Source organism: Diadema antillarum, unplaced genomic scaffold (genome assembly GCF_040938485.1).
Source record: "Diadema antillarum isolate AM-2024a unplaced genomic scaffold, OU_Dant_1.0 seq00000271_RagTag, whole genome shotgun sequence".
In the NCBI taxonomy this organism is placed as follows: Eukaryota; Metazoa; Echinodermata; class Echinoidea; order Diadematoida; family Diadematidae; genus Diadema; species Diadema antillarum.
Window position 1 is genome coordinate 368,078 of NW_027271306.1, and position 57,444 is coordinate 425,521.

Consider the following 57,444-nt stretch of genomic DNA (forward strand, 5'->3'; position numbering starts at 1 on the left):
TCTGCGGCGTAACAATTACAATTAGCAACTGTAGCAACTAACACCATTACGAAATTGTAAGGCTAACGCTAATAAATATGCCATCTTCCTTTTTCATTCCAGCCGATTCCTGATCTTACTTTCATGTACATGAAATGCACCACACTTAGTTCTATATTGCCATGGAATGATAGAGTACTGCGCAAGAGGCGGAGTCAGTTATAACTTTTATGCAGCACAAGTCTAAAATTCATGCATTCTTTGTGCAAGTATCTAACAAGGGATCATACCTTTCTAAGATATAACGTGAGACTTTGCACAAAATATGACGAATTGAAAATAAGCATTGTGTTGCGAATGGCAAGAACTGGCTGAAGGTAAGCTCGATTCATCTGAAAGGAGCGAAGATTGATAAAAGAAGTTTATGGTAATGAATATTAAGCATACAACGTTAGCGTTATGTGATGAGCACCGATGTTCTTTCATAACTCTTGCAAGTCTAGGAATTAAGAGCAAAATTTTACACAGTGGACGATTAGATCATTGATATGAAACTAGCAATAAAAATATTCACCAGTTTATATAGGTGATGATTTGAACTTTCAAGCACCGATGTTCTTTCATAACTCTTGCAAGTCTAGGAATTAAGAGCAAAATTTTACACAGTGGACGATTAGATCATTGATATGAAACTATCAATGAAAATATTCATCAGTTTATATAGGTGATGATTTGAACTTTCAAGATCATTTGCCACGAATGTGATGGTTTAAGACAGTCGAGTCATCACGGATAGTAAAAACAAGTCATGAGGTCCAAATCTAGTGCCCGTGTAGGAGGCTGAGGCGTGTAGACAGACAAAATGTGACGCAGCGCTCATTTTTCTGCTACCCTTCTTGGAAGTAAATTGTAAACACATTATTACGTTAAATTGTGTCAATCATAAAAAAAAAACACCAACGTAGGGCCAGCAAACAACTGATTTTGCTAAAAAAAAACAAAAAAACAACAAACATATATATATATAAATCTTTATCGAAGGGGAAAGAAAATGATGGATATATTACATCAAATGTTTGTTCAACTGGTAGAAATGTCACACAACTAGATCAGAAAAATAGACAGGGCACAAAAAGAAAGACATCTGCTCGTCAAATCGGCAGCTATCTTCAGTCTACTGCTGTGATGAGCGGGATACATCACAGAATTAGTTCCTCCTTTGGAGCGAGATTAATTGCCGTTAACTAGCAGTTGACTAGTAACCTGTCTCCGACATGTTTCGAGGCAGGGAAGTACATGGAGCTGCTGACGGTACCCGGCGCAGGACGTAGATCTCGCCCACTTCGTCCGCCGTCACGAATGTGGTGAAGGACTGATTGCACACGACGCGGGCCACACGACAGCTGAACACGTACTTCTGGAGTTCACAAATGCGCCCCGCTGGATCTACGCGCCACCACTCGACGTAGCCATTATGCTGTGAACGAATGCACCAGAATCAGGAATAACACGGGACACGATTTCGCAAATCTCATTTGGTTGATTGCTACCTCCGATTACAGCGGTCACTATGACAACAGGAAGGCAAGAACCAATCTCCAGTGAGCACCGAGTCAGTGGTCATGGCAACTGCAGTATATTTAACTTACAAAGGTGCAATTAACGATTACAAATGTTTATTAAACAGGGCATGTGCATACATAGATATACATTGTTTTCTAATTTTCATCAACAACTAACACTTTTCAAGTTCTTTATTCAATGTATAAGCTGATGAAGAGAAGGAAACAAAAAGCATTGAAGGAAAGGAAAATAGGGAACGGGCATCAGTATGTTTGAGAGGAGCCAGAAGACGAAGGAATAGAAGAAAGAGGAGAAAACAAAGATGACAAACAGTGAAGAGCAATAACTGAATTCAACGCTGACTGTCAGCTGTGACCAATGACCCGAGATGCCCTTTCCTCATTTCTCAGCATCGTTTGAATGTACAAATTGTACGTCATTATCATTTTTTTTTTACTCATCATCTTTTGGTAATGACGCTTTTGGCAGTCCTACATGAATAACAAATTCATTAACCTCCTTCCATTTATTATACATTTCAGATGTACATAACCATTCTGACTGCTATAAATATTATACATAGTGCCAGGTAGGCCCTGTGTAAATATTACCATGTGGCCTAAATGGTACTTTTATTTCCAGCAAATATAAATATATAAAAGTACAAGTAACATGTGATCAATTTGAAAATGCTGAGAGAACATTCTCTTGAAGTACAAAAACTTGCGACAAGTGTGCCCTAAACATTAATGAGTATGACAGAAAGTAAGAAAAAGGGGAAAAAAGGAAATAAAGACAGAGAGATGGGACACAGCAAAACAAAAACAAAAACAAAAACATAACAAAACAAATCGAAATAAATATATATATATATATATATATATATTTCATTTCATTTCATTTCATTTCATTTCATTTATTTCCACAGGGTAGATAAAAAGACATACAAGCATTACGTGAGCGCAACTTACATCATGCAAGATGCAATGCAATAAATGTATAACACGTGGAGGAATCAACAATAGGCCATAAAGGCCTTTCAAAGGCTGATCCCTGACAATTAAAAATGGTACGATTATTAATTACTATCACAGAACAAAACATTACAGAATACATGGGACTATACAGATGACAAAACATTACAATAAACAAGTGATTAGGCAAGCAATATATTATCTAAGTCATTCATGCGTGTGTCAAACGAGATTACTAAATCAAAAGAAATTGTTCATACTTTCTTTTAAATGACGAAAGACTAATGGTACTTTTAATGTTGTCTGGTAAGTTATTCCACAAAAGTGGGCCAGCATACCTTATAGTACGTCTAGAAGCATTGTATTTATAAAATGGAATATATAACTTATTACTCTGACGAGTACTGTATACAACACGAGTATTGTTTTCAATGAAGCAGTTGTCTAAAAAATGTGGCAAGATATTGTTAATATAGGAATATACAAATGTGCAGGTAACACATATATTAATTTCATACACAGAAAGCAATTTTAGCTTTTTGAACAAGGGACCTGTGTGGGTTTGGGGCTGTGAATGGGTAATAATTCTTATTGCACGTTTTTGTAAAATATAAATACGGTTTAAAAGAGATTTTGCACAGTTCCCCCAGATGATATTGCAATACATGAAATGAGGCAAGATCATGGTATGATATAAACTTAAAAGTACGGCAGGAGGAACTATTGCACTTATTCTATTTTTTGCTCCAATCGCCCTAGATACTTTAAAACATACATCCTCAACATGATTTTTCCATGTCAGATGATCGTCTAGTATAACTCCTAAAAATTTTACTGTATGTACAATGGGTAGGCTGATACCTGCAATACAAATATCAATATCATTAACTTTTACCACTTTGTTTCTTGTTTTAAATATCATACATGATGTCTTGTCAATATTCAGCTTTAATTTGTTTGCTAAAAACCAATCTTGAACTTTGGCTAATTCATTATTCAATATTGCACAGGTACTGGTGATATCATTGCCAGAGATAAATAGATTGCTATCATCTGCATATAAAATTGAGTGTAAAATGCTACTTGAATACTGCAGATCATTTATGTACAATATAAAAAGTAACGGACCTAAAACAGAGCCTTGTGGCACACCAACATTAATGTTCTGAGTTGGAGAAGAATAACCATTTCTTATACATATAAATATTGCTTACGATTTTGTAGATAACTTTTAAACCATTCTAAAGCGATACCTCTAACACCATAAAAACTTAATTTGTTTAAAAGAATATCATGGCTTATACAATCGAATGCTTTAGAAAGATCTAAAAAGACACCAATAACAAACTCCTTTTTCTCAAATGCCTGGGCAATTCTATCACAAAAGTCAAGGAGAGCCACATACGTTGAGTACCCAGGTCTAAATCCAAATTGTTTGGGATATAAAATCCTAGCATGACACAAATAAGAAAGAAGACGTTTATGTACGAGTTTTTCGAATAGCTTGGAAAAAACAGATAGAATAGAGATTGGTCTGTAATTTGATATACTAAAAGTATCACCTTTCTTATAAATTGGTATAACTTTAGCAATTTTTAATGATGTGGGAAATACACCTTGTTCAAGAGATAGATTAAGGATACTGCACAGTGGTTTGGCAAGATTTTGAATAGATTGCTTTAACACATAAGAATCAATTTCATCACAGCCTGGACTCTTGTTATTTTGAAATGTTAAAACAACATCAAATAATTCTTTTGGCTTTATAGGTTTCATAAAAAAAGAAGCAGAAGACTTTCTAAAACACAAGTAATCATTGAATTTTCTGGATGTATTCGGTATCTTATCTACTATATCGGATCCAATAAACCTGAAGTAATCATTAAACAAATTAACAATTTCTTGAGGATCAGATATGTCCTCATCATTGTGTTGAAGATGTATATATTGCACTTTGTCCCTTGTTTTATTCAAAATATCATTTATTATACGCCATGTCCCTTTCATATCCTTACGTACTTTATCAAAGCGGCTTTTATAATAATATTTCTTTTGTTGACGAATACAACGGGAAGCTATGTTTCTGTATTGGGTATAAACCGATTTCCTATAATCTGTGGGGTTCTTCATGTATTTACGATACAAAATATGTTTTTTTCTGCACATTCTTTTCAATTCTTTTGTAAACCATGGATTTACATCTGGTTTTTTATACAATACTTCTTTCTGAGGGAAACATTCATCATAAACAGTAGACAGTTTAGTCATAAAAATATCGAATCTTCCGTCAACATCATTACTTTCATTTATATCGTTCCATTCTACAGATTGTAATAAACTATTGAATCTATTAATACTATTATCATCTACAAAACGTTTACATAAATTAAATTGGGAACATTTATCTTTTTGATGATTGACAATTGCAAATACACTTAAATGATCACTAACATCATTTACAAGAATACCACTTTTTAAAATATTTTCAACTGTCGGGTTTAGAATCAGTGGAATACAAGAAAAAGATGTTAAAAGATCAATAAAACTATGGACATGCTGAGTGGTGGCCAAATGATCTATGTTAAAATCACCTACAATAAAACACTGTTTATTTTCACAACTTACTGCACTTAGCGGTTTTTCCAATGCAGATGAAAAGTCATATACACTTTGCCCAGGTGGCCTATAAACAATAACAAAAATAATATTACCTGCTTTAAAAGATACTTCTATGAATATGGTTTCTATGCATGAATCAAAAACTTCTAAATCTTTGCGCCGTTTACTCCGTAAATCTTGTCTTATCAAACATCCAACCCCACCCCCACGTTTATCATTTCTCCCACTTCCAAAAAACGTATAATTTGGTATATGAATAGAATCAACATCTGTTAACCAGGTTTCTGACAATGCTATACATGAAAATTGGCAAGAAATACTGGCAATAATGCTGCAAAGGTTATCGAAGTTTTTCTTCACACTTCTGCAATTGAAATGTACCATTGACAAAACATTGTTGTTTTCTGCACAAATGTTATTCATCAAGTCGTTAAAATCATTTGGAAGAATATAATTCACATTATCAAGAGTCATATATTCACTGGAAATGCTTTCGTCTTCATGACCATTCAATATACACGCGTCACAATCCGAGTTGGAGGTGTTTAATACAGTTTGCCTACGACATGTAGTACACAATTTGGACAAAGGAAACATACACATACACAGGGTTATAATTACTTTCACAAAAATACATTAAATAAAACTACATATACATGCATATCAAATATCAACTGAAAAAAATGCAATAAGATGTAGACTTATGAAGAAAAAAGGGTATTGGAGTATGAAGGAAAAAAAGGGTATTGGAGTATGCAAAAGCTTTCCTGAAAAAAAAAGTACTTATCAAACTAAATCAAATTAAATTATACATTACACCTGGAGATCTATTGCCAAAGAGCCAAAAGCAGCGTTTTTATATGTCATACATTATAAATACACTGTGTGTAGATTTATGTCCGTCGTTTCACATTTTGGCAAGATTTTACAAACTATCCAAGTCTCTTCTAGAGTGTACCATCTTCTTCAGAGTACCGCCACTTGATGTGTTGATCGACACACAGATTCTGCCATCCACACTCCATGCATGGCCGATTTTGCTGTTGGGCTTGTCTATCCTGGAGAAGGCATCCCACAACAATGCTCTATTTGCATCTGTCAAGTCTTCATGGATCGAGATCCCGGTTTTTTCTCCTTCAGTTTCTTTCTGTTCATCAACAGGGCCTGGCGGTGCTGGTATGAAGTCAGCTTGACGATGATGGGTCGTGGCTTGCCGCGCATTCCTTCCTGATGAGGATTCCTTCGTCGCACCCGATGACTGCGATCAATGGCGCTGGACGGGAGATCCACACCAAGCATCTGCTTGGCAATGTGGCATATTGTCTCGTTTGTGTTCTCTTTGTCTACCTCTGGAACTCCAAAGAAACGAACACAATTCCTTCGGGAGTATTGCTCCTGGTCATTCATTTTTGTTTTGAGCTTGCTGATCTCATTCATTGCACCTTCTCTCTCCTTCTTCATTTGATCAAGGTCTTTTTCACACTTGTCAAGTTTGCACTGCAGGTCAAAGACTTTGCCCTCCTGTTGTTCCATGCGATGGAGGAGTTCATTCACTTTGACTTCAATGGCCTCTGCAACAGCATTTTTAATGGCTGTTAGAAATGTATTGTCCACAAGAATTTCCTTCACCAATGCTGCTGTTTGACGGGTCATTGTTCAGACCAAAGGTGAGAACACAGGATTGCAGAATACCAAATGAGTCAGGTGTCCGGTGAGGGATAGATGCTGGTCACCGACCCGTACGTGTGCACTGTAGTATAAAGGTCTAAGAGCTGTACACAGGTAAGAGAGAAGAAATCCACCCCACTCCAAAAAGATCCTGTGGGACTATATGATATTCTTTGCCACAACAGTTTGAGAACAGCATACAAAAACTATCGGATATCACTCAAGAATATAAAGTTTTTGATCTCCAGGTGTTCAACTTACAGCTTATTCAAACATGCAGAATCCTTTCTGTAGATGTGAAATCCTCCAGCACAGTCCAAAAGTCAGAAAATGAGACAAATTAACACGACATCCTTCCACACAACCACACACAACACTTTCAACCATCAATACCAAATATATATATATATATATATATATATATATATATACATATATATATATATATATATATATATATATATATACATACAAACAAACAAAACACCACTCACATAATACTTGACGGCCCCGGCTGTGACCAGCATCTTTCCGTCGGCCGAAAAGTGAAAATCCTCGACCTTGGCGTACGCCGTGCCTGTCCCCTCTACGCGCAGCGTCCGAGCGTCTCGTATCTTCAGATATACATACAAAGTGCACACAAAGCTCTAGGTCGTCACCACATCCATACATACAAACTGACCTACAGTCAACCTTGTGAAATATTAGCATCAATTTTTTTTAATCTGAAACAGCTAAAAGAAATAACAATTAACAACATTTCTTTCCTCTTCTCATAGAAGACCACAAGAGAGGCACATTTCATTCATTGCTTGTTACATCGTATTTGTATTTATACTGCAGTATACGATTAAAACGTCAGTCCGGTTAAGTGTCGTATAATGTCAATTAGTGGCTCAAATACCTCTGAAACAAAATGATTTATAAAAATGGAAATTGCTGACTTGATTTTCGTACCTTATTTTGTGTTTGCATTCCTCATGCATGCAATAGGGTGACTATGCCACCAAAAATACTTACTATTGAAAGTAACTCACACTTATACAATATCGCCTTTATAAAGGAGTACAGTTTATCATGCACAATAATCCCGTGAAAAAGAACACAAAAATATGTTGACAATACATGGACCCCCCCCCAAAAAAAAAAAAAAAAAAAAAATGAGAACGAGCTTTGTATTCACTCAGAGTCGAAATCTTACAGACAAGGTGCTTCCAGCTACAACGAGAAGACGGTCATCTGATGGTCTAAACGACAGCCCGGATATCACCGATTTCATGCAGCCCTGAGCGACAGGTGTAAAAGAACACACATCGACTACCTGTGGAAGAAAAGGATACGTTCAACAAAAATACAGTTGTATTGTCAGATAGACCGGACATAAAGAGTTTTCATATCTTTAACACGTACGATAAATTCTGATTTGCAGCATATCAAAATTCACATTTCAAAAATTAATATAATACAGGGCCTACGTGCACACAGCTATGTATATTACATACTCACATACTGTAAAGTGATACATTATTTTCTTTCCAAATTTATTATCTAGATAGATAGAGATGGAGAGCGAAGGCGAGAGAGAGAGAGAGAGAGAGGGGGGGGGGGGGGAGTTGATGGAAGAGGATAGGTTGGCAATACTCCAAAATCCTCATGATAAAATAAACCTGAGCAGATTCGAAGTCTACACGATACTCTCTTCTTAGGCCTGTAATACAATATTCGATTGACGCATTTAGGCAACACGGTGACCGAATGCAGCAAAGGCGCCGCCACTCACCGTCACAGAGTTGTCTCCAGCCACGGCCAGGAGCTTGTCGTCTGCGGAAAATACGCAGCTGGTGACTCGAGAGGAATCAACTTCCAGAACCTTGGGGCTTCTGTCTTCCAACTTGACGCCAGACAGCTGAGGAAGAAGTGACATTTGTGGTAATGTGTCAGTCTTTACTGATCAATTTAAGTATTTACGTACTTAAACAGAGCAGCGATAATACAGTGCATTTCATCTATACGTAGAGCAGTTGTAATAAAAAAAATATGAGTAGTTAATATACATGAACCCTCATTTTTGGAACTGTAGCGAAAGTGTCCAATTTTTCTTTAAGACAATATTCTGCATCCTTGATGCCATCAAAATGTTCTTTAGATTCTACAATATTAATGTTTTGTTCTTAAATTGACAATGACGTACAAAGAACAAGCAAAAACTAATTTTATTCCTACAAGTATTTTTTGAATGGGAAGAAAAGACATTAGCGTGTTTTTCATTACCATTGAGATAGAAAAAAAAAAGATACTATGGAAAGGTGGAAAGAGATGATAAGAAATTGACATGACAGTATTAACCGTACATGGTAATAATGAAATAAGCAAAATAGCGATAGAAATTAAGGAAACAGCAAAATACTGAAGTATGACATGCATTTTCCTTTTCAATCATATGCAAATAGTACATACGCTGTATAGTCATATTCACATTACATTTGATAATTGATATCACATCAGAAACGTTGAATTTTCTTTCTTTTTTTAATGTTCGCTAAAGGAACGAAAATGAGGGGAGAAAACATTGTGTTCACATGATATCTTCATACAAACAGTAAAAAAAAATTATTTCCATCACAAATAACGGGACCACGATCATTTTCAGGGCTTAGCTGAAGCTATAGCACATATACAAGATAAACTAAAATTGCTTACAAAAAATAACATGACAGCATTCTTTGGGCAACCGACGGCAATCTTGGATTGGTCATGTGATAGGTCAGCTGACAGGCCCGCTACGAATGGCACGTGATAATTACTCACGGGAGCTGCTTTCTCTCGCAACCAGACCTAGGACATGCAAAAGACATTTCAAATACTTGTTAAAAATGGGTGCATGATAGTTCAACGAAACGCAAAAGTTTGCTCTCCGTTCAATTTCACTCTGAAAGTACAACATCAACGTATGTTGAAGTAAAACCGTAAAATTCACTTGTCAAATCATGTCTAGCATGTCAAAGACAAACACACCATAAATCAAATGAATTTCTCTGTGTTCATGACTACACTGACTGTGAAAATTGATGAACCATGAATACCGACTGAAGTAAATACAAAAGCAAAGTGGGACATGAAAATAATGCAAGATTGTCCGAATTACGGTTGAGAAGAATAGTTCTCACTTCTATTGCTATTGCGTTCCCGCTCGACACGGTAAGAAGATGATGGGCATTTCTTCCGATTAATCGGGCGAGGATGACTTTTTGCTGACTTGGATCTGCGCGGAATTCATGTCTTAATCCAGTTCGCGTTCCGAGACAGGATGGAAGCTTCGAAACCTGTTAAAAGAATACTGGATTACTATTTCACCTCTTGTTTTAAATTTGCATAAATAGATACATACGTTTGTGTTTTTTCTTAAAATGTTATACATATTCATACAAAGTACCCCCCCCCCAAAAAAAAAAAAAAAACCAAGGCAAATATTGCATTCATTGCATGATTTATGATTGTTACAATGTGTGACACGACGTGATTTTAATTGTTTCTGTTATTGTGCACAGCCGTACATTCATGACTATTTCTTGGGTGTAGAATTCCCTGGTATATAATCTGAAAATTACTCTCCATTTCATGAGGAAAACAATTAAAAAAATAAAGGGAAACAGCCTGCTTCGTCAACCAGTACTTCATGCCCTATATACACTAGATATGAGAAATCTTCAATCATCCAATTCGTTTTCATCTGCAGATCTACGTTGTATTCATGTTGTACAATACAACAAATAACGAGTAGGCCCTATGCATACTGGGCCTTATTGCATAGAAATTGAGATCAAACATAAGTTTTTAAAAAAGTCTCTGAATACACAATTCTGATTGGCTGACACACGGCTAAAATCTACTAGTAATTTATTGACTTATGCTTGATTAAATCGTTTTATGCAACAGCTAGGGCCCTGGTGTGTTAAAGCGTACGTGACCTAAATGATCATCCAGAGCTCTTTCCAGAAAATGCACAGTTTAAAGTTCAAAAATTTCCCCATTCTCACCTCAACTCCTCCCGTGGTACACGATATCATGTATCGACTGTCCACCGGTGCTATCGTGACGTTATCGATCGCCTCAAAGTTTTTGACCTTATACAGTGTTGTCGTCGTTGATTTGGCGAGTGCCTTATCTTGACAGGGATGTACTATCTTTGAGGGTAGTAGAAAAATAGCAAGAAATCGCCTTGGAGATTAAGAGCCAGAGTACCGAATACATATCATGAATAAAATATTTGCATATATCGACACAAATCATTATTACTATAAACATACAGAAGATTAACATATCATAATCGAGTTTTTCGTCAACATACTGGGGTGTAATTGAAATAGATTCTTGTCATTCCTCCATTTTAAGCAGACAAGTTGGCTTCCTATAGGGCCAATGAAGATCCCGTAGAAGAAACACCCCTTGTATTGTGTGAGATTGTGCAATATTCGGGTATTCTCCACTGCTTTGTTCGAACACTGATGTCTGCATTGCTAATTAAATTGACTTGCTTCATCTTACCACACATTTACCACTGCGGTCAATCTTGCGTCCAACGACACGCTCCAGATTTCCGTCGGCGCCGAACGATGCGTCGAAGACATTTCTGTCGATTCGAGGCCTCCGTCTCTCCTTCTCCAGCTTCCATACCTGTCATGAAGAAGAAAGCAAAAACGACACAACAATAAAAACAATCGGGAATGAGACGGGACCAGAGCATAAAAAACTCCAAAACATACAAACAAACAAGACAACAACAACAATAAATAAACAAACCAAACACTTTGTGCCCTTCTTTAGTGTATCGCGATTATTATTACATTATGCATTACAATAATTGCCTTCAACAAACCGTCCGAAGAGTCCTCCTAGAGGAAATGGTTTAACTATGCGCACTTAGCCTCTGCAACATTAAATATATACTAATAACTGCTAACCCTTTATCATCTTGTTTCATACAGCTAACCAGTATACGTCAGACAGTCAGTCTGTAAGTCAGTAAGTCAGTAAGCCAGTCACTCGCTCAGTCTTTCCGACAGTCAGTCAGTCATTCGAGCATCCAGTCAATCAGTCATCAAGTCAGACAGTCAGACAGTTGGTCAGTCACTCAGGCAGACAGTCAATCAGTCAGTCATCCAATCAGTTAGTCAGCCAGACAGCCAAGCAGATAGTCAATCAGTCAGTCAGACGGACAGATAGTCAATCAGTCAGCCAGTCAGCCAGTCAGTCAGTCAGTCAATAAGCCATCAAGCCAGCCAGTCAGACAGTTGGTCAGTTAGTCAGGCAGACAGCCAGGCAGATAGTCAATCAGTCAGTCATCCAATCAATCAATCAGTTTCAGTCAGCCAGACAGACAGTTAGTCAGTCAGCCAGGCAGTCAGTCAGTCAGTCAGTCAATAAGTCATCAAATCATCAAGTCATCAAGTCAGACAGTTGGTCAGTCAGGCAGTCAATCAGTCAGTCATCCAGTCAATTAATCAGTTAGCCAGTCAGACAGATAGTTAGTCAGTCAGTCAGCCAGTCAATGAGTCATCAAGTCAGTCAGACAGTTGGTCAGTCATTCAGGCAGACAGTTAATCAGTAATCCAGTCTATCAATCAGTCAGTCAGTCAGACAGACAGACAGACAGTCTGTCAGTCAATCAGTTAGTCATCGAGCAGTCCGTAATCCAGTCAATTAGGCAATCACGTAGTCAATCAGCCAGTCAGTCAGCCAGCCAGTCAGTCATCCAGTCAGTTAGTCTGTCAGCTACCTAGTCAGTGAGATTCCATGTAAGCATATGCTACTTACGAGAATTAAGCCGCAGTCTTGGTTAGTCACCAGAAAGATTCCCCCTTCGGTCCATGACAACCACATGCTGATGACATCACGATAAACGCCTCCTACGTTCAGTTGACAGTACATCGTTAGCTTCCACTCCCTCCATGCACTTTGGCCAAGCCTCAAAACCTGAAAAACAAATAAGCAAGCAGAGAAACCGGAAGATGCTCAACTTTGTAATCATTAGAGCACTTGAATAAAGATTCCCCTCCTCCTTTATCTTTTCCACCTCAACGTAAACAACAGATGACAAGATCGATCATCAAGGATTTGTCAACTCTAACATTTTTTAACTCTATCTCTAACTACATTGTAGGAATGAGTGGTGTTGCATCGATCGATCGATAGATTTACTGATTTATCGTCTCTTTTAGTGAATCGTTTATCTATGTAGTTATGTATTTTAATGTCCATTGCCTAATTTGGCAAGATATATCAAGAAAAACGTTACAAGTTAACTATATATTTATATAAGCATCCAATAACATAAAGAAAAAGACGAAATGTACAGTTTTCACCGGACAACGGAAATTAAAATAAATGCAAAAACTATGACGTACAGCTGTAAAAATAAACTACATTAAAACACAATAAAATAATGATCTTTATACTGCTTTTCACATTAACGGCTAAGTAGGCTGAAAAGCGGAAAGGTTGGATTTATTCATAAAGGTTATGACACAATACAAAGCAATGTATAGACAGCTCTAAGTGATATCCCTTTTGTTTTGAATGATTCCACTTCAGTTTTAAATGAGGTCGGAACATAAATGCGTGCATAGGATGTATTTACCCATGCATGCGTACAGGAATGAATATCTGCATGAGTGTAATAAACGATCTTTGGAGACTGACGTCATCTTACAGTGATGTGCCCCGTGATTCTCTTCACTGCAATGAAGTGTCCTCGACTTCCTCCGTGTGAGCATGAGACGGCGTCGTAGGTGGCGTGTTCTTCCCTGGTCCATCGACACACTGGGCGACCTTTGGAGTTGAACACTTGCAGACGGTGCGAGACGAGGGTGACGATCAGCCCGTTTCTCAGGTACGAACATCCGCAGAGGTCGACCGCGTGGGTAATGCTGATCATTTCGCAGCCCTCTCTGACGTTGTATACCTAAAAAACACAAAAGAAGAAAGGAAGAACCCCGAGTATAAAACCATTATGTTAACGAAAATGGGTGAAAACGCGACAGAGAAAGGAGAAAGGGTGAGAAGTGATGGACCGTTTCAAACAAGAAGGAAGATTCAAGATATCTGCATATAATTGAAATTATTCGATAGCTTTCATTTATCATGTCTTTCCAAACAACTTGTAGTCATCAAGTGTCTTCAGAAAGTTATGTCGAGGAATCCAGTATATTTAGTGCGGAAAAATTAGGAACAATGGTATTCTTCAAATTGTTCATTTCTCACTTCTTCTCAACACCAGACTAAACACCACACGCCACGAATCCATGGTCACACTGAAGCGCATACGTTGAGATTATGGCAGACAACCAAAATGATAGATTGACTTAATAACGACCGTATACAGTTGACCGGTGGATAAAAGACGGCGTTCCCATCTTTCTAATTAATATCTTTGATATGAAAAGTTGGGTTTTTTTCGGACAAACGAGGGTATGGTGACAAATAGACCCCAAATTCTCCTCCTACAATGCACAGTCAACTGTTACCTTTACAGTGTCATCGCTAGCCGCACACGTCAGCACAGTGCCCTCAATGTCACACGAAGAACATGAAAGGATGGCAGTCTTGTGTGCTTGGAACGAGTGTTCCAAACACCGTGCTAAACTCCAGACCTGTAACGATAAAAAACAAAGAAACAAAGGCCCGTTTGTCTTTATATCCTTCATATATTCTTTATGTTGTACAGTCTTGGGACTATTTGGTCGCGAAACGTTTTTATTCTTTATTTCTGGTTAGAGTATCAGTTGCATTCGCTGGTTTGCTGAATTTGTGTTTTTGTTTGTTTGGTATGTTTTGTTGTTTTGTTTGTATATTTGTTTGATTGTTTTGGGAGTTTAAAAACGTTTATCAAAGCAAAAACAGCCCCAAAGAGGAGCAAAAATGATTGAAAATACATTAGTAGAGACTCTGATGTCTTCAAAACGTAGATCGTTTGTAATCAGACTGTTTATTACAGTTAAAGGAAACCAAAACCCCAAGAGAAATGTGGATTGAGTGAAAGCAGCAACATTAGTAGAACACATCAGTGAAAGTTTGAGGAAAATCGGACAATCGATGCAAAAGTTATGAATTTTTAAAGTTTTGGTGTTGAAACCGCTGGATGAGGAGACTACTAGAGGTTATGACGTCATGTATGGACAATAAAGTAATTCTAATATAAAGGGAATTCCTTTAAAACTCACTTTTCACTTAATCAGTATCAAGTCAGTATCAAGTCAGTATCAAGTTGATGGAATGTGTAATATTCATGAAAAATGATTCTTTTTTTTGTGGGATTCCCTTTATGTTTTCTTTATATTGTTGTCCACACATGACGACATAACCTCTAGTTACGTGCTAGTAGTCTCCTCATCCAGCGGTTCCAACACCAAAACTTTAAAAATTCATAACTTTTGCATTGATTGTCCGATTTTCCTCAAACTTTAAACCATTTTAACCTCTAGTCACGTGCTAGTAGTCTCCTCATCCAGCGGTTCCAACACCAAAACTTTAAAAATTCATAACTTTTGCATTGATTGTCCGATTTTCCTCAAACTTTCATTGATGTGTTCTACTAATATTGCTGCTTTTACTCAATCCACATTTTCCTTTGGGTTTTGGTTTCCTTTTAAAGGACCAAATACACACGCACCTTCAAGCAGCCAGTAACATCGGCAGTGACGAGTTTGCAGACATCGTCGCAGCTGACGAAGCAGCATCTGACCACGGCCGAGGCTCCGTGGTCGATGGCCTTCTCGGTCAAGCACGGTAGCTGACGATCCGTCTGGCTGAAATCCCAAACCCTGACCCCTTTCTGACTGGAGCAGGTCGCCAGCCGTGACCCGTCATGGCTGATGCTCACATCCGTGACGTTTTCCGGGTGTCCGTGTATCAGCGTATGCACTTTGCCTTCTATGATGTCGGTGATCTGCCGTAAAGGATGGCGAATATTATTACTTCGATGTAAAATAGTAATTATTTGGTCAGTGTAAGCAGTATTTCTTTAACCATGCAGACTCGATCTGTCAATGTATCTCAAGCATTGTCAGGTGTGTACCCAGTTTTACCTTTACGTAAGGGCGGACATGGCAGGTAAAACATCTTTGGCAAGGATGAAAGCCTATACCGCAACAAGTAATATTCGTACCAATAATCTTCTGTTTAACTCTCTGTGTGCTTTGAGTGCTAATTGGTAGAGAAAACCCCATAGCATTGTACACACTGTCCAAAGTCTTTGACGTAGAGAGGGTTAAAGGGGATGGCTAGTAACTGATCAGTGGGAATCAGTGGGAATGCTGAGGGATGATTGTTCCAATCCTTGTGGGATTCATTTAAGAGTACATTACATATCTATTCTTGTGTGAAAGTTATTTGCTTAAGAATGGTCTCATATTCAAGTAATGTGCAGTTTAATGCTTCCAGGTAAGCGTCCCTGGTCAGTGACGGGGTATTAATCTGCACATTACTTGAATATGAGACCGTTCTGAAGCAAATAATTTTCACACAACAGTAGATATATAATGTACTCTTAAATGAATCCCACAAGGATTGGAACAATCATCCCTCAGCATTCCCACTGATTCCCACTGATCGGTTACTAGCCATCCCCTTTAAGTGTCTAAGAGAAACATTATCTACTACATCACAGTGTTCTCATTCCCATTCGATGATTTCATATCTAGTTCCATTGATGTTATTTTTTTTCTGTCATTGTTATTGTTGTCCTTGACAGCGAGTGGTAAGAATAAGATCCAGTACAGCAAATAGTGGGAGCTATTTGATCCGGCATATTCAGAGTGAAGTTGCATTCCATTTTCTGAAGTAGGTAAAGTCAAATAATACGATAAATATCTTAAGATGAACTAATTTTGCAACTTTAGTATGTTTTGTGAAAGTCTTCATCGTTTGACCATTGCCACTCGGAAGCGATTTGATACAAATAGTGCATTCCCTACTCTTTGGATTTTATTTCAACAACTGAAATTTATAGAAATGATGGGGGGGGGGGGTGGGGAGGGGGAGATAATAAAATGTCCTTCTCACCTGCACTTGTCCACCGTATCCCGCCGTAACGATCTCACGCCCGTTTGGGAGAAGCTTGGCACACGTGGCATACTTGCCAGAAGGCCTGTGCGTTACGCTGAATACAGTTGGACGCCTGTCAGCGCTGCGATGGGAAAGTAGAGTTTGATTTGGACGCAGAAGAAAGGAACGTAAGAACGGTTTCCTAGGCAACACATCTGCATCATCAGAGCTGATATTTGATTTGATTTGATTTGATTTATTCATTCTCTGTATGGCATCATTTACAATTCTTTTTTTATCAATATAATCAAACATAATATATACAAATATGATACTCATTATAGCTACTTTCTACAATTTCAACAATTTTCATTACACATACATCTGTGACATAAGTATAGTACATGTGCTATGAATTACCACTCAGAACGGTCGCCAATAATAACCTATAAGTTTGACCCTTTGGTAACCGATGATACAATACGTTAATGCAATAAGAGAAGGGAGATCCAACATGATGCTCGTGGATAAGAGGGTGACATCTGATGATAATTATGATGTTTTTCTTACGATTCTTCTGAAGGTCCTTGTACCTCACGTATATATCATTTAAACTTGCGTTGCAGAATTACACCAAAGGTATACCGGGTATACCTGGATTGTTCAATGCGTCCACTGTCATGAGCGTCCGAGAATAGTTAAAATCCAGCGTCGCGTTATCTTTACACGAATATAGCGCATCTCAGCATTGATCGTTCGTATTGTCTTACCTGTTTCTGTACGTCTGGAAACTTCCCAGTATGCATTACGGATTTGGGGCTATTCTTCGCTCATGATAGTTTTACTATCACATCTCACACAATTTTATAATTAATGCTCATTAGAGGACCTACATACCCGTAGTATCACATGACTGCACCAATTAAACTGGAGTAAACCAGGAAAATGTGAATGATACAGCTTGCGGTTGGTGTGTTTGAGCTCATTTACGAAATCTACCCAGTCTGACAGTCTGAGGCTGTGCACGCTTTCCCTCAAATGGGAATTGACTAGTTTACAGAAACTGAACTAGTGTTCCATGCGAGTCCTGCATTTCAACTTACATGTCGGTGACGAAGAAGCACTCTTGTGAAGACTGGGCAGACGTCAGAGCTTTCTGGAACACTGGCGAAGACTTTGGTAGGCAGAGACTGGTCTGAATCATATCACTCCGGCATGACTTGAATCGGTTAAACGGCATCAACGCTCTGAACTCGTTGCACATCCGGGCACTCTGTGTGTGTGTGCGCGCGGGGGGGGGGGGCAAATTAAATTATATATATATATATATTTGCTTTCTTCTAAATACTGTAATGACATACACTACATTGGACAGAAAATGAGCGTACTGGTAGGAGAGGTTTTCTTCAACACGAGCACAGGAAAAGGCGAAAGGTGTAAGTATTGAGAACTTTTTCAAGTTTATGTAAAAGATGTTGCTCAACAGAACTAATCACTGATCTCAGCTCAGGGCAAGAGAAACGTTTGGGTTTCTGAGCTCAAATATCTGCGTTCAATTCATCCATTGATTAAAGCAGTCACGACGACTGGAAAATTTAGCATTTAAAAATGAAGGCCCGTTCGTCCATCTTTGAAAGCCAGATGTTAGTCGTCTTTTGAAACGACGTCTCTATATGTATGAATTTTGTGTTAAAGAAGTATAATGACAATAAATAATGGTGTCTACTGAAACTGACGTTTTCGATCATCGCTGTATATCAGTATTATAAGCACAGAGGACTTACATTGACAAATAACCAATAAACGGGAAACTAGTTAGTGTTCTCTCCCTCGACCTTTGTGATTAGATTCCCGATATAGGAGTTGAAAAGCGTCTATGAGCTCTTTGTTACCTTTGATAAGTATTACTTATCGTGCACATTTGAAAAAAAAAAGAGAAGAAAATCGTCTGCTTTTCTTTTCTCAAAATCTTAAAAAAAAATGATCTTGATATAACTCACAGAGAAAAACAAAACAAAACCCTAAGACCCAAACCTTTGTCACGTCTTTCCTCTCTGACACAAGATAGTTGTAGACAAGGTCATGAAGTCGGTAAGTCTGACACCTGTCCTCAGACTGGCAACCTAATATCGCTAGATGGCGCTGCGTCAGTACTCTCATCCTGTCTTCGATTTCTTCTCGACAACAGCCCTCCAGCATGCCCAGGATCTAACATTTGTGTTGATTAAACAAGAAAAAGAAAGAAAGAAAGAAAAAGAGAAAAAGGTTGCATTAGACAGGAAGTCATTGTTTCATGCTGACATCAAAACCACTTCTCTTTTAAAAAGTTAAGTTTATTGAGGGAAAAGACACCATCTGAGTGTTGCTCTACGTTATGAGAGATTAAGTATGGTGTTCAAACGCTGGAATACAGTCTGTATAGACTTTTAGGAGTAAAATGCGCTGATGACATTAATGATAAGACCACGGAGACAAATTTTACCACCGAGGCTGATTACAGGGGCAACCTTTACCAAGAAGCAGCGCACAGTATATAACACAGACGCACAGTAAAGCATACTCCTTCAGTTACACCATAAATTACGAGCTTCTCAGCCAGTGAGAGCCACGCATATAAAGACCAGCGTCCAGTTTCTCAGTTGCGATCAGATCAAATCTAATGAGCAGAAGAGGGAAGGAGAGATATTCTGAAAAAAAAATTGTCTACTGCGAGTTTTTCCGGGAGTCAATCTTTACCTTCTCTGCATGGAACGCCTTATCATTTTTAGCTCCTATAGATTCTCATGGTCGGGTATACGTCACTTCCGGTATAGCTGAAGTGAAAACAAACAGCTCGTCTGTACATTACAATGCGCGGAGATGGAGTGTGAATCGGCATGAATGTTGTGCATGCACCATCATATACAGTGGTGATATCTAAGGGTGATACAGACGACGCATCGTCGGCGTTTGGAATCCTCGATATACCATTCTCTTACGTAATCTATGAATAACATGTCTTGTGGTCATCAGAAATGTAAAGATGAACCATATCGGAATTTCACGGTCAATTACATGGAAGAAAAGCAGATAAGGGCGGTGAGTTGGCTCAGTCGTAGCGCGTCTGCCTAACGATCCTAAGGACCCGGGTTCGAACCCGAGTCTGGACTGAGCAATGTTGTGTGTAATCATACCGTCCCCTCTAGCAAGAGGCAAAACACTCTGTCCCTCGGATAGAACATAAAGTGGAGGTCCCGTGTATGAGAGAGTCACAACTCAAGCACGTAAAAGATCCCGCTTCATTCATTCATCGCAAAGAGCAGGGTGTTTAACCCGGTGAAATGGTCCCACCTCACATCCATCTGGACCCCATGGAAGACCAGCTTAGTGTAGCTGAATATGGGCTATCCAGCCAGGCTATCCAGCCATCTTCTCAGATGGAAATGAACAAACAAACAATTTCGATCGTGGGTTTGTCTTTCACTCCAGCCGCAGCTAAATACCGGGATGTGCGACCACGAGAACACAGATAGACTTTATTTACCTTTGAGGACAGCACCGCGCCTTGATCAAAGACAACGAAGCAGGAGAAGGTGCTGAGGAGTGCATCTCGGGATGCAGACACGGGCAGCTCCTGGACGCTGAGGTGGATGGCATCCCGGACATTTGACAGGTTTTTTAGGTTTCCCTCCTTGAGTTGGCGAACGTAGTACTCCCACCGCTGCCCGAAGTCCCTCAGGAGCCCGCCGATCAGCGAAACGACGAGAGGACAGCCGCTGCTGAGATGATGGATGCGGGCCGCTTCCGGGGGGAGATCGGCCTGAGGAGTCTCGGACAGGCGAGATAGAGCTCGAAGCGACTGTTCCTCCGTGAAACCTTCAGAGAGCACCAGCTCCTCCTTGGGGCCTCCAAATAAAATGATAAGATAGTATGATTTTATCATATAAAAGCAATGCAACCTAATTACAGGAAAGCTGTATTCCCCCACCGTCATGACCATGAAACTAAAGGTCACATGCCCATTGAATCTGATATTTTTGTGATTTGGTTTGGTTTTTCAACGAAATTGCGTAATTGATTGTTGTTATCACCATGGCGCGATAGATATCAAATCGGAGCTGACATACAATGCCTATGATTTGAACGCTGAATTGCAATGATCAGTACAGGAAGTGCAGTATACATATTATATATCAAGGATTAAAAAAAATGAAACAAAATGAATTTGCCAGACAAAGAGATTCAGTGATGTTTTTTTTTTTTCATTCAATCTTCGTGTTATGCTAACTTTACATATAAGAGTTGAAACAGATTGTTTTTCAGTCGCAGTGTTAAGAATCCTAATTCACATTTCAAAAGGCCAACAGAGCATGGATGTTGGGGATAATAATTTTGGCCTACCAGTCACGCATGAATGGACGCCCGCGTCCTGTGTTGTTATGACAACCGTACACCGTACGTCAAATGCTTGGAGGACAGCTGGCTCCCACACGTCATCCAGAATTAAGACAGTTCTGATCAAAACAACAAAATGAAGAGAGTTTCAGCCTCTCATATATCAGTCCTTATACGAGTCCTTATGAATATTCAAATGAGTGAATTAAAGACGTCATACCCTTACAATTTTACATGTATGTTATATGCGAAATTCGGAAAATTGTTATTATTAGCTAATTCAAGGAAAAGCATGTTTTCATACCAAGATATATCAGAGTTAACATTTGTGTGTGTGTGTGTTTTTTTGAGTGGTTTTAAGACGAGTTTTATATTCCATTACAGCTGAAATATGAGATTTTTGTAATTCTGTATATGAACAAATATATGAATGAATGAGAAATTATGACAGCATGACATTCCCAACTTTATTTAAATATTCCTAAGGACTGTTCAAGATTTTTTTTTTTTCAATTCAACACGATAACACACAAAACAGAGTCATCTGCTGGCTGGCCCTATTCCTCTCACGGGAATGTTACTGTCAATACCTTAATCTTAGTTTTTGGCACATAAATTTCCCTTGAAATTTTGCATTGTTAAATGCAAACCAGCATTTGAGATATTCATAGGGTATGCAAAAACACATCTCTACACACACACACACACACACACACACACACACACAATCACTCCTTCATTAATATGTTTTAAAACTACACAATTTATTTGTGATGTAGGCCCTATATTCCTACATGGCATGTGTGTTCGGTGGTCACAAAGTTCCAGAGCCTGAAAGTCCTACTTAAAAGCATTCGCTTTTACTTATTTACCTGGGTCTTTGCTCGATGATTAGTTTCTTGAGGTAGTTTTTCCATTGCTCCAGCGTCTTTGGAGGGGAGGGTCTCATGAGCAGACTGTCGTCCAAACTCCTGCAGAGCGTCTCAATTCTCTCCGTAATCTCAGCCTTCTGCTTGACTGCGGCACCCACAGCCATCCAGAACACTCCATCGGGGTAACATTCTGGAGGGGGGGGGGGGGTGGGGGTTGGGAGGGGGAGGGGTAGATAGAACGCGATATGATAAACTTAGCAAACAGATGCATTGTATTATTTGTTTCCCGTGACAATTCTTGCAAACAACAACAACAGCATATAGTCGAGGGTGGAATGAATACAAACGTGACAAGATTTATCTATTCCGACATTTGGTGTTTCACAAAGATTTTACTGAAGGTATATTGTTTTACAATTTTACACCATGATTGAGTACTTGGTGATTTGTCTCGTATGATCACTTCCAATTCGCTTTTTCACAGATAGATAGATATTGGTTTATTTCATCAAAAGGAAATTAAATAGCAGCCCAGATGCTGAATTGCGTGTCCCTGATGTAAATGTACAAACGAAACAATACTGTACAACACAATAATTATTCACATTAAGCAGATACAAAAAGTGGGACTTATTACAATCATGTAACACAACAACAATTCTCTTTCAAAATGCAATATTACATCAAAGACCAATTACACATAAGTGATAAGAACAGAAAATGAAATCAACTGATTTAGAATATTATTCCTCTTTAAGTTTAATGATGTAACAGAAAGAAACTAAGTTTTTTTTTTTTGTCTTTAGGTATGTAGGTTTTATTTTGTAAGCACGATGCTATTGATTCTTTTTAGGGGTGTTAGGTCGCGTCTTTCGCGGCATTCCACATCACATCCCATGCTTATTTTATTGCGAATTTGTATATATACTTTTATACGTGCCTTCACAGAACAAATAATCCGTTCCGCTATCAGCAATTCCATAATGTCACTTTCTCGGTCGCTTTCACCGCTCTATACACTTCTACTATGGCTAATAGTCTCTGTGGGCTTGATCTTTGATGTATCGATTGATCTAGGATTTTTATTTTTAGTTGTCTCGTCTCTTTAATTTCATTTCTGTTTCCTCTTTCTCCCTTTTTCCCCTTCTTTTCTCATTCCCGCACACCTGTAGTTAAGCTATTCACCTATTTTTCCCCTGTGAGGTGCCCACATAGTACAAGCACAGTCTTTTGTGTGGGTGCCTCCACTTTTTTCGCAGAATGTATATGTTTGTGTGAAAAATGCCTCACTTTGTAATGACTACTGACAAATACATTTTATTCTTTGCTGTCTATGTATCATTCCTTCAAATGCATGTCGAATTCATACTTTTAGTACATTCTGTTAAAAGAAGTGAAAATATAACCTTTGAATTGAAATTGAATTGAAATATTAAGAAATACATATGTACTTACAGTTGTATATACACCTATACATGTAAATTTATAAGTATATACATACACGTACACACAGAGAAATTAGGGTTCTATTAGGGTTCTTATTTTCACCCTACGAGCAAATCTAACTAAGTGGCACCTTAAAGGGTTCGGGATGGATGTAGGGGTGCAAATCCGAACCCTAAAGGGAGCCGAGTCTTAAGGGTTCGAATTTGGAACCATTCCATAGTCTTTCCCGAAAGCTGACATGTGGGTGTTGAATGGTGTTTGCTTGAAATGCCACACTATTTTTGGATATTATCGTATATTTTTATTTGAAAATATAACTACACGTTGTTAAAGAGTAACAGTGTCATCAGTAATACTGTAATAAAAAAAATTACTACTTGATTAAACAATTGTTTTTTCTTCTGGCACCGGGATCAAGAATATCATTTCAATGACGTTATCATAGAGTACACGTATTATGCGTGCACGCGTGGACCGTTGAGCACTTGGTCAATGGCAAAGCTAAAATCGCATGCGCACGCCACGCCGTTGGTCGCGCGGTATACGTACGTACGTGCATACTACTGACGTTCCTCGTTTGAAATGGACAGACGACCGTGAGGTTGGGATGATGAATTAATCTTTTTGATGAGCCAAACGTTGTGAGTAGATAATTGTACTGTAATTCCGTTGAAAATATTTCACAGTAATCGATGATGATATGTGTGAATTATGCTCATAGAATGCTGAGTGGTGAAAACTGATGCGAAAGAGTTGTATCGAGGTACATGTGTACTTACATGTCAGAAGTGCCATCATACATACAGTAAAGCATAGCGAATAAGTCAATGAAAGTGCACGGTAATACGGAAAGCCTCAACCAAGGTACTAATTACGACCAACAGCCCCATACGCATAGCGTAATTACGCTATGCGTATGGGGCTGCTGGACGCAGTTACCAAGGTACGTACGTAAATAGGTGACCGGATATAGTCGCATCATTTTCGTTAATGGGAATTATTACGTTTGAGCCGAGTTGAGGCTCAGTTGGATATTGGTTTCTGTGAAGTTGACAGAAAGAACGATGTAGGCATGTATGATGTGCCTAATGAAGAAAAATAGTGTTCCTGGTTCATTTAGGAGAATTTAAGACATGTATGAAGATTGAAGTCAGAAAATTTAGGTTGGCCTTGACTCCTTGTTGTCTATCAATGAAAATAGAATGTGTGTTATAAATTAGCAATGCCATAGTCACAGAGCATGAGCAATGATACACGATATGTGAATGTAGATAATATCTACTGGAGAAGTTGCATGTGCTAGACATGACATAAATAAAAAAATAATAATAAATACAAAAATAAGTCACACAAACAAGGTATGTAAACGGTAAATCACTTCAGAAGTACAACTACTTGTCTTGATCCCATACTTTAGCAGGTAGATATTCCAATATTGATTGTATGTTGAACTTTGTTTTATTCAATTACAGGTTGAACCTTGCTGATCCATGCTGATGCATGGTGTTAGCTTGGTCTCATACTGGGCCAAAGGGACCTGTGTTTGATTGATTATTTATCATCGAGTTCACTATGCATCAAGTTCAATAATGGTCTTCAGGATGAGTGATCCAGGTCAACATCGAGAGATTGGTGAGCCATATAGGATGCCAGAGCTGGAGATGGAAGATGTTCAGGATGTCAATCCTGGTTCCTCGTTGAGTCAGTGTGGAAGCCATGCCAGTTCTTCTGAGAGTGATGGCCAGAAGGGCATACTATTTGGCAGCTGAAGCAGCTGCTATAGAAACGCATCAAAAACTAGAGCTCGAGGAGTTTCGACTTATGCAGCGTAAGATGAGATTAGCTATGAAAACCAAGCTGCAGGTTGCTGAAGCAGAGGAGCAGATATACCTTGACTACGAGAACAAGAAGTTGGGAGTCGGCTTTCCTGTGAAAGCAGAGGATGAAACCTTGCTGTACCCAACTGAATGCGCCAACCAACCAGTACACACGAGTACACCGATTTCCCTGACAAGAGAAGTAGCAAAAAAGTTATTTTTAAATTTTCTTTGACTTTTAGCAGATATAGTCCTAAAGCCAATAAGATCATCAGCATCATGTAGTATCCCTGAACCAGGTTTGATGAAAGCCCATCAATTTTTCCGTAGATAATCCGCACAGACCGGGAGACAGACAGGCAACCTGAAAACATATGCCTCCGGCACCATTCAGGGCGGAGGCATAATAATGAGACTCCTATATCATATGTCATGTATGTTTAAACCATATACAATTTGAGACGGGTCACATTGAATCCCTCCCCCCCCCCCCCCCCATTAGAATTGCTTAACACCACGACTCTAGAAACATCTTTCCATTTTAATCCAGAAAGTAATCACCTCCCTGTTTTTAGCCGAGGGTGAGCATGAAGCCACTCCATGAAATGAAGGTTAGCATTTTTTTTTTTTGCAAAATATATGTGAAAATTTCTCATTTCATAGATAACGATAACTATTTATTCTGTCTTCTAAACTGTTGTCAGGTTATTCCCTTTCTTAGAATGCACTGGCCTTGAATATTTACAAGAATACTCTAAAGAAATATATAATAGAAAAATACAAGAGAACGAACTTGCAAATTACAAATTTAAACACAACCTAAAGAGAACTTGACTTCTATTCACTTTTATCTCTTTTTTTTTTTGGGGGGGGGGGGGGAGGGGGGATTATGGATGAAAATATGAATCTGCTAATGGATATGAAATACTGAAATTATGCTTTCCATTATAATCATTTCATACTAGATGGGGTTAGCTTGTATTGTTCACATTTTAGATATTTCTTCACCATCGATAGCCTCAGTGCTTCAACAACACATGCACACTTTGAATTGATTGTTTAAGTAGTGAACAAAAAAAAAATAAGTCGCCTGCTGTTTTATGTAGTAGACAGCCACACAATGTATGTCAATTTTGGGCAATCTCTGGCAATGCAATGTCATAAGTGGAGTAGCTTTGTGACACTTGACAAAAGCATGATTTTCTCACAAACCCTTTATGTATATAAGGATTGAAAAATAGAGTTTGTTCCAAAACCTGAGAAAACTCAACATATCATATCTACTTTTTTTTTTGCATATAAAAGAACACTGGACTTCACTCTTTAAGAAGGCAGAAACTATTATCATTGCCCTTACATACGTCAATGACTTGTTGAGGAAATGTGCATGTTTTTCCTAAAAGAAAAAAATGTGAAATTCTCTTTAGGTTTTCCTTGAATTGTTCTACGCATGTGACATCATAAACTCTTCTCACTCTGCTGCGACTGCACAAATGATTTAAAAATTATTAACTTTTGAACTGAATGTCCACTTTTCACTTTTTTTACTGATGTGTTCTAATAGTATAAGCCAGTTCGGGGTACCAGTGTGAGCATGTGCTGAAAAAGGTTATTTGTACCGAGAGACAGGTTGTTTTTTTAATTTCACTGAGATAAGCATCTGTAATGCTAGGATTATTCATGAATCCTTATAAATGGTGCCTGCCAGTACATCCACTTGACAGCAAGCCTGGTATTTGGCAATGTTAACACACACAAAAAGTTTGTTAACATATTCAAAACAGCACTTAATAAGATAGATGATTCCCTAAGTGTTGATTGACGAACCATACTGGTCACTTCATCTACACTGGTTAGGTTCATTCTTTGTTTGAATATGAGTTCCATAAATGGCTATGGTGGGCAAGCTGCTGCATTATGTCACTTTGAATTGAATGAAGTGCCTAACCAACTGAGAAAAATGAAAGGTCAGTTGTACCTATGTGCACATGAGCTATCTCCGGACTGGCTTATTGCTGCGCATTCACTCAATCCACATGTAGGTCTATATGAAGGTGGACTTGCCCTCTAACTCTGATTATAATTTTAAGCTTTGTATAAAGTGCTGATATATTTGTGTAAGGTTTGGTGAAAATTAAGTGTTGAAATGATTGGAAGAGTTGTGAGACTGTAACATCAAGTTTTGAGGTATTTCTCATGCATGATCATAAATCTCTGTAAAATATTGATGGTAATAGTAATAATGATAATAATGATGATAATAATAATAGTAATAGTAATAATAATGATGATAATAGTAATAATAATATATTTTGCTTCTGATCATTATGCTTGTGATGGTGCCAATACCAATACCTGCTTTATGAATGTGAAAAATCAACTGCTCTTTACAATATTTTGAATGTTGGGGCTAAACTGCATACATTGTGTAATTATATTTATGGTCTACTGAGTACAATGTGCTTCTTGTTTCCATCGCTTGAAAAAAAAACAATATATCAAAAAAAAAATGTTTTTAAACTTGTCTCACAAGACATATTCCTTCCTCTTTATGTCCAGTTTGTCATACCACTGATTGGTTAACCTTATTTTCCCTTTCTGAGGTAACATTTTCTGTGGAATTGTTAATGTTAATTTGATGCAATGAAAAGTGTTTTCAGATGTGCTATTCTGCCCAAGATTTATAACTGGGACATATCTTTAGCTGTGTGCATAAAAAAGTAACCAAATTTAGATGTGCATTCTTCATTTTTGATTCTTTTTTTTTTCACCTTTCTTATCGTTGGTGTAATTGTATATGGAAAACAAAATGTGAAGTATACTAATTGTATAATGAGGCACATTCGCAAGCTCTCAAGCTTGGAATTGGATGGAATATGTCAGTACAAGTAGTGAGTTTCAAATATATATGACAGAACTTTGCCATACCCTTCATTGTTTTGGCAATAACTTGTGTACGAGAAATCAGAGTTGACATATCGCTGTTAATGTCTAAGAGCGTCATAAAGGTGCTTTTGATTACCTTAAGATGTACCGGTAAATTCAAGGTACATATCTATGATCCATTCTAGAAGTAGAAGGACAATGTGAAAGATGTTTGTCACATAGTTCACTATTACTCTGCACAAGCTTCAGGGATTTTTTAAATAAAAAGAATTAGTGCTTTTTGTCAATGTGGTAACTTCCTTTAAAAGAAGAAAAAGTAATAATTTGATGGAAAGAACGAATATTTTTTTTTCTTATTCAATGTACTGACCAAATTTCATACATTTTTGATTTACATTGCCCTTTTTATGACAAAATATGCATCTCGTATTAGAATTTGTAGAAATACAATGTATATTTGATGTTCACTTTAAAGTAAACCATGAAAAAGAAAATCGCTGTTAACTTGTCCCTCTTCCATGAAACATATATTAAAATGTTAACAATTTATATGTAAGTATGCACTGTATTCATCATGTTTATGCTCTATTTGTTGTTGAATTGAAGTCTCTGACTTCAGTTTTCGAAAGAATGTGGATTTAATTGACTGAGAAACTGTGTGTAAATCTATGCATGCTATTTTGCGTCATGTCTGGAGTGTTACCTTAGGTAATTGTTTGTGAAGTCAGTGAAGGCATCCAGTAGACCTTAGGTAATTGTTTGTGAAGTTAGTGAAGGCATCCAGTATATAATTATTTTGGTTTTAACGAAAAGGTTATAATTTTCACCATATGGGGTGCAGAAAGGTAACCCTATATAGAGACGTGTGCAAATTGTATTGCATCCTATATTGCGGTGACTTTATCACCCCATAGGGTGCAAAATTACAACAATAACAATATGAACCATAATGGGTGCAGGTATGAGGTGCAGAAGAGGAACCCTGTATAGAGGTCTATATTTGCACCTTTTTGGGTGTTGAATATAGGGTGCTAAATAAGAACCCCCAAAAATAGAACCCTAAATGGAGCCGCTGGTGTTACAACGATATGAACCAGAAAGGGTGCAAATTTGCACCTGAATTTTTGTTCACCCTATGGGGTGCAGAAAGGAAACCCAATGGAGGGGTGCAAATATGCACCCCAAAAATAGAACCCTAAATGGAGCCGCTGGTGTTACAACGATATGAACCCCATTGGGTGCAGAAAGGGAACCCAATGGAGGGGTGCAAATATGCACCATATATGGTGTTAAATATAGGGTGCTAAATAAGCACCCCCAAAAATAGAACCCTAAATGGAGCCGCTGGTGTTACAACGATATGCACCCTCTAGGGTGCAAATTAGAACCGTAATTTCTCTGTGTGTACACTAATCAACTATAATGATAACATGTACCAAATTTCAAATCAAATATTCAAAAACTATTCTAGAAATTAACAATATTTCGATATACTTTTTACTAAAAAAAGGTGTTTTGCACGTAAAAAAAACTATACCAATCCCACCTCTCAAAGAATTGAAGGAGACAGCCAGATCAGATAGTAGCTTGTAACATTTCCACTAAAAGAGAGAAAACAATAAACTATACCAATCGCACACGCAAAGCTTCGAATCCACTGCTCAAAAAATTGAGGGAGTCAGCCAAGTCAGCTAATAATTTGTAACACTTTCACCAAAACGGAGATAACAAGATAAGAAAAATGCTGCCATTTTGCTTCTTTTTGCGTTCATGGGCATGCCTGAGCTAGAGACAAGTTGTTCTTTTTATTATACAATTCGATCATCGAAAAAAACCTAGAATGCAACAATAAAGAAGGAATTGAGTATCAATATTATGACGTTTATCCTTTATCCACATCAAATGATATGTTCGTTGTCTATCCGAGATATACAGGTATTCGCAGACGATATTCGTTAACGCACTCTTCCGTCGTCGCGGACGGTAGCGAAGACAGAGGATGAGAAAAGTCACCTGCCTTGCATCAACTCCTCGTCTCTCACGGCCTGGTTGACGAGTACAGACTTGCCCATGCCACTCATACCTCGGACCACAAGCCATCGAGTCTCTTTGGTATTGGAGGAAGAGGGTGATAACGCCGACGAGACCCTGGATGATGATGAGGAGGAGGAGGAGGAAGAGGAGGAGGAGGAGGAGAGTGATCGAAGCTTCTTCCGGAGCTCGGTGAGCTCAGTGGGTCGCTCCGTGAGGCAGCCAGGGAGGGACGGGACATTGCCCTGGGTGAGAACGAAGTCCACTGACCATCGGGGTTGAGATGGATTGGCAGTAGATTGTTGGTGTGTGTACAGACAGAAAAAGAGGGGTGAATGAAACAGGTTATTGCACTTTCAAAAATAATGGGGAGGTCAACGTCAAATACTGCGACAATAGCAAGAACAACCGACAGAGTCGTCAAAACACAGCATGTAGAAATATAGAATAACGGCCCGTTTATGAGGCCGATATCGCTTGGAAAGAGAAAACTTCGATTTTCCTGTGACTGTAAAATGTAAAAGAGATTAGTAAGATATTATTAAATCCATACACATAGCTGTCTTCCATCAATGGTATCACTATCATTGAGTGCAGCACCACACGCTGGTTTCCTCTGGCGCCGTTAAACTGACCGGTATATTTTGTAAATTAAGAGATTTGTACCTTTCTAACTGCAGAATCAGCGTAACCATTTCCATTCTAAAGCTTACATCTACGATAAGTGTTACAACCGAAACGATAAAGCGTTTATAGTAAGCGACAATTCAGTTTAATCGTAATAATAATGTTTAAAACACGAGCACCTAACAGTAAAACCTGGCAGGTTCTGTCATCATGGAGATCCGAATCGCTGTATGATCAGTATGGCGATGACAGTGTTCAACTCCGTGAAATAGGTACGTTGTATTAACAGCTAGCTCAAGGTTCCACGACCAATAACTATCCTTGATTTGTAGAATAATGTTGCCCAAAATATCGTATGACAGACATATGAACGACTTATCCCGCTTTCAAAGAAGTGCCTTTAGAACAAGCCACATTTTCACTTTATCTTTCTTCGCCGAACCCATATATAAAAGTAGACACAAGCATTACAACGGCAGACACTTAAGACTTGCTTGCTCTTTGCTACTACTCTATAGCAATACAGTGTACTCTGTGTATGAGCTGAATTGAACTTTATCCATTTTCAACACTTTCTGTTAAAGGTAACCGACTTGGACACGAGCTGGAAACTCCTGCTAGTGGGCCTATATGTATGATTATTAAATGCGGTTAAGTGGATATACCTGTTGACGTATCAAGAGTATAGCGAAAAATAAACATAAATAACGAATGTTTACATGATATACCTCAACAGGTAGTGTAATAGGAATAAGCTTCATGTGTAACATGAAACTTTCACGTATTTTCAAGAATCACTGGCTACGTGTACTCACGATTAAGCTCGCCCGATGTTGATACTCTAGCACCCGTTTCTGAGGAGTAAAAGAGATGATAAAATGGGATGTTAAGTAGTACCTGGGCCCCGTTTTATCAAAAGATAAAATCGATTTTAAATTTCCTTACCACACAGGCTTTCATAGACTTACAGTTGAAATCAGCTACATAGGACTTATCAATTTGAACTTTTCATAAAACAGGGCCCTGGTGTACAACATGTTGCAGATATTCTATCTAATTGCGATTGATATTGGTAACAAAATCACCTCGGCTATATCAAAATTTGAAAGGAGAAATAGTCACAGGGTTTATTTAGAAATATGAAGTGCCTATGAAAGTTGCCTCTGAAAGGTGCATCTGATAGGCAGGTGTTTTACACTGTCATATCGAATTTGACACAGACTCGAAACTTACCTGTCCGTAACCAATCAGCCGCTGCCTTGTTGCCGATCTTCAGCAACGATTGGACGAGATGCTGTGACGTCACGCTGCAGCCCCCCTCTTTCATCCAATCAACAAGCATGTGATAATGGCATTCTGGGAAAACGCCATCGCGAGCGCGTTCAATGTTTTGTAGTCGGACCTCTTCTATGCCCAGTCTCAAACCAAGGGGATGGTAGTCCGCGGGATAAAGATACTCGGTGAGATTGTGCAGCAGAAGGTGCGACAGATGGTTGCCATGGTTACCGGTCGCGGTTGACATCATCGATGAAAAAGAAAAGCACCACACAGAACGATCGCTCAGATGTCACAGACCGCAGTCAGCAACGAATTCAAGTCAGCGCAGCCTGCGCGAAGGAAATAATGTTAATGACAGAGTACAAAAATTGGCAGCATTTACTATATCTTCATCTGGCTACAGAACTAGAAATATAGTATACATTAATTTATAAATAGATGGATAGATAGATAGATAGATAGACTGAGATAGATAAAAAATAGATAGGTAAATAGATATATGGATTGATTGATGGATGGAGAGATGGATGGATGAAGAGACAGACAAAGAGAGGGGAGAAAAAATAACCAAGACAGAGATAGCCAGAAAGAAATGAGGTGATAGTACAATTTCATGATATTGTGCCAAATAGACTAGAATTGAATGAATAATGTTGAAATGCAAGTCGAAGAAGGTACCATATTACATATTTCGCTTGAATAAGCAGCATTTCAGACAAAGGAAGTCTAAAATAAAGATTCCTTTCATTGTATGGAATGTAGGGGCTTGTAAAAGAGATAGTGTCAGGTCAAGGCGATAAACCATCCATTTAAAGTGACAAAAATTCGAAAATTATCTGCTAACATCAAATATCTCAATGTAACAGAGAACTAAGAATCACTCTATCACCAAAGTAAAGCTAAAACTCAGCGACATATTCTCCCGACGACACCTAATGGACTAAAAATACAATACATGCAAACTACACTTATTTTGGTTCATAATAATATTCATATCAGCGGTAAAATTTCAGATTTAATTGAAAGGAAAGATAGATCGCTTCTGTGGAAGAAAGAAGTTAATCTATCTTGAGATGACGTCGAAAATTTTTCCAGGGAAGGACCCTCCTCGACTTGCATTTCAAGATTACTAATATTGCTGATTTTACTATAACTCTACTAGTAATTAGTGCGCATGATTTGTATTTGCATTACGTGAATGTCTTATGCACATTGTCTCATATAGGGTAGCATGTTTAGCCATGGAACCTATTTCTGCCAGAATAGATTGTAAAATATAAGATGTCATACAAAGCGATCAGAGTGTATTAGGGATTAGTTACTGTTTTCTTTTCTGCTGTATATCTCATTCCCTCCCTTTTCCTTTCTTTATCATTTCTGTTTCTTTCTGAGACAGTCACTATCGTACCCTTGTACGGTAGAACCAAAAGATGGATACGACAGTAAGGTGCCTTTTGACAACATTAGTGTTAGCGGTATAGTAGGCCTATATACTTGTAGTCGTATGCTATGAAGTGAGTGTAACATTTGAAGTAGCAGTACTAATATTGCTATCAATTGACGACGATCCTATATAATCTTACTTTAGGAAAAGTAATGACAAATGTGATGTTTCATCAGAAGGACCGACAGAGTAGTCAACTATTAGCTGTGGTGATGTGCTAGAGCGACATCTTCCCGTGCACACTTCTACAGGCTACAGCATAACAAACTGAGTTTTATTGCGAAATGAGCTAAGCGCCATTTTTTAACATTTCAAAATAAGTCCATTATCAGATAGAGCAAAATTAAACGTTTCCAGTCATACCTCACTTGTGACATAGCAAGGAATATTATAGAAGTTATGATTAAAAATATCCTGTATTTTCTTATTAATATTCTCTTTGTTTTTCAGCAGCTTCAGTCACAAATATCTCAACTTAACAAGAATGGACTTAGCTCGTTTTGCGATAAAATTTTTCAACTGTACAAACTCAATATCAGGCACCCTGCAACTGTCTTGCTTCAATATACAAACTTTCCTTAGCTATATACGCATAAACAAGATGCAGGAGGGTTTTGCAAAACTCTGCACTTTACGAGCATAGCTGTGCACTATCACCATTAAGGCCATCAGTGTATAATCTATGCATGCTTTATTCTTTTGTGCTGCTTCCGTGAGCACCAAAACAAGCATTCTTATGTGAAGCTTATAGTGTTATCATCCTCGTTCATTGTGATTTGTTATGAATTTTGAAAACATTCTTATCCCTCATCCCTAATCCTGCTAGGAGCTACGGTCACTTAAAAAATGTCAATAGGAGATCAATCATCATTGGGACTAATCAAGTGTTTCCATTCTGTGCCATTCACGTGTTTTCCTCTTATTCTAATAAATAGGCCTTCTCCATAACCAGTGCATTTACATGAAATTTGATCGTGCAATATTATACATGTTTCCCCCGCTCGTCACTTTCTCCATCTACCTACATAGGTGAATCACGAGGAGGTAGATATTACCAAACTTAGATAGAGTGCATGTGGTTTATCATTTCTTCTACTTTGGCAAACAAGCAATATCTATTTAATTAATTTATGCCTTAATCTTCAACGTGTTCGCTGTGCTAAAACTGCTGAACATTTCTTCGATCTCTCTTTCCCCTTCTCTTTGTGTTTTTGTAAGTGAGCATATTTTTGCGTAAGTAGGCCCTATGTACAAAAACTATAGAACGCCACACTATGGTACAGTGGTACTGCCTTCTCTTATAGTGTACTGCAGTGTAGGTAAATAATAATGGGAAGGAAAGAGCTTACAGATATCCTCAGGAAATGGCCGGACGGCAAGCAGGTAGCCATGCTCCAGTTATGGAAAGGTTCTGCTTTCATGCCGGAACACAGGCGCAGCGGGCGCAAGGTAACCACCGCACACAGTATGCACGCAAAAATCGTATTCGCTAGAAGATTATGAACTATGCGGAAGGAGATATTTGACATGCCTTCTTCCTCCGCCTTCCATCAATGTGCTCATAATCATAGGCGGCTGGACGTCAGTGAAGCGAAGCAAAGCGAAGCGTGCAATATGATATTCCGGAGACAGTGCTTCCGAAATGAAATTCTCTTTCAGTGAAGGGTTTAACACGCATGTAAAGCTGCACTGCATTCCTCCGTGTTTATGAAATTATACAGAGTGTGTATAGGACACACCGCAATCATGGCGAGTGGCGCTTCACAGCAATAACACGTAGCAGGCGGAATGTCCGATTCCGGTCGCTCTTGAAGCTGTATTCCCTACTTAGGAATGACTCATTATCATAATAACATACTCGCCCTTCGGCACCTCGTTATTCTCAAATGTCAAAAATATATATTGAAGTATATGTTGTTATGTGTCAAAAAAATGAGGGGTCAGTGTTTTTGTTTTTTTGTTTTCAGTAAAAACCTGCCACATAGCCATACAGCTGAATGGAATGTTTGCAAAATTGTCTTTAATCCCCGCTCAAGAACGTTATGCTGGCCACCAGATATGATGACGACCATCGTATGCAAATTACGAGACAGTGGTGCGTCATTGCAGTAACTGCACGGGGATTTCCCTTTGATAGTCTCCTTCCTTTATATACATGCTACTGAATGAACACAAACAAGGAGATAACAATTAATAAATGAATGAATGAATAAGCAAATAAATAAATAGATAATACTCTTGGTGAGAATAAAAAATCCCGCATTTTTTGTTGTATTTAGTATTATATCTTAGTGTGATCTACGAATAGTCTTTGTATGCGTAGGCCTACATAGCAGTATCTTCATGTTGGTATATTTATGTATGTATACATGTATGCATGTTAGTGTACATGCTGGTAAAAAAAGTACTATATTTATCTATTCATTTGTATGGCATCAGCATTATGTATTGATTAATTTTGTCAAAAGCCACAAGGTTATGAACAACGAAGATACATTGTAATGTGAGAGGTGATTAACTAATAATAAATTAATCAATAATTTTTAGTCGGCTAATATTAATTCCTTATACATGTATAAGTTTTATGTTCACACAGAAGACAATGGGAGAAGTTGGCCAGTCTGATACATAATATGCTTTGAAAACAACATTTAAGTAAATGGTTACAACCAAATAATTAAGGTGTATCAAAATTCAATTGCACTTTGTTTTTAATGCAAAACAATGAAGTCGACAATGAAAAATCGTTCCAATCATTTTTAATAAACCTGTATTAGTTTCATTTAGAAAATGAATTTCAATTACTGATAATTATGACTGCAAGGTAAAGCCCTTATTGCTGAATGTCATGATAAAACGAGACGAGAAATAGAAACAAAATTGTTCAAAATTGGATAAATCATACATACTACGATATATTCCGAAGTAAATAATGCTATATCATATCATATCATATGATATTATATTATATTATATTATATTATATTATATTATATTACATGTATATTAACACACACACACACACACACACACATATATATATATATATATATATATTTTTATATATTTAAATATGTATATATATCATATACATACATAAGAGAGGGAGTGGACTGGAAAAAAAGAAACTCATTGTTGTGTTTTTATCTCCTTGGCGACTTTTCAAAGAATTATCAAGAAAAGTAAAGTTTTTTTAATCACTATCCTCATACGTGATATTTTTGCTTAAAAACAGCAAACAACAAATGCACATCCATGAGTTGAAATGAAATGACAATAATTATTTAGTTTCGTGCTATTGATTATGGTAATGGTTAAATATCAGACCACTTCAAAGTGTCTGACTTGAAAATTTGCGTGTATAGGAATATTGTGATTTTTTTTTGGCAAAAGTCCTCAAATTATGTTACTTCACACAAGGTTAAAAAGCGATGAAGATTTCTCTCCAAAGCTTTAATTAACATAATATCCTCGGAAGTCACTAAAAAGCTAACCCTTGCACTATAAAGGAACTCAGAGAAAAACCTAATCGATAATTCCCTGATATAATCATAATAATGCTATTAATACAAATTATGATTATGTATTACGAAATGCGTATGTGTATACGTATTACTCCAATATTATATTCGTTATTTACATGGCAATGTTTGCACCTAAGTTCAGTGTATGGCACGGCACTATGAATTCATTTTGAATCGGAGATGTGACTGAATACATAAGACAGAAAGACCTGCATAAGCTTAGATTGCTCTCTGTTGTCTTTTTCTGGTAGTTCAACTACGCTAAGTATCACCACCCTATACTGGTGCAAGTGCTATAGACATACAGCATAGCCCGTCTGCCATAATGTTATCTGTTATTATACATATTTAGATTATTATGTTGTTGTCATAGTCCAAGTTTTTCTGTTTATTTGTTACAAGGAACGTGGGTATAGATACAATCTTGGATATAGATACAATCTTTCGAAAAATATCATTGCATTATATCGTATGACAGTTTCTCGAGTAAATGCTGGCACCTTGATTCTATATTCTTCCTTGTCTGAGCGGGTAGTGTCCTCTGCCAGGCACTTAAAACCTCTGTAGAATTTCTCGTTCGTGAGAACGGATCGTTTTCCCTTTCAGCAGTGCGTGTGTTCCTGTCGATCCACATGACAACGTCCGCATGCAGAGGCAGTCCGAGCTTCCGGTAGATGCGTCTAGCTTCGTCTACTGGGTTACTGGCGACATCCTCAAAGCGAACCATGACGTATTTGCCACGCAACCATGAGGGCGGGCTGTCGTTGTACCTGATATTTCGCTCCATGTGTTGACACAGATCCAGAATCTCGTCCGCGCCTCTCCCTCTGCGCCGGATGAGATCGGAGTTGACTTCGGCGAGCCTCCGTCGCGAGTCCATGACGGCACGGGGATCGCGTAAGAGATGAAGGATCTTCACATTTAGGCCTGGATCTTCCAAGAAGGGTCGCAGCTCCTCGATATCCATGACTCTGATGGTCTTCAGGACAGTGACGGGATGATCAGCACAAAACAGGGAAAGAGCTCGCCCCGCTCTCTCTCCAAGAGGCTTACCTAAGAACTGACAGTGTGCGCTCGGAACACTCGTGCCGTTAACATATTTGCAGGGGTCTATTTTATGTTTATTCAAGATGGACAACCATTCGCCGGGGGCTGGGTATGTGGTGGAGTAGTTGCATCTCAGCGTGTGATTCCAGATGCTGAATGAGAGCTCTGTGATTGGTATTGATTTCGGCAGGCGATGGGCGAGAGCGTCAAATGTTATACGATGCAAGGGCTCAAACATATAAAAAATATTTGGATTTGAATTGAACAACTCCCCAACGAAAGAGGACCCCGATCTCTTTGTTGTTACTATGACAATCTGAAGTCGTTGGAAAGGCATATTGCGGTCATCATCCACTTTCTTCAAGGGGTGCTGTTTCTTTGTCACTGGAACATTGGCGGCAAGGTCTCTTTCGTTATCTCGTATCATGTCGCTTTCGTCACGTTGAGTAACATCCCCGGGGTTGTCGGGTTTACCTTCAAAATGCAATGCATGACGATTTTTCGGTTGTTCTGTTGTTGGGGAAAGCTGCTCGTTTGTAATGGATGCATTATTCGGAATGTTCGACCAGATGGGCTCGTCGGATTGTGGGATTGCTGGAACAGTGACAATGACAGATCTGGCCATTCCCATTTGATGAGAGGACACTACATAACTCTTGATGAGTTCATGGTTGCCTGCTAGATTAAACAGGAAGTAAAGGAGAAGAGTGAATGGTATACGATGGACAGTCTTTTGAATAGCGCGCTTTCAATATGACACAAATTAATGCGTTTTACATACGGAAATTGCCGCGATTACCAACTATAAAAGAACATCTAATAACTTCGTAGGATTTTTGTTGTCAATTCATCCTTCAGGATGGTGACGAGTGGGGTTTCGTTTGAACCATATTTCATTTTCTGGATCAACGGACCTTTGGAATAACGAACAGCCCCAATGTATCTGAGCACACAAACACAACGTTTGGATGTATAGGCTAGGATTGTGTTTTATCTGTAGATAAAACACATTCATATATTATACATTAAAACGTTGAGCTTGTGCTACACTGCTCATTTTGTTACACAAGAGAGATAACGTTATGGGCAAATTCGTACTGGTTAAGCAATTACACTACTACTACGAACGTCTTTACAACTTCTTCTGTCATTATAACTTTAAAACAGTCGAAAATGATAACGAAGTATATCATTACCATAAAAAAGTAAGAATTCTAGTTTTAGTATGATTTTCGTCGAGTTCGTCGTTTCTTCCAACATAAACGGTTTACAGTCTTTTCAAAACGGAAATTATGAATTTCATTGCAGCCTGTATCAATACAGAGGTAGTTTACATGTCTCAATATTAAACAGCTCCACGACACACACACACACACAAATAAACAAGCAAACAACAAACAAACAAAAACTGAGTTTTCTCCGATGCTTATGCCAGCTTGTGTACATCAAAACACTTATTAATCAAAACACTTATTAATTGATGTACAGAATAGAGGACATCGCTTGTCTTTCCTGCTTTAAGTTTCTGGTCTCTGTAAGAAAGAAAACTGTGTAGGCTGCTGGTATGTGTAGTAGAAAAAGATGAAGAGACGTATAATTCATCAATAGAAAAATTCATAGGAAACTCACGCAATATGGATCTGGCTGCAAAGAACATGGAACACATGGTGACGGTCATAAGCAGAAAGAGGCACTTGGCCAGCCGCTCCCCGTGGCTATTCATCTTCACACCGCACGTCCCCTCTCACACGTTCCGTATAAAGTCGCTCAAATCATAATCAACATCATGTGCACAACGTTTTGTGTTGCCTAAGTTTATAAGAGTTGGACAAGGGAAAGACAAAACATAATAGTCAATCCTGATTAATAAGTATAAAGCTCATGAAATATTATGATATGATGAAAAGATATTATTTTGTATATCAAATTTATATGTATATATATATATATATATATATGCTATCAAATCTGAAGAAAGGCATCAATGTCGAATACTTACTCAGAAAAAAAACGCCTTGCCCTCCTTTGTTATTACATCAACATATTTTCATTTTTCTAGCAGAATGGAAGGGCACTTGTCTTATCTCTTTCAGAAAACAGGGGGAATCATATCTCCGTCAACCTTTGCAAGTGTCAAGAGGAAAGAATATGTGTACTTTTCACATTTTTAAAAAAATTATCTTTATATTTAGTCGTACTATACAGCCATGGAGTTGTCCATTCGTGAATTGTTGTCTTCTCATCCAGTGATGGCGGCACCGAAACTTGAAAGAAAAAAAATCATATCTTTTAAACTGATTGTCCGATTGGCCTCAAACTTCACTGATGTGTTTCTACAAAATATTCATACATTTACCAAATTCATTTTATATACAATAATGACATTATTCCACGTTTTCATCGAAGAATGATCTGTTTGTAATGAAGAAATTTGCAACTCAAAATAATCATAAGAAGATGAAGATCGTCACCTCTCAACTGTCATATTGCTTTGTAAGAAAATATTACCTCCAAAACGTGTATATATATATATATATATATATATATATATATGTATTTACGTAATGTGTTTGTGTGAATTGTTGTTGGTAATTTGACTGCCTTGAGAAAACACCATCGTGAAATTGGAAAATTTCCATCATGTTGTGCGATACTATATGACCGATTATGATGCACTAGTTCCACCCATTCTGCTTGTCTGATGCCATTCTTTCAAAGCTGGCTTGGACATGGAGTGCAATGAGACTTTAAAGAAAAAAAAAATCCGGACCAGTAAAAAGTTAGTCTGAAAAGAATGAGTATGAAAATGTTCTAAGAAAAATATAGAAAAAATAATTGATCAAAATTACATGAAAATAAAAGAAGTTATGAATCTGTGATTTTTACGCTAATTTTTACGAATTGGTTCTTGATCAGTCGATATGAATATTGAAACAGTGAATTGATGACGTCAGCCCCTCACAACTTGCCATGTATACAGTGTTTACAGAAATGTTGAAATTTCCTTTTGTTTTTGTTCAAACGCAATTATGCCCCAGTCTCAAATGCTGATACATCTGATTGACCATTATTTCAAATTTATTCAATAATAAAAAACATTACATTTTACACTTTGATAACAGAAAAATTCAATTTTCGGCCTTTTTTTTTTGGGGGGGGGATAAACGCTAAATGGAAAATTGTGAGATGATTACATCATCAGCTCACTCATTTACATATTCATATACCAACCGTTCGAGAACTGTTTCGCACAAAAAAAAAAATAGCCCACCTTTGAAATGTCATAATTTCCTTATTTTTAATCCGATTTTGACTAAATATTCACCGTTGTGCTTGTCATATTTTACTCTTTCTTTTCAAACTAACTTTTATTTGGACCGGAATACCCCTTTTAAGAGACTTAAGAAATACACGACATTTTATTATTTTTTTTTTTTTTGGTACTGTATACTGAGTAATGCACATTCAAGGTATAGCTGATTTGTAAGGAGTGTTGGATGGGTGAACTATGATATTTGAAGAAAGCAATCAAAACGCAGAGTTAGGAGTGTGGCGTTTATTGACTCAATTACACAAACGCAAACACGTCGACCTTAGATTGGGGTAAGTTATGGCAATTGTGAGAGGTTGTTTGAAGATTGATTGATGAACGTTCCGTATATCATTAAAAGACCTGTTCCCCTGACATGTTATAAAGTTCAGAGAACAATGATTGTCGACATAAGGGCATGTAGAGAGGAAATAACATTGTGTTTGCGTGTATACTTCTGAATTCCTTGATAACAAAAGATAACATGTTCTAGTGACTCACTGTCGCATTATGGCTTGACTATGGTGATTTTTGTGGTAGCAGCTTTTTCAGTCATATAACCAATACAAGAAAAGCAATACAGACACGAAACACTTTGCTTTCAGAAGACTTAAAAGTATCCTATAGTATTACTAGTATGTTAGTTTTTGTGTTTCTATAAAACGCTTTAATAACTCCCTTTTATCCACCAAGCAGATGTTTCCCACACTTTTGAAATTTTCTTCACTTTTCAATGCGTTCGACACGATTGAGCAAATTTATTTTGATCTATAAATTATGACACTGTGAAATATGTGGGGGGAGCTTTAGAGTGGTTTCGAGATTCAAACAGAAAACTATTTGTGACCATAAATCGCCGTAATTCTCAATTGAAATTAATTCCATGTGGCGTCCCACAGGGCTCTACTATTGTATTTTCAATGATCACCTTCCTTACTCTCTGCGGACTTTTTTTTCTTTACATGCATTGCAAATGACTTCAATCTGTACTTCACACAGTAATCCTATAACTTTAATGCTCTCATTGACGCATTAAAGAATTTCAACTTTTGATGTCTTGAACATTAATAATCACTCAATATAGATAAGACCCACTGTATATGCTTTTAGTAACAGTCTATATAATGCCTTATCACGTCAAGATTTATGATATCGAATTAAATCAAGTTGATTGTACAACATTTTTAAAACTTCTCATTGATAGTGATTTATGCTTGAAATCCCACGTTACTTATCCGTTATTATTCTTTGTAGGAATACTGGTACCCTCGATAAACTCATATATGTTTCTCCTAGCCAAAGCTAGTCTGCTTAATGTTTATTCTACTTTGATAATTCCGTACCTTATACGACATTATTGTCTTGTGAAATGCAACTAGAAACTTGAATAAAAAATAAAAAAACTGCGCCAGAAGAGATACTAACCGCGCAAGATATTTGTCTATAAAATACCAAAAATATATACTTTAAACATAAAATACAGTTGTACTGAAAACAACAAATTTGTTTAGCTATCACGTCAGCATACTAAATGCACCAATTTTGCGCAAAGGAGCTACCCGATGTCCTTACTACTATCCTATGCGCCAAAGTAACGCACCTCTCCTTCCACTTGCTCGAGAAATCTTTGCACCTCCCCCCTGAAAATCAATCAAACAAACAAACAAACAAACAAACAAACAAACAAACAAACAAACAAACAAATAGACAAAAATAGAAACGATAATGCAAATATAGGGTTCAGATACTGGAATTATCTCTCCCTTCAAATAACAAGCTGCTAATTCTTACATTCCTTTCGTTAATCTTGAAATTAAAAGGTTTATCCCGAATGGCTCTCTAAAACTGATATCAAATTAGAAGACACCGAGTAAATTTGCAAGTTCTTCTGCAATATATTGCCGCATATCATTGTCCGATACATGGTTACAGTTCATTATTCCGAATGTTCTTTATTACAAAGGCCTTTTTCACACTCTGGTTGCGCAATCTGGGCCTTGCCGTCGCCCTCTCAGAATTCATCGTGATATTACTAGCTATCATCTGATTATAATGTATGTATAGTTGGCCTATATTCTTTTGTTTGTTTGTTTTTACTCTTTACAAAGTACAATAATTTGTGCGCATATCATTTTCAATGTAACTTGGTATGAGAAATCTGTAATTATATTTGATTGAATATCCGTGTATATATAGGGGGATTTTAATCAGGTATTTACAATATTTTGTGTAGTATTATCTCCAGAAGGAAAATAAAATTAACTGTTAGGCCTTTATATGAAATGCGAACTATATAATTATGTTCATCATCATCATCATCATCATCAAAATAACGGATGTCGAATTTCAAATCTGTCGTAAAATCAGACGTCCTCCGCTCTCTTTCACGTTCAAGTACATACTTTTATATTCTGTAGGTCTAAGATCTATGTCAGATCCAAATCTTGTGAAATCGATACAATTACAACTTTGCCGGCATAAATACGTGGCACAACGTCACAATATGATTATATTGACCGAATCAATCAAAAAACAAAATAATTAACATACATAGATACACATTGACACACACATACCTGTAAACGCAGGATGTCACTTACTTGTAGATGTGTTGGAAGCAGAACTGACGCGAGGCTTGCCTAGAAGAGATCGATTCTTCAGCGTCTATTATTGTGTTGTATGTGGAGTAATATGCGTGTGCAATGATTGTGGGAGAGCGGATTATTGCCCTTGAAAACCTGTCATATTATGTGCGGTGCGCCTAAAACCATCCTTACTTGTTTGCCGAGATCACGTGCCCGCTTCGTCATCCAAATATTGAATGATGCATTATACCAAAGAGGGGATGAAGTTAAGTATTTTCATTCCACCCGCAGAACTTTTAAATAATGTACACAATACGTCGATTTCTTCCGCAGCGTCCTATACATGATGCTGCCACCTTATAGAGCTGAACAGCACAGACGACATCTTTTTTTTTTGCGCTTCTTTTTTTTCCTATTGATAAGAAATGACATGTTTTGGTGGACGGATTGGGCCACCAAAAATATGTGTGAGTATAATAATAATAATAATAATAATAATAATAATAATAATAATAATGATAATAATGATAATAATAATAATAATGATAATGATAATAATTTGCCACTGCTCTAAATGTATATAGACACGTTGTTCTTAAAATGATGTTTTTCTCATTCAGAATAGGAGGAAATAAATCGCGGCTCAAAGCTTGATAACTAGAAGCATTTTAGATTATCGCAGCAATGGTTGCCAGACCCTCGCTTCATGGCCAAACTCTTTATTCTGTGGCCAAATTATCTTTTTTTTCCTCTCACGACCAAAAGTTACCTATCCAATAGTGTCATAAACAACACTGTGTAAGATCATTTCTATACTATAATTATGTTATAATCATTTCATGAATTTGTGGTGTCATGGAAAATAATGCTTATTGAATATGTTAGACTCGGTGAACTTTGTCACAGTGCGTGGCATTTGAAGCCCTCTCATACCTACAGATTTTCACACATATATGGTTTATGATTATTTTGATGTTTTATTCAATTATTTCATTTTGAAATACCTTTCTTTCTTACTTCTTACTTCATAGTAAGTGGTATACATTTGACGAACTTTATCATGTCTGTCAATTTTCGCATGATTATCATAATTATAGTTTATTTCATCATTAATTTGATATTTTATTAAATGATTATGATTTCTTTTTATGCTTATGTCTATTTCATTAATGTTTTTAATTTTTTCGGGCCACCAATAATGGAATCTTATGATTTTCGTTAGAGCTGAGACTTGCACAGGATATAATGTATATATGGTAATTACAATAGCCTTTATAACAACATCGACTGCTACTACGCTTGCTGTCTATAAAGATCCTATATAAGCGCGTATCAACAACATCACCAATAACAACATCGAATACAACCGGCAGTACACTATAGAACACTACTGTACACTATTGTATCGTTCAAATTCAGGAACATAATATATATGGGAGGTCGTTGGGAGACGCGTGAGAGCATCATCTCCTTCAGAATGTTTATGAATCGTGATCAAAATCATGGCATATTGCGTAAGTCTGTGCAGATTTCATAACTTTATTATATTTTACACCACGCCGGAGTAGAAGTCCTTTTCAATATTTCACAAATGCCCTTCGCAGTCAACCTCAGCATGTACATTGTTTTTCATCTTAAGATTCAAGGGTTTTTGAGCCTTTCAACAAGACACAATTTTATTGCCACGAAAAAAACCCATAAAAGACAAAAGACATCCAGTGTGTATATATTGATTCTCGTCATAACAAGCCTTCTGGGGGCATTTTATGAAGCGTTTTGTCAGATTTTTTCATCTGACAAACTGTCATAAGCTAGTGAAATCATCATCATCATCATGGGTTGAGAGCAATTTTGGCCGACAAATTTGTCGGACAAAACGCTTCATGAAATGCCCCCCCCCCCCCCGTGATCTTCAGGACAGAGTGGCAGAGGGATGGGCCACCCCTTTGTAGGATTATAACAACGGTAAATTTTATTGGATCGTATCAAAGTAGCATTCAATCAGACACACAATGTTTCTTCATCGAACGTAGCAGGGCTGCTATATTCCTCTGTAACTTGCATAAAGACCATTAATTGTCATATTTACGGAGGCCAATGAATCAGTATTTGTACGGTCATTTGATTTTCAAAAAATCGATTCCAGCTGGCAATGGTTCTATTGACATAAATAGTACACAGTATCACTTGAACTAATACAATATGTCCCACCGTAATTGAAAATAAAGATTAAAGTTAATGAGGGAAAAATATGCATGCCTGGTACACTATAGCCTGACACAATATTGGAATCTTCCTCACGTATACATGTATTTTGTCAGTTTACATATCTCTACCTCGTTTGTCGAAAACCTTTGCAAGCATATACACCAATATGTATGGATAAAATTGAGCCGACAGACGGTGAAACGCAATGAATCACAGAAAATAATCAATTACGTGACAAACAATTAAAAAAGAGCGAAGGTAGATACCCAATCACTAGAGAATATAGCACAAAATATGATATACAAAATAGTCAAATCTTTGCAAATCTCTATACATATACAGATTATCTGGGGGCACAAAAGCAACGAACTTGTATGCATAATGCCACGTTGAATTTCATGGTCATGACATGACATGGTAAGAGACCCATATATCTTTGTGTGATTGCGTGATACGACTATGTAGAAGATGCCTTAAGCCCTCAGTTGGATTTAAACAGCCTTACCAACGATTCACTGCGAAACTTGCAAGCAGTTTTCACTGAATCTGAAGGATTCTTCGTTTAAAAATGCAGCTCTATTCATCAGACAGACAAAATAGTAATGGTTTCATTAATTCCTCGTCTGTATTAAGTTTCTGGTATATTGAAAGAGGACTTGACTTGCATCACCTTCATCATAATAATTATGTCAGTAACAAGGAGAGCGAATGTTTATGGTTTGTTTATTATTTTTTAAGTATAATTGTGGCATTCTCTTTGCTCTACCTTTAGGCATATATATCATTGCACTATACATCACCAATAGCGGTGGTCTTTTGCTCCACTTTCCACATGTTCCAGATACTGTAATTTTGTATATTCGCTGTATCGACATAAGTATATTGGGTTTAAGTTTCCCTTTAGTGCAACAGGAACAAAAAAGTGTGATGAATATACTGCAAAGGTTACAACATTAGACTCACATGTACATTTCATCCTATCGAGCCCTATCGAGAACACATCATGAAATGTTATTTTCTTGATTAGAATCTTTAAAGATAAGCTCTTAATAATATCCTTCTAATATAACATGACATGACCTTGTGAACCGCAAGGATGTACTTATGTCAGTTAATTAAATCTGCAATATAATATTATGACACATCTTAGTCAATTAAAAAAAAATACAAAGAACAACAAATATGTGACAATGTTCCAAACAGTGGACAGACTTCCGGCCAATTGATGGGATGCACTTCTTTTTTTTTAAACCAGAGGAACGCTCCAATTTTGAGCGACCCCATACACCAAGGTGATACACGAAAAGCATCAACATTTAAGCAACATTTAATGACTGCTGTACAGATATGAAATGCCACTCGAGAGAAATACACCTGTTTGCACGAAGTCAAATACATTTCAGGTTCATTTTTCCTCCACTCTCTCTCCCCTTCCTCCCCCTCTCTCTCTCTCTCTCTCTCTCTCCACACACACACACACACACACACACACGCACACACACACATACACACACACACACAACGGAGATTGTTCTCTTCCTTTTGTCCTCCTCCTAGACTTTACACGGGTCGTCTTCTTCGCATTGAGCAGTCATCACAGCCGTTCATCACGACAGTGATGAACAGCAACTCGTCCGTCGTCCGTCGTCGCCCTCCTCCTCCTCCTCGAAGGTGCTGCCGCCCGCTGCCTCAGCCTTCTCTCGCAGCATCTGAAGGTGGGCCGGGAAAGCAGTGATGTCGGCTGACTGACGTCGACTGGTGTCGTAGTCCTTGATCGTCATCCCCGACGCACTCGTGCTCTTCGCGAGCGAAATGAGAGCCAGGGCCACCCGTAGAAAGGCCTCCGACACGCCTACGTCAGAGAACCAGATAAGGAATGCCAGGATGCTGATATAACTTCAGTGGGTCGGGAGCTATATAGGGCTCACACGGGTAAATAATTCCCCATAGAGACGTGTGTTAAAATTCAAAATTCAAAAAATTCTCTAAAATAGCTGGGAGAAATGAGGTGTTTCATCTTCACTAACCTGGATAAGTGAGCTATATTCTGTCATCTATCAAATTTCCAAGGCGGGCTCTTCAGCTCAAACTCTGTCCAAGGGTCCGCAAAGCCAGACTTCGAGTTCTTTTCACTCAAAAAAAAATCACCTATTTTCTGTACATGCACCCAATGAAATACAGTCCCTTCAAATTCCATGAGAAAAGCTTTCATCTTCAAACCAAAATGCAGTTTGTAGAGGAATTCATACTCAATATCTGCAGCTATTCAGTTTTATGCCAAACTGCATTATTGATTTTTAATTATTTTTTGTTCGTTATTTATTTTGATATCTTTGATACGAATTTGTGGAGGGGTCTGGTCTGGGACATTCCATTTTATTTACAGGTGTGAGCCCTATATGACTGACTGTAAACAGTTGCTGGCACAATATTAAGAAGGCTGCAAACCATTTTTTTTAAATATCATACCTTTTTTTCTTTCTTTTTTTGTCCCCCCTTTTTACAGCATTATTATGGACTACTGTGATTTCTGATCGTATTTGTTCTTGTTATGCAACTGTTATGAAAATCAATAGTTTTTTTTGAATTGATGAATTTTTTACTGAACATAAAATGGGACTATACGGATTCATGCTGTATTTATGCTAAGTATCAGCAAATAAATATTTTCTATGATTTTTCTTTGAGTGGTTCACAATTTCAAGTTCAAGTTCAAGTTTGTATAACATTTATTTTCCATCTTTTTTTCATGTAGGAAATCACATGCATGAAATTATTGTACAGGAAGGCAGAACCTCAAAAAAGCAAAGCTTGTGGTGAGCTGCCTTACAAAAATACATTACATCACAAGCACAAACACAAAAAACAAACAAACAACGAAAACATGATAATAGTTTACAAGCTTGCTTTTAAGTGGGCATCTCAATTCTTTTTTTTTCTCAACTGAAGCATAACTTTGTATTTTTTTTTAGCCAGTATGCATGCATATATATTTATCTGTATCATTTCTCAACTGAAGCATAACTTTGTATTTTTTTTTAGCCAGTATGCATGCATATATATTTATCTGTATCATTTATCCTTTGCAAAGTCGAATGCATACGTTTATGAGATAATTCCTGATTTATTCTGTGTTATGTTTTGTTGGAAAAAGAAAAATGAAAAATTAATGAAATGACATGCTATAGTGATATGGATATCAATACCTTCATCTTTCAGCGCCGAGGTCTCGAAGAAGAGTGCGCCAATGCTGGCGGCGTACTGCAGGCCTTCCTCGGCCGATACCTGCCTGTTGTCAGCCAGGTCACATTTGTTGCCAAGGACGCAAATCACTGATACAAACGGAAGGAGAAATTGAGAATGATGGTGACCATAATGCTTATTTTGGCCATGACTTTGAAGTCATGGTACTATACACGATCGCACCTGACAATATTTGCCGCGACTCCATGGATATTCAACTCGCAATAAACTGTAGATTTAGAGTTCTTTCTTTGGCAACTATATAAACGATTGCTTATTGCAACGGTTGTAAACCTTTTACCCAATGGGAATACATTCATATGATATGTATTTCATATTTTCAATTATTTTTGTTTAATATGTTTTTATTTATCAGTCACTTTATCTGAAAATGCTCATAGTATCCTCTGAAATTTTTTGCCGGATTTTCACAGGACATTCAAGGATCGTTTTTATTTTGTGAAACGTAAAAAAACGTTCATGATGCACTCTCGTATACAAAACACGAAACCCACGCTTTCTCTAATATGCCAAAAGAAGCCTTATAGTCGACTTTGCTGGTCAACTCATAAGTTAATTCAGTTTTGATAATTACCTATAGGACCGTCGATGTTCTTTTCAAGCTCTGGAAAAGGGGAAAAAGGACAATGATAAGTGGTTATCATCCATTTAACGTTAGCACAGTGTGTGATTGAGCTATGCAAACCTACTCGAGGGCAGTTCAACAGGATGCAGCTTGCGTAAGCCTTTATTACTTCTTTTTTATATTAGATCTCATGAGAACATCCTAAGAGATATTGAAAATAAAGTGCGTCAACTCACTGCATTTATCAGTACGACCCACGATGATTTCACCGAAACTGACAATCATTATTATGTGTACAGTATAATATGTTTTTAACTCATTGCCTTTTCACTCTAAAGAAATCTTTTAGTGGATTTAAGATCACAAGTTAAAAGCAATATGTTGGAACTCTATATGACTTACATTGTCTTTATCACGCTGTAATTCCCGCCATTCCCCACTATATAGTCATTGATTCTACACACCATTTCTCATTGAGACGTAAAGGGGAAACCCCCAAACAACACTATATACGCAAAACTATACTAAACAGTCATGATATACAAGCGCCAAAAATGTATAGCGTCACCAGTACTCAGCAGGGAGTACATGTATCGTATTCTTTATAGGCTAAGCTTAGAAACATTAGGTATCATAATCAAAGAGAGGGGATGAAAGAGAGAAAATGGTCAATTTCGTCTTCGTCTCCTTTACACTCTCTACTGAGCAAATTTATCCGGAATATTAAAGTTTTGAAAATTCTGGACTGCATTGATTCCTCTGACCTTCAGACCACAGCTTCATGTTCTCGAAAGTGCGGGAATCCGTGATGTCGTAGACGAGAAAAGCCGCGTTCGACTTGCGATAGTACATGGGTGCCATTGAGCGGAACCTCTCTTGGCCGGCCGTGTCCCACAGCTGTAGCTTGACCCTGTGGTTGTCTACGTTCCTGATGATGAAACAAGGGTCAAAGATAAGACATACAAATGATACACATTATAGTGAGGGCATAAGTAAAAAAAAAAATACCCACGCAAAGTTGCTTTGGAACAGTCTACCAATCGAGGGTGTTTGGACTGTTTCAAAGGCATCGAGTGTAGAAACTTACTATGACATAATGCCAAAGCGACAAAACGACAAAACGAAACGAAAAAACAAAATTATATGAATAACGAATGATAATCCAAGAGTTCTAAGGTAAAAACATGCCCGTGATATAAGGGCCTGCTGAAGTATATGCAACAATACGAAATATCATCATGATGATAAGAAGGGTATAGGGACATCACGAATGATGATATATGGCAACACTTATGTAACAATATCAAATTCATGAAACATATTATCAATAGTTGTTCCCATTCGATGAAGAAAGGGGATGAAAAGGGATTAAGGAAAAGATTAATACAGTGTAGAGTGCATTAAAATGCTGACAACTATCATAAAATCCACATTATAATACCTTGTAGTTAGAAGAAAAAAAACTAATCATAATATTGTTATCCATTTTTAAACATCGATAAGTCTGTTTAGGATTAAACTCATGACCAAATTGACAATTACCGCATATACTCTAGTCCTTGCATCAGATAGATTTATATGACCTTTGCAGCGATGCATTCAAAATGATCATAGTGGCAGCTTGCAACGGATTTCAGTGAAATAAAGCTAGTCTTCCACTTATTCCTTTTCTCTCCTTGTACATTTTGTTTGTTTGGTTTTCAGCTGCATTTCAAAACATATATACAATCAATTTACTATCGGTCACAATAGCGCTAATGGGTATGGACAGAAAAAGGTAGATGGATCGTCATAAATGTGATACTACTGTACCCTTTTTCTTACATTTTAAATGTAAAGAAGGATGCTCCAACGGTTGGGCTGACCTGCCTACTGAAGATTTTGCCCACATACCTCACCACAATACTCGTCTTCCCGACACCTTTTTGTGAAAAACAGAGAAAGGAAGCAAGTAAGTGTACAATCATTTGAAGAACGCATGCACAGAAACACATTATTATTATTATTATTATTATTATTATTATTATTATTATTATTATTATTATTATTATTATCATTATTATTATTATTATTATCATCATTTATTCGGCTTTCAATCACTTAATATCATACTACATTTTTCGAAATCAGAACATACACTGGAGTGGTAAGGGTGCACCAGGTTGGGCAGCCCGGTTCTGGAATGAGCCAACTAAATGACTTGGGCCCTTGGGCCATCCTCCCCTACCCACCTGGTGCATCCAAAACAGTCAGTTTACAATATAAAAGATACAGTAATATTTCATTAAGAGGCATGCATGAAAAAACAACACAAACAAAACAAAAACAAACAACTGTTTGTAAGTGTAAATTTAAGATATGTGTAACTACCAATCTTTCTTATTCCATTCAAATATGACATTATATACTCAAATATGAATATCATCAATATGTAGGCCCTACACTAGTATATCATACACATAAGTTTGCATATGCGTGTATGTACGTTTGTATCAATGTATGTATAATATCTGTATATGTATAGTCACTGATAGTTGCATGGATATGGTTCATGATTACTTGCGTATACTTGTATTTGATATGTCAGCATATGTATGAATAGGTTTGATATGCATGTGTTTATATCTGCATCTTATAATGTACCACGTACTTTTAGGTGAAATGCATGTATTTTTTAATTTAGGCATAGTAGGGTGTGCAGGAACTCAAGGTAGGCATTATTTGCAGGCAGATAAGTGAAGGAGTTTCTAAAAATTCCTCAAGTAACTTCTTCACTGTGAAGAAATTTGATTTGATTTATGGATCTATGTCCTATTCAAAGGTTAAAGCTTGGTCGCCTATAAGCGAAGCCCGGTCGTCGCGACAGAAAAAGAAATTACTGACGATCAACGCTCCTACCAAAAACCTCTAAATTGCTGTACACTGACAACCTCTTCCGAACAAAATGAACAATAAAAACAAGATAAAAAAACGTTTTACAACCTCTGAGAACTAACTGCCGACCAGACATTGGCATAGACTGTTGTAAGGTCAGGGACTGTTCTTCGCTTGTAAATGACCAAGAGTACGGATGTCGATCAACAATAATAGTCTCCAAGGTAACTTATAAGCCCAGAGCAATTTTGCCGGTATTGGCCATAGAGGGGGTGCTTTCAGTTGTTAGGCGGTCTGTGCCGGCTTTAAATGGTTTATGCATTACAACGCGGGTAAACTATTCCATGCATTTCATAGCAAACACTGGTCTGCAATAAAGTTTCTGCCAGTATCAAATTTAGATAACATGATAAAACTGTCACGTGGAAATATGGTAATGATTATTACATAGAAATAAAACTTAGTTAACTGCGGCCGCAAGGACAGAAAAGAGTGAAGACAAGAGTGAAAATAAATTTAGCGAGTTAATTGAATGAAGCCTTCTTATGTACTGAGTTCAGGATCATCAAGTTCTCAGGGGTAAAATGTTTCCCTGTATCAATCCTGTATAACCTCGACATTCACAGCGATTGAAATTTCATGACAGGCAATGGACTGTTTCTGTATTGCTATACATGTACAATTATTGTAATGTATGATTCTTTTCCGACAGCCTATAGTAACGAACACAGGGGCGGATCCAGGGAGGACAGCAACCGGCACACGCCCCCTTTATTTTTTTTTTTGAAACAAAAGAAATAAAAAGAAAAAAATGGGGGGAGGGGTGCGTGCGCCCCCCCCCCCTTTAATTTTGTAAACGCGCCCCCTCTTTACGAAATTCCTGGATCCGCCCCTGGAACAATTTCATTCACCTGCCCCCTCCAATGAAGTTTCTAACGCAGTTGCTAGGTATGGCAGGCCTCCGCCAGGCTTTGTTGTTGTTACAGCCCCCGTTCCACTATCACGATTTGGACCCCGATCTGTCCCGATCTGGCAGATCGGGAGAGAGCGGCAAAAGCGTACGGGGATCGGAAGCATCGTAGCAGCAGCGTGTGGAGGTCGGGGTTGGAGCGGGCAGTTTTTCAGATCGGGAAGAAATTTTGAACCGGTTCAAAATTTCTTCCCGATCTCCCCGATCAAAATTGACATATTTTTAATCGTACGGCAAGCGGGGAGAGCGTAGTGACAGCGTAAACGCAGCGAGGAGAGCGTAATGACGGCGTAAACGCAGCGGGATGAGCGTAACAAGGTCTTTCTGAGCGTAGTAACATCGGCACAAGAACGGGAAGTAATTTTAACTGTAATTTTCGAAGAAGAAGAAGAGATGAAGAAAAAGAAGAGAAGAAAGCAGCGAAGCAGCTACCCAAAAGGCGAAGAAAGAGAGACTGCACGTGATGCTGAAAGAGGAGGAAGAGGACATAGCAGAATTTTGAAGAATATGAAATCATCTACAACTGGAGGAAGACGGACTATAAAAGCAAGGACATCAAGAAAAATCCTTTGAAATATCAGCACGTCTTTGTTTATACAATGCATTGCTGCAAAAGAACCGTGAGTTGAGGAGGCTCTTAAAGTTCAAGTTCAAGTTGATTTATTTCACTTCCAACAAACAAATTATAAAAAAAAAATACAAAGAAACGCTCATATACACAGACGTCATGAAACCAGTACCACAATGCGATGAACAGAATAACATTGTAAAAGAGATACAGGAAATGGAGGGGACTGCTAAAAAGCAGAGCTTGTAGTATTAGAATGCAGTCCCCTCATAGAGAAAAATATATAATTGCAAAAAACAACAACAAATTTCCCTAAGCGGTAGCAAAAAAAAAAAAAAAAAGACAGACAGAGTAATACACACATACATGCACACATACGGACGCACATTAACAAACACATGGCGGCTCTCTTGTAAGGGAAAAATTGATGAGAGGATAGAAAGATATAGTAGTGAAGAAGGTAGTAAGTCCGAGGTGGACAAGGAGGGGGGGGGGGGGGAGGAGGGGAGAGGAGAGGGAAATGGTGGGTCACAACCAGGGCACTGGAGCCACAGAAGCACGGGCTCGCTGATGAAGAAAGAGTAGTGAGAATAACGAAGCAACAACAACTTTGTAAAAAATTAAAAGTAAAAAAAGAAGAATGAATCTTCGAGGTCCACAGTATATTTCTTCGGTTCTGCATGCTAATGAGTTGACTGACTGCTGACCCACAGTCGAATCGGGGTTCATCGGGGCACATCGGGCACTTTTCAGCTCTCTGAACGGGGTAACAGCGTGATAACATCGTATAGATCGTTCGGAGCGTAGATACAGCGTGCATTGATCGGATAACATCGGCAACATCGCACTAACAGCGTAGCTACATCGTTCTAAAGCGTACCGGCAGCGGCAGAGATCGCAATGTCTAATTCCCGATCATCGTAGTAAGAGCGTAGCAAGCACTTGGTAGTCGTAACTGCAGCGTACTTAGAGCGTTCTAACATCGTACTGTGTCCAGATCGGCTCAGGTTTTACCCGATCCTTCCCGACCTGAGAAATTTGTCAATAATCGTAGCGTAACGGCATAGTGGAACGGGGGCTTAAGGACAACTTTGGTAAACAAAGCATGCATATAATTTGAATACATTGTACGTATAAACTGTCTTTTATCATTTATATCGATGAACTGAATAGTTTTTAAAGGTTGTCGTTCCTAGGCTTACCTTCTTTGCCAAGAATGACGACTTTTGCTTCTAATGCCTTCATGATTAACTGAACCAGTAGATGATGTATCAAACGCTTCTTTTTACAGGTGTTTTCCCCTCTAACCTTGGATCACCATCGATGTAAATCGTTAGTAGCGCTCAAAAGTACTTGAAGATATTTTCAACCAATTCGCTGAAGAAAAAAAAAACTAGTAAGTTCCGTTGTTTGTACACGATTTGTTGACCATCAGCTTTGTGTTGACTTGCGGCAAACAAAAGTTGAGGTGAATCTATAACGACGCCATCCTTCAGTATTCTGTTGAGTAAAGTTGGAGATTATTAGGACACAGTTCAACGTGGATATCAATAGTAAAATTTCACGCATCAGGACAAGTCGTTGTAGGTGTTTGAAATCATGTTATGCTCAGCTAGATCCCTAGACAACTTGCGTATATCATGATGAGATACAGTTCTGTCATGTCTGGCGCTTTCTTTTTTCATACGGCTTTTAAGACATTGTTGTACATAATAATTACGGCCACCATAACGGTTTACAACGTACTGCATTTCGACAGCACCCAGTCAGAAGTTCTCGTGGAAGTTGATATCATTTCTTCTGATGCTATTTTGGTTATCATACGGCTTTTAGGATATTTGTCCTATACAGCCATGACAATCAGCTGATAAACGGCCATGAAAACGGACTAATGCATTTAGACAATATTCAGTCAATTCAAAGCACGACAGAAATTCTCGTGGAAGTTAACATTATTAGTCCGTCGATGTCAATGAGCTTTAGGCCTATACTCTGTAAGAAAAATAGGTTCAACCTTGCACATTAAAATACGTGTGTCACAGTTGTAGCGCCTTTAAAGATGCAAAGTCGCAGATTTAAACATGCTCACTGGTCTCAGAGGTGCAAAGTTGCACCCGTAGAGGTGCTATTATTGTGTCACAAGTAAAAGTTCAAAGTTGAACCTATTTTTCCTTAGAGTGTATGGTCACGACACTCTTCTATTCGTAAGTTGAATTATTCAATTTTCATATATGTCATAAATATAAGTGAAGAGATATGCATGCATCATCCTCGCCAGGATATTTTTTTTCATATACATACAATGCTGAAGAACTATGGCAACTCCTGCATAAACACTATCAAAATAGTAGGTTCGTCCTATTACTAAAGTTAGTCAAGTATCTACATTCTGAATGTTTCCTTAGCGTAATTAAATTTTCAACATTCGTTTACATTCAGTCATCCTCTCCAACTTAAAGGAAAGGAACATCGATTTGATTTACTTATATGCTAAAGAGAATTTATGACTTTTTGATTACAATTCCCGAAACACTTAGCGTATATATATTTATATATATTTTTTCGATTGGCATGCCTTTACGACCACACAGAATCTAAACACATAAACACTAACAAACACGTAACATTATCACCACAAAATGTTAATGAACACTTGTACGTTTTTTTATGGCAACTTCTTTTCCTGCAAATAAAAAAACAAAGGAAATGTTAAGGTTTATACTTGCAGTTTAAAGTTACATTTTCCGTGATGAATATTACGAAACGTTAATTCAATTTACAACTTGTTTGTGGTTTCAACAAACTAATGTTAAAAAAAGAAACAGTCTTGTACATTCCGCATCACATCTTCATCAAAATTATGCCATGGGCAAGTCAGAACTCGTAATCGTGCGGCCTGTATACACCTTT

The 57,444-nt window shown here is 37.7% G+C and overlaps 3 protein-coding genes across 7 annotated transcripts; all 3 read right to left on the reverse strand.

The window, feature by feature from the left end:
* Nucleotides 1-6,835: 6,835 nt before the first annotated feature.
* LOC139729940 (uncharacterized) lies at nt 6,836-35,467 on the reverse strand. The gene is made up of 23 exons (XM_071640860.1): nt 34,969-35,467; nt 32,131-32,504; nt 31,713-31,751; nt 30,937-30,944; nt 30,257-30,623; nt 22,091-22,280; nt 21,225-21,337; nt 20,368-20,729; nt 18,879-19,052; nt 17,948-18,117; nt 16,863-16,986; nt 15,472-15,747; nt 14,327-14,452; nt 13,513-13,764; nt 12,618-12,776; nt 11,349-11,477; nt 10,841-10,987; nt 9,971-10,126; nt 9,504-9,638; nt 8,584-8,709; nt 8,005-8,124; nt 7,298-7,417; nt 6,836-6,907 (listed from the first exon to the last, which is right to left on the reverse strand). The coding sequence occupies exons 2-23, from the start codon at nt 32,420-32,422 to the stop codon at nt 6,836-6,838; spliced, it is 3,657 nt and encodes a 1,218-aa protein (XP_071496961.1). The 5' UTR covers nt 32,423-32,504; nt 34,969-35,467.
* A 1,271-nt stretch (nt 35,468-36,738) lies between these two features.
* On the reverse strand, nt 36,739-44,265 carry LOC139729929 (carbohydrate sulfotransferase 1-like). 5 transcript variants are annotated; one of them, XM_071640849.1, is made up of 4 exons: nt 44,101-44,265; nt 43,101-43,140; nt 39,820-39,999; nt 36,739-38,868 (listed from the first exon to the last, which is right to left on the reverse strand). In XM_071640849.1, exons 3-4 carry the CDS (start codon nt 39,911-39,913, stop codon nt 37,598-37,600), a joined length of 1,365 nt encoding a protein of 454 aa, XP_071496950.1. In that variant the 5' UTR covers nt 39,914-39,999; nt 43,101-43,140; nt 44,101-44,265; the 3' UTR covers nt 36,739-37,597. The 5 variants fall into 5 exon arrangements, with proteins under 5 accessions (XP_071496950.1, XP_071496948.1, XP_071496949.1 ...); XM_071640847.1 differs by having other exon boundaries at nt 44,077-44,265; XM_071640848.1 differs by lacking the exon at nt 43,101-43,140.
* A 3,635-nt stretch (nt 44,266-47,900) lies between these two features.
* LOC139729941 (ras-related protein Rab-22A-like) lies at nt 47,901-55,779 on the reverse strand. Its single transcript, XM_071640861.1, has 6 exons — nt 55,737-55,779; nt 51,947-52,043; nt 50,887-51,050; nt 50,132-50,161; nt 49,500-49,625; nt 47,901-48,145 (listed from the first exon to the last, which is right to left on the reverse strand). The coding sequence occupies exons 1-6, from the start codon at nt 55,777-55,779 to the stop codon at nt 47,901-47,903; spliced, it is 705 nt and encodes a 234-aa protein (XP_071496962.1).
* Between the last annotated feature and the right edge of the window lie 1,665 nt (nt 55,780-57,444).

Excerpts from the sequence above, each read along its gene's own strand:
- LOC139729940 (XM_071640860.1), bottom strand. The coding sequence starts at position 32,422 with ATGATGTCAACCGCGACCGGTAACCATGGCAACCATCTGTCGCACCTT. Across the intron at positions 14,453-15,471 it reads ATGTTACTGGCTGCTTGAAG|GTCTGGAGTTTAGCACGGTG; the intron begins GTGCGTGTGTAT and ends TTATCGTTACAG. Across the intron at positions 6,908-7,297 it reads CCGGGGCCGTCAAGTATTAT|CTCTTAGACCTTTATACTAC; the intron begins GTGAGTGGTGTT and ends ACCTGTGTACAG.
- LOC139729929 (XM_071640848.1), bottom strand. The coding sequence starts at position 39,913 with ATGAATAGCCACGGGGAGCGGCTGGCCAAGTGCCTCTTTCTGCTTATG. Across the intron at positions 38,869-39,819 it reads TGCAGCCAGATCCATATTGC|CAGGCAACCATGAACTCATC; the intron begins GTGAGTTTCCTA and ends TGTTTAATCTAG.
- LOC139729941 (XM_071640861.1), bottom strand. The coding sequence starts at position 55,779 with ATGAAGGCATTAGAAGCAAAAGTCGTCATTCTTGGCAAAGAAG. Across the intron at positions 52,044-55,736 it reads CGTCATTCTTGGCAAAGAAG|GTGTCGGGAAGACGAGTATT; the intron begins GTAAGCCTAGGA and ends TTTCACAAAAAG. Across the intron at positions 50,162-50,886 it reads CATGAAGCTGTGGTCTGAAG|AGCTTGAAAAGAACATCGAC; the intron begins GTCAGAGGAATC and ends CCCCTTTTCCAG.